Here is a 72,089-nt window from a genome sequence, read left to right on the forward strand (position 1 = left end):
TGGTTTCACCTGGGTCAAATAGGTACTTCAAGGGTTGTTTAGGTAGTGGATAGGTGTGCATGGGTGTTGGTGTTCATCAAGTTGAATTTGGGTTTGGGTAAGGTTTAGTTCATAAGTTAAATTTAGGTTTTGGTGGTCAGGATATCGGGCTTGGTATATTGAACCGCCGAACTAAGATTGATATAAGTTGGATATTGGATTGAGTTTTGAAGGTAAAAGGTTTGGCTAAGACCCAATCAATATCCAAAATTATGTTGGGTCAGGTCTTGTCCCAATTCAAATTAGAACTGGAGCTCTGTTCGGGTCTAATAAGGTCCAGTTTGGGTTTGGGTACTCATATTTGGACCAAAAAATATGGTAGGGCCCAACTTGATAGACCTAGATATTGATCATGGTCCACCAACTTGGGACTCAGTGGCTTAGGTCTTGGAACCAGTGAATTTTGAGTCGAACTCAGGCTCAGAACTCTTGGAACCGGGTTATGGGCTTGAGAACCAACCTGAAATCTGATTCTAAGGTCGAAACTGGTTCCCCCGACAATTCCAGCGGGTGAGACTCCACCCATGTTAGGAAACATCGAGAGGAGTTCCCCACACGCATGGGGAACCCACTGAACCCCCATCGTCACTTGCAGAGGGGCCTTTGTCGGTGGTGGGTGGAGACCCCACCACCCACCGACGTCCAGCGAAGGGTTGTCGGATGATAGTCAAGTGGTGGTGGAGTTTCTCCCCGCTTGGCTATTATCCCCCACTGGGATAGGGCAAGAGAGGAAACAGGGGGTGGCGATGGCACCATCTAGTGGGTTTTCCACTGGAAGCTATAACCATTGCAGGTCGACCCCTTTGTAACTCGACAGGCGGTGGCCAGTTGATCGGAGGCCTCTCCCCCCACCAGTCCTCTTGAAGGGAGAAAGAGGGATGGGTAGGGGGACATCAATCATTGAATTTTGTTTGACCTGTCCACGATAGTGTACCTCATGATGGTGGATCCTCCATTTGAAAGCATTATGATGGTGGAGGGTAATTAGCAGCCAACGATTGGGTGTTCCCAAAAGCTAACACCATTGTCTCACCCTCGTGGATGGGCATCTTTCCAAGAGACTCTCGAGTGCCTCACATCTACTCCTTTTCTTCCAATCATCACATGAACACCTCGAGCATATGTTCCATCTTGGAGAATCGTTGATCAAACATCGCAAGCCTCTGGTTCGTATCTGACATTGTTGTTCCCAGTCTTTTGCATATCAACCTTCAGATTGGTCACTTTGGATGGAAGATTATTCACAAAACCTTTAGCCTCAACCACGATTTCTTGAATATTTTCCTATTGATCGCCTTTTGGCATCGTCACAAGATCTAGATCGTGCACTGATACCAAATTGATATGAATTGAGTGGGCATGATTTACAATAAAACTACATTATAATATTTATATGCACACAAATCAAAAAATATAAAAAATACTAAAAGAAATTACATGAACTTAATGAAAACAAAAAATAACTAAAATTAACTAAAAAATAACAATTTCAATATTTGCATTCATAGCTCTCAAGTGTTCTTAATCCCTCCCATGTAACAAGTATTTATCGAAAAAAAACAAAACCCTAAATTTACGATGAATCTTAGATAAGATATGAATACGAAAACAACCCCAAAACAAAAATCCAAATCCTAAATATTAACTATGGATCCAATTGAATCCTGAATCATTTATGAACTTGGGTTGCATACAGCTCCACTCCTGCATCAGAGAACCTCTTGGTGTTCGCACAAACATGTTGTAAACCTTAAAATATGGTTAAAATCAATAATGATATTCACAAATATGTTATGAATATCTTAATATAGTTATAATTATTAAAAAAATTTGCAACATATTTGTGTGAACCTTCTTACATTTACACAAATATGTTGTGAACCTCTGAATATGGTTAAAATCTCCAAGGAGATTTGCAATATATTTGTATATATCTTCTCAAGTTTGCACAAATATGTTGTAAACTTTTAAATGTGGTTAAAATCACTAATGAAATTCACTATATATTCATGCATGCAACCTCACATTTAAACAAATGTGTTGTAAAGCTCCAAATATGGTTAAACCCACCAAAGAATTTTATAATATATTTGTGTGAACATCCTCATCTTTGCACAAATATGATGTGAACTTTTAACTATGGTTAAAATCATCGAAGAGATTCACAAGATATTTATGTGAACTTACTCTTGTTCATACAAATATGTTGTGAACTTCAAAATACTGTTAAAATCAAACTAACAAGATTCATGTGATATTTACATGTGTATGCCGACCTTCGCATAAATATCTTGCGAACCTACGAAATATTAGAATCATTAAAAGAAGTTTCACATGATATTTGGCAAGACCAGACAATATCTGCACAAATATCTCTCAAACTTTTGAATGATTACTAACTAAAGATATTCACATGATATTTATATGGATATTTCAACATTCATACAAAATATTTTGACATCTTATAGTCACATAATTTCATACTCATATAAATACTTGTGCTTTGTTTTTGCGACTATGTTGTGAATCTTCTTTGTGATTTTAATCATATTTGAAGGTTCACAACGTATTCGTGTGAACATAAGGAGGTTCACACATATATTGTGAGTCTCCTTGGTGATTTTAACTATAGTTGAAGGTTCACAACGTATTTGTTCGAATGTAAGGAGGCACACATATATATATGTTGTGAATCTCTTTAATTTGATTTTATCCATATTTGAAGGTTCACAAGATAATTATGCGAACATGATTTTAACTATATTTGTAGGTTTGCAACATATTTGTGCTAACGCGAGGAAGTTCACACACATATGCGTTAAATCTCTTTCATGATTTTAACCATAGTTGGAGGTTCACAACATAATTATGTGAACATGAGGGTAAGGTAAAATCGTCCTAAAAAATGGAAAATCAATGATTTTGGATATGTGGAGGATTTTGACATATATGTCATTTTTTTAGATAATGCATCCTATTTATAGGATAGTACAACTGTTCCGGGCCGATCTTTCAGAATGGGGCATGTGCAGTGAAGAGCTCTACTGAGTGAAAAATGCATTGAGCGTAAGAACGCATTGTAAAATCCGTAATTTTTTGATATCTTATGAGAAATAATAGTAAATTAAGGCTAAAACATTGTTGAAAATTAAGTTAGAAATTTAATTATAATTCAAGTATTAATTGGGATTCAGAATAAAATTCAAGTGAGAAATTATTCTGAATCAAGGTTTTGATTTTTATTGGATCTTAATTTGAGTTTTAACACTAGTCAGGATTCAAGCTAAGTGTATATTTTAATTTAAAGTCTTATTGAATTTTGATTTCAAATTTTAAAGTTTTATCTATCTGAATTTCGATTCGGAAATTCGAATTTGGATCAAATTTCAATTTAATTTCTGATTTAATAAATATGTTTCAAACATTATAATTAGGTTTGAATTTAATTCAAATCTAAGTTAAGAAATAATTGAGTATTAATTTTAGTTTGAAATCTAAAGTACAATACTAAAATCAAACAGTCAGTATGATAACAGGGCCTGCCGACTCGGGTAGGAATCATTTTAAAAAGGGCATTATTGAGAAAATGATAATTTCAGAAGAAAATTTTCATAATGATAATGCTATAGGGTTTGTATGGTTTATAAAAAAAAAATTAGAGGTGAAAAGAACCCCTACACAACCAGAGTCTCACTAACCCAATAGAGCTTGAATTTTTCAGAAATAAATTCTTAGAAATTCAAGAGAAATCTTGAAAGAATAATGAGGTTTAACAATTTAAATAATATGGTATATTAGAAATTTATTAAGAGAATTTATTTAGATGATAATTTAAACTAAAATTTATTTAATATCATTTCATGTGAATTTACAAGTTTATTTATGAAATATTGAATTGAATTTAAGGTAAATTTTGAATCACATTTTTAGTAAATTCAGAGTTAGCCTTGAGGGAATGAATTAAAAATAAATGATGTAATGATTAAAACTTTGAAAATTTATTAATGAAAATTTATTAGGTGTGAATTTAATTAAGTTACATACATTAGCATTTTATGTGAATTTTAAAGAAATTTATGACACATTTCAATATAATTTAAAAATGAACTTGACTTTAATTTCATGGAATGAATTTGACTTGAATTTCATTGAATGAATTTCAAAAATTAATTAGAATATATGAAATGGTAGGAGTCTATAGGTGGGCCCTCCAATCCTATGTGGCATCCTAATTTAAAGTTTAAATTGATAAAAAATAAAAATAAAGTTAAAATAAAACTTACCAAAAAACAAGACAAGCTTTGAAAAAAGTCAAAACTTGCCTTGTTATAAAACAAGGGCCCTTAAGAATGGGTCAACCCTAGAATGCTCTAAAAAAGTCCAACAAGGGCTGGACCAATGAAAGAAGAAAGAAAGGAAAAGGGAAAGAAAGAAAGGAAAGGAAGAAAAAAGAAAAAGGTATTAGCCAACTTGCTTGCCAAGCAAGCAAGTTTGACTTTTTTCAAAATTTGGAAAGGGGGTCAACCCCATGGGAGGGAGGTCGACCAGCCCATGCATATAACTCTAATTATATCATATATATGAAATCAAAATAATAGCCCTAAGCAAGCTAAAATAAAATATCCAAAAAGAGAAAAGGAAAGTAAAATGGTATTGAGATTTAGAAATTTATTTTGATATAGATCAAGGGTTAGAAATTAATTCAGCCATTGACCCAAAACCCTAGAAACAAATCCTATAAAACTAAATGATGAGCTCATAGCCTCCCTATTTTGCCCTTTTGAAATTCTTCTCTCAATCTCTCTCCTCTCTCAAAACCCACTTTTTTTTCTCCTCTCTCAACACCATTGGTGTTTCTCCCTTGTTCCAATAAGAATAAGGGCTTCACGTGTATGAAGAAGGTCTAAGGAGGTTCTACACTAGGCCGTAGTGTATTTGGAAGTGACAAATCATGCAAAACAACCCATCGGGGCATGAAAGAACAAAATTTTGATAAAAGGTAGGTGATCTATACTTTTGTTATGAAACGAAATTCATGGTAGAAATTCCATGGCTTTTTCACATCCATAGACTATAAACAAACCATCACACACGTGGGTTTGGCTTAGTGTTATCAAACTTTGAAAAAAAACATTTTTCTGAAAAAAACATTTTTCTGAAAAAAAAAAAACCTATTTGAAAACACGATTTACTCAAAAATGAGATTTTCAAAAAAGAAATCTGTAATTTTTGAAATTTCATGGAATATGCTATGATTTTTGTGAAAGTATCAATTTGGATTGATAGCATATGATGTTTTAGACATTCTGTGAAAATTTTATGAACTTCCATGGTCAAAATCTTAAGATATCTTAATTTTAGTCAAATTAGGTTTTTCAAAAAAGATTTCAGAAAATTAAAGAATATCATGAATTTCGTGTATGAACCCATGCAATTTTATTTTTGTAGTTGGTAGAATATATGCATAGGAGTATTATGTGGTTTTTGTATATATTTTTGAAATTTATTTGCACATAAATTCTATGATTTATTGATTTAATTGTGTATTTTTTCTAATTAATTTCTGAGAAAATAATGCATGTGAGCGTCCGATCGATTTTTTTGGCCAAAAGGTTGAGAAAAAATAAGATTTGTTTCAAGGATATTAGATCAGACCCATATATGTAGTTTTATTATAGTTTTTAATTAAATTTTATCAAAAAAATTAGGAGTGTACGGATTCAGGTGACCCGATTTGGGCCCACCCGAATGCATAGACCCAGAATTTTTGCTTTTCAGACTGACAACCGACCAGTAAAGCATTCATAACTCTCTCGTCGAGAAGAGTTTTAATGAGCGGTTTGTTGCGTTGGAAATCTAACAAAATTTCCTAACTTCTGTGAAATTTTTATTTGTTTTCATGGTCTGAATCCGGTTCAACAATAGTTGGAACACAATCTGATAGACATTCAGTAAAACATTCATAACCTCCTCGTATGGAATATTTTTTACAAACGGTTTGCACCTATGGAAAGTTGACAAAAGTTTCTACATTCTATGAAAATCTCAGTTTTGTTTGCTGATTGAGGAATTTTTGTAAACTCTATAACAGTCAGACAGAGTTGAACGTTTTGCAATTTAGAGTTGGTCTATGGGTCCAACCCCAATATATGTGCAATTATCTATGTTTCATGAAATTTTGTGTATAATTTGAATACATATTGTGTTTGCATATCCATGTCTGATTTATACAGTGTGTGGTATATTTCTTTTATGGCATGTATGTGAATGTTCGTAATTAATTATGTTGCTCAAAGAGAGACAAGTGTTAATTGATAGACCGAAGGGTCCAATATGCAAAATGTCATATTAAGTTTCAAGTATTTATCGTAATTGCAAGCTTGAACATGTTATGATGGTATTGATGTTTTAGTAATATGAATGCTCAAGTTATGTTAAAAGCATGATTTAATTTCAATGCTTTATTAAGAATGCATCAATCGCCCATAAAGTGACTAAGAATTTAGATGTTGCATGAAAAAGTATAAGTTAAATCAAGTAAATATGTGATATTTAAATTTCCAGATGCTTGCTAGGAGAGTAGCAAGTGATACAAAACTTTATGGGGCAAGCAAGTTTTGATCATGGAAGTTTGTACCTCCCCTCCCATGATTTTATGGGGAAACGTCTGCATTAGATTGCAGCGCAGAGGGCAAGATACTCATGAGGAAAAATTAATGTATTGTGTTGAAAGGTGTTGGAAAATTATTTCGTACTAACATCCCTCACCCCGTCTTGGTGAAAGGGCCTGACCTAGTTAAAGCCACCCATGTATATAAAACACTACTTGAGCCATGGTCCTGATCTGAGAGTCAAGCCTATGCCGTATCAGTATTGCTAAGAAGTGATAACTTAAATATGTATGTGCATTAGTTAGACATTGCATGCTTAAAGAAAACATAATTTAAGATAAGAAATTACGCATGCATTCAGTTGATTCTACATATGGTAAGTCATGCATATTAACTGCTCATGCATTCGAATTTGTCTGAAAGAATGAATAGATGCATAGTGATTTAATTTAGTAATTGAATATGCATGCAGTTGTGTAAGGAGTCTCTTTTATTTTAAATAATAAATTTTGGAAAATCTAATAAAATTCATGCTTCGTATTCTTTTTTACAAGTTTAGTATATTTCACTCTACTAGGACATGTGTGTCTGACCCTGTATGGTTTAATGTTTTTCAGGTGAGAAGTAGGTACTTATATGCGAAGGCGGAAGGGTTGCGACGGGGACCGAAGCTACCTTTTCCATGCTTTATGAATTTTGAACTCTGATTTATTTTAATTCAATTCAAGGACAAATGTAAATGTTTTTGAATATTGTGAAACCTTGCTTTCATTTTATGCATAATTAATTAGTTGTTAAGTTTGAAATTCTACAATTATATGTATGCAAGTGTTCATGTGAAATCGCAGAGCCAGACGGTGGCCGACGGGGAAGCGAAGGAAAGGGCGGTGGAGAGAGGAACGATGATGGTCGGTGGCGTGGTGGTGTTGGTGGAGTCTTAGGTGTCGTGTTGGGTCGGGGATGGTGGTGGTGGAGGTCAGGGAAGGGGCGGCGGAGAGGCAGGTGGTGAAGGTGAAAAGGGGAAAGAAGGGAAGCCAGTGGTGGGAGGAGAAAGGGAATAGAAGGGGCGGTGGGGGGGAGACGAAACCAACAAAATGTCTAGTTTCCTTATATCTTATTTTCATTTCATATGTAATTTTTCATGATGTTAATTATAATTTCATTTTATAATTTAATTTTCAAATGTTTTCTTTTATTTTTTAATAAACTTAAATGTTTTTACTTTATATTTTTTGTTTTTTAATATAAAAATATATGACTCATCCGGGTTGACTCATCGAGTGATGAGTTAGGCTCCAAACAGTTTGGCTCGAATTTAAAAAACTTAATTAGTGTGGTCCTAATGGCTGGGAAACAAGACAAACAACCCAACTCGGTTTTGCTCAGAAACTGAGCTCAGTGAGTTGGGCTACTAGTGGTTTTGCTTAGGTAAAATGAGCAGAGCATGGAAACGGCAAGCTCAAGTTAGCTTGGTTCATTTTGCATGACACACACCCCTACATATATTTGTGGTAAAAGAAATATGTTAAACAAAACATGCTGTTTTTTTTTGTTTTTGCTTTTCTGTTGTTTTTCCCCCGGTTATGACCACATAAACGTGTTGGGCATGGTAGATTTACTAGGAATTCATATATGGATGATGTGTTTTTTATGAATAAAAGATGATATTTAGAGCCTTAAAATTTTATAAAGATTTTTGCCATTGATTTTTTTTTAACCTTATAAAACCCACCTATGTATGAGAATTGAATGCTTCAAGGGCTGATTCCTATAAAATCAAGTACATATCTATATGGTTAGAATTTAAAAATAAAACAAAAAAGCCCACTTAACATATTTCATTTGGCACAAATGATTACCCTACAATAGGGTATAAGAGTTTGGTGTTCGAATGCATGCATAAAAAACAAGAGATTTAAGGGGGTTGTTACTAGGGGTGGCAATCGGGTCGGGTTGGCGGGTCGTGTCGGCAAGTTGATGGGTCAGCATACCTCAACATGAACTGACCCATTTATTAAATGGGTCGGTTGTGGCAAACACGAGCCTGACCCATTTATTAAACGGGTAACCCGACACGACACGATTAACCCATTTAATAAACGGGTCGGGTCGGGTAAACGAGTTGGTGTGTTAGCGGGCGGGTCGGGTTCGGGTAAACGGGTTGGCGGGTGGGTCGGGTAAACGAGTTGGATAGTAAGTCCTTAACAACAATCCAAGAACACCCAACTCCCCAAATCAAACAACCTCCAAAACAACAAACCACCCACAAAATTAGATTGAAAACCCCAAACACCCACATCCAAAATCACATAGAAAACCAATATAACAACGAAAAACGATGACTACAAATATCATATTTCCAAAAACCCAAAATTCCACATCCAAAATCACATAGAAAACCAATATACAACAACAACTACGCCTTCATCCCAAAACAATTGGGGTCGGCGATATGAACCAAAAAAGAAAATCATTCTGGGTCTTCCACATGAATCCTTCTCCTCCAATCATTTTTATCCAATGCCATGTCCTCGGTGAGGTTCAAAGCATTCATATCCTTTCCTATCACCTCCATCCATGTCTTCCTAGGCCTACCCCGACCTCTTTTAACTAATATATTTTCCCATTTCTCCATCCTTCTAACTGGAGCATCATTAGGCCTTCGCCGAATATGTCCAAACCACCGTAAACGATTCTCTCTCATCTTATTTTCAATGGGTGTAACGCCTACCTTCTTACGTATCTCCTCGTTCTGAATCTTATCTTTTATTGTATTTCCACACATCCATCTCAGCATACGCATCTCAGCTACACTCATTTTTTGAATATGATGTCTCTTGTCAGCCCAACATTCTGTACCATATAGTAAAGCAGGCCTAATAGTCATCCTATAAAACTTTCCCTTCAACCACAATGGCATTCTACGATCGCACAATACTCCAATTGCACTTTTCCATTTCATCCACCCAACCTTTATCCTATGATTTACATAGAAAACCAATATAACAACGAAAAACAACCGCAACCAACATCATATTTTCGAAAACCCAACAAGAACAACATAAAAGAAACGATGGAACCAACGACTTCTGTGTAGTAGCCACCTGAAGAAGACTTGATGTATAGCTCGTGTAGTTCCTGATGAGGCCTTGGGTGGAAATCCTGATCTCATTCTCGCTGATGGCAGATTCGATCCTAGGCTTCTCCACCTGTTGGTATCTTTCCATGACTCTTCAAAGATTAGGGTTCACTCTTCCAGCCCCCACACAAGCTCCACTAACCCTGCCCTCCAAAACCCTAAACCCTAAACCATCCAGAAGCAACCTAAAATTAGGGGCACATTTAATGATTTAAGCATCCTCAATAGTGGGTCTGGTTCGGGTAAACAGGTTGGCAGGCAGGTTAGCGGGTCGAGTTTAGGTAAATGGGTTGACCCACCACCTAACCCGTTTATTAAACGGGTTAGCCGGGTTGGCAGGTTAGCATACCCCTAACACGAACCCGACCCGTTTAATAAACAGGTTAGGCGGGTCGACCCGTTTATGACACGAACCCGTTTAAGCCAAACCCGAACCCGCCTAAGAAGGCGGGTTGGCGGGTCGTGTCAGATTTTGCCACCCCTAGTTGTTACCACCGATAAATCCATTTTTTTGGCACAGACATTTAACAATGTTAAAGACCACCCGCTAAATGTGTATAACACTTGGACACACCACATGCGTTCGATTTTCGTTCTTCAAGAGGGGGCATAACGCTACCCACGTGTATATATATATATATATATATATATATATATATATATATATATATATATATATATATATATATATATATATATATATATATATATATATGAAGACGCCCCAAGGCGTCAAATGCGCTCAGGTGCGTGGCATTGCACCATAACTTTTTTTGAATTTGTGACCATTTAGGGGCAGTTTTGAATTGCCATTAAAATTCATTTTTGGGCAAAACTGTCTAAAAAGAATCAAACAACTTACCTGCTTGACGATACAGACTTACATATAACATGTATTATACATATATTATGAGCTAATGTTGCAGTAATGGCGCCATTAAGTGCAAAGGCCTATGAGTCTCTGTGGCACGGGTTGTCTTGGTCTAATTTGGCCTCATGGATGAATTCAACATGTTAAAAATAGTGATAACCCTCTTTTGAATCATGTTCTTTGGACAAAAAAATGATTTTATGACCCAAAAAAGTATTGCACATTGTAGGCTATCATTTTTAAAATATCAGTCAGGTTACTTTTATGAGAAACAACAAAAAAATTGAAATAATAAGAAAAAAAAACAATTGTAAACAACGATGGTAGCATATAAAGCGAAGCAGGTTATATGTTCTCCCCCGAAGAGGGCAGTTAGATACATATTGTGTTCAGGGGTCCCAATGAGTACCACGTATTTAAGCATGTGTGTCTCGTATCCTCATGTTTGTCAGCATTAATTAGCATTGGAGTTTGATGCGATTGCAAAGACTTAAGTACCCACTCCTCCATTGGTGCAAAAAAAAATGACAATTCTAGAAAATGAGTGGTTGTAAAGACTTAAGTGCTCCGAAGATGATTATTTAAGACTCAGTCTCTACATTGCCGGATTATTCGAGAAAGAAATCTCCCCTGGAGGAGGCCATGAACATCAACCCTCTCACTCTCTCTATCCTTTCTCTTTCTGCTTCTGTGCACATCCAACAGAAGATCCTACATTGCTCCACCAAGCACCGACTGACCTGCACATTGACTGTTGTGAAGCCTGATTCAGAGTTTTTACCCTTACAGGAGGAGGGTTTGGGGGCTCCTCCCAGCGTGGGTAACATCATTCAACTAAAAGAGTTATGGATCTTGATTCAGAGTTTTTACTCTTATAGGAGAGGGGTCTGGGGGCTCCTCCCAGCGTGGGTAGCATCATTCAACTTGAAGAGTTATGAAGCCTGATTTAGAGTTTTTACCTTTACAGAAGGAGGGTCTGAGGGCTCCTCCCAATGTGGGTAGCATAATTTAACTTGATGAGTTGTGGAGCTTGATTCAGAGTTTTTGCCCTTACAGGAGAAGAGTTTGGAGGCTTCTCCCAGCGTGGATAGCATCATTCAACTTGATGAGTTGTGGAGCCTAATTTAGAGTTTTTGCCCTTACAGGAGGGGGGGTTTGGAAGCTTCTCTCAGCGTGGGTAGCATCGTTCAACTTGATGAGTTGTGGAGCCTGATTCATAGTTTTTGCCCTTACAGGAGGGGGTTTGGAGGCTCCTCCCAGCGTGGGTAGCATCATTCAACTTGATGAGTTGTGGAGTCTGATTTATAGTTTTTGCCCTTACAGAAGGGGGTTTGGGGGCTCCTTCCAGCGTGGGTAGCATCATTCAACTTGATGAGTTGTGAAGCCTGATTTAGAGTTTTTGCCCTTACAGGAGGGGGGTTCGGGGGCTCTCCTCCGACGCGGGTCCCGCTGTGGGGCTCGTTGGAGACCCTAAAACACTGCAAATCGCTATAGTGATTTACGAAAGACACTACAAATCACTGTTGAAAGGCCGGACAACACTATAAATCGCTGTAGAGCTCGTTGGAGACCCGAAAATACTACACATCGCTATAGGAAAGCCCAACAATACTATAAATCGTTGTTGGAAGGTCGAATAACAATATAAATCGTTGTGGGGCTCGTTGAAGAATCGAAAACACTACAAATCACTGTAGGAAGGCTCGACAATACTACAAATCACTGTTGGAAGACCGAACAATACTATAAATCGCTGTGGGGCTCGTTGGAGACCCAACAACACTAGAAATCGTTGTAGAGGAGTCGTTGAAAAAATCGTGGGAAAGAAACAGAAAAAGAAAAATAGAAAAATTGGGGGAAGGGGTGTTACGAAAACCTTGAGCAAGAAACGACCGAAGAAAACATGAGCCCCACGATTAAACAAAACGCTTTATTGCTCTTTTTCGATAGTTAAAAGATGAAAATAAAATAAAAAATTTATACAAGGCCCAAAAAAAAATTGGTCCGGGGGGCACTGCCCCCCCGAGCCCCTCGCCTGCGGTTAGCGCAGCAGGACCTGCGCCAGGGGAGAGCCCCCAGACCCCCATCCTGTAAGGGCAAAAACTCTAAAACAGACTCCACAACTAATCAAGTTGAATGATGCTACCCACGCTGGAAGGAGCCCCAAACCCCCTCCTGTAAGGGCAAAAACTATGAATCAGGCTCCACAACTCATCAAGTTGAACGATGCTACAATCAGTGTGTAGGTCAGTCTGTGTTTGATGAAGCAATGTGGGATCGTCTGCTGGATCTGCACAGAAGTAGAAAGAGAAGGGAGAGAGAGTGAGAGGGTTGATGTTCATGGCCTTCTTGAGGGGGAACTCTTTGCCTCCCTTGATTTCTTCTTTAGAGAGAGAGAAAGAGAGAGAGAGAGAGAGAGAGAGAGAGAGAGGGTTTTACAATGTTTTACGGAGAAGGAAGAAGAAGAAAATGACGATGAAAAGTTCAAACAAACAATTTTGATGGCCCAAGTTCGTTTCGCCGGATGACCATCGGATCGCCGACTCACTATCGGATCGTCGACTCACCATCGTTTTGCCGGATCACCATCAGATCGTCGGCTAAGGTTCATTTCGCTGTGTAGACTTTGAAGAGTCAACATCATCCTCGACTTTTTGGATAAAAGACATGTTTGTCCTTTTTTTGAACCGTTTTTTTTTTTTTTGAATGAAAGATATTTTTGTCATTTTCTCAAACCGTAGTTTTATGGCAAGAATAGCAAGAAAGAGTACTTAAGTCTTTGCAACCACACCAGACTCCAATGCTGAGTGATGTCAACATACACGGGAATACGAGCCCCATGTGCTTATATACGTGGTGCTTTTTGGGACCCCCGGACATAGACGTGGGATTCAGTGAATCATCGGGGGCGAACATACAACACCCTCCCCATATAAAGCCCTATATATATTATATTATCGGGCTCGTGATCAGCTGATGAGATTACGAACCGAGCCCGAGCGGGAGTGTACTCTAACTAGCCGAGCCCCAACAGCCCAGGCTTGGCTCATTTGCGAGCCGTAGGTCCAGCGGCCGAGGATGGTTGAACCTGACTAAACAGTTGGTCTCGCACAGCCGCAAAGCCCAGCTCAGTGGGGTTCACACCCGCTCATGAGTGTGAATCGAGTTTTCACACGTGCAAATCAGCCCGGCAAATCTCTGCTTTAATCGGCTGTTGAGTTCACGAACCGAGCCCGAGTGGGGTTGTACTCTTAACGAGCCGAGCCCCAACAGCCCAGGCTTGGCTCGTTTGCGAGCCCTAGGTCCAGCGGCCGAGGAAGATTGAATCCGGTAAAACAGTTGGTTTCGCACAGCCGCACAGGCACTCAGTCACGGTCCGGACCAAGCTCAGCTCAGTGGGGTTCGCACCCGCTCATACGTGTGAATCGAGTTGTCACACGTGCAAATCGGCCCGGCAAACCCCAACGAGGGGTTTTTCCTCTCCCCATTCCTCTTCTGCAAGCGTCGTTCGTGTCCTTAGGGTTAGGGTCTCTGCTTATCTATTCGTTCACCCGAGTCGACTCCTCAACCGTGGAGGTGATTCTCTAGGCCCATTTCCCGAAGATCTAGGGTTAGGGCACAGTTAGGGTTTTGCGGAAGCGCGGAGACAAAGATGATGTATGGCGATCAGCAGCAACAGCAACAGCAACATATGCATCCCCAGCATCAGCCCGGCGGCGATTTCCACCGAGGTATGCCGATGCGCCCTCCGCCGCCGATGATTCCGCCCATGGGCCATGGACCGATCCATGCTGATTACATGCACGGCAATGCTCCGCCTTCTTATGATGGTCGGTGTTCTTGGCTGATTCTTTCGGTTTTACGTTTGTTTCTCTGAATCACTTGGCATACGAGGGTTTAGGTTTTAAGTTCTCGGTTGCTGATTTCTTGGTGATGTTGAGGGGTGTTTTGGTTACTGTTTGAAATTGGATTTTTATTACGTGAATTGGTTCGATCACAGTTTTTTTTAGGGTTTCTTTTGTGCTGCGTTTTCGAATCTTAGGCGCTAAAATTGATTGCTTCATGAAAAATTAGACTGGTTTCTGGATTAAGCATCTACGTTCTCCGCAATTTGATGTAATTTTCTTTCCCTGTGAACCAAATAAGCATGATGTGCGCGCATGTGCTTATACACACACACACACAATCTTCTTTCTTCCTGAACAAAAAAAATTCCAGTGAAATTGGAAAAGGGTTCCGTCCTGTTACCTTTTTTTTACTTCAAATCTCCAATTGCCCTTCCCACTCTGGTTTGGTACGTGAGTTGCCTTGTGGTTAATGGCATTGAGTTCTTCTACACGATTTCATAAAAATCAAGAAGAAGGGAGAAATTAGCTTTCTTTTCTGTAGTTAGCTTTCTTTTAGTATATATGATAAGAATTCTCATAACTTAGCAAAAAGTGTGTGTGTGTTGGGTTAGTTGCTGAAAAAATTGGTTGTTTCGAAGAGGGGATGAGAGGAAATGATATATAACCTAGAACAAGAGATAAATATTTGCTACTATTGAAGGTACAATATTATTAAGTTGAAAAACATACGTGCCAGCTGTATCAACTGAATTTGACAACATAGATGTGTTCAACATGTTTTTTTTTTGAAAGGGATCACACCTTGGATCATGTTTTTTTCTAGTGTAAAAACTTGATTTTTGGACATAAATATTCATACACTGTGGGCTGTAGATTTTTGAAGCCCTTGAAAAAATACGAAAAAATAGGTGATTTCTACTCAATAGTAAGGTGCATTCAATAGTAGCCAATATTGTGACCAGACTCATGTCTCGTATGCATACTAGTGGATCAGTTCATGGAGATTTATATTTTGGGTTTGGGTCTACTTTATAACAAAGAAGGATATATGACCATGGAGGTATTTTGGAGATTGAGTTATATAATAGGGGTATATAAGCCTTTGTCTTGAAAATTTTCATAAATACATGAGCTTGTATTTAAATTCCATCTTTTCCCTCTCATAATTGAATTTGAGATCTTGTTTTGAGCCTCTTGGCCTCTGTAGTTTCCTATAATGCATGATTGGCTTTATAGTTAGTTTTATATTTAGAGGTTTGACTTTTAAACTAATTTTAGTTTGAGAGATTCTCCTTGTTCTTTCTATTTTAACCATAGTCACTTGTATTGTTAAAGGTAATTTCTCGGGGAGGGTATTTCTCAGAGTGATTTTCAAAAGTTGATAAATCTCGAGAATATCTCGAAAGTTTAAAAAATTGGAAAAAAATATAAATAACAACAAAAAAACTAAAAAAAAAGTTTTGCATTATTTTTCTTCAAAAAATATAAAGAAACATGTTTAAAAGGTTCTAAAATCTAAAAGAAACTAAAAAATAGAAAATGCAAACTTAAAATTAAAAAGAGTTTTTCCCCAAAATATCGCTGTATTATTGTGATAATATCATGATAGTTTGAAAATATCATGAGATATTACCTTTAATATCAACTACCTTAAAATATTAGTATTTTTGACGATATTTTCAAAATATTGCTGATATCGGTGACAGTGATTTTAACCATCTTCCTAGCCTACCCATCAACCCTAGCCATCTTTTTTCCCAATTCTCTGTCTTTCTTGCGTTAAACCTTGATACCTAGCATTTGGTATGGTAGTATGATACTTTTCCTATTCGAATTTCACCGAAGAATCAACTTTTCACCATCCAAAAAAGTACCAAATCCTCAAGAATTACTCTAGCTATTTCACCTACCTTAATATGCACAAGAATCATGGTGAAATAAGTGTGGGTCGTTCCAGATATATATCCAAATCTGAATTGGAGATCTAAGATAAAAATGTAGCTGTTTAGGTTCAATTTTTGTTGTGCATCTAGCCTAATCTCACCATAAAGTCATGAAAATGAAGAAAATTGTAGTCGGGGGGCTAGAAGAATGAGAAAATTCTCAAGAAGAAGGTAATTCTTTCTTCTCCCAGCCAATCGTGAAAAACGACAGTGGATCAATTTTGAGTTGAATATTGAAGAAGGCTAGTAGCAGAATTAAGCCAAAAATTGCAAGAGAAATTTTAGATCTAGCATATAGGTAGATTTACCTTAACAACCCTATGTCCTTTCATTGGATTAGATATTCTTTTATTGGATGGTGCGTGCTGGCTCGCTAGTTTCGGTTTGGCTTGTTAGACTAAGCAATGAAATGCGAAAACGTTATACAAGCTCGATTTGGTCTTCTTTCAGGACCCGATGCTTCGTCTGCTTTTGTTGTTTCCGCCTATGGAAAGGAGCACACTTCAAGCTCTAAGCGTGTAGCCTTTGAGTCAGGGAATGAATCTGCTTTATCTGCTTATACGGCTTTTGACTTGGTGTAACGACCCCAAACTGACCCTCGAAAAATGTGATTTTTTTTTAAAAAAATTGCGGAAAATAACCTAGGGATCTAGGGCATACAGATTTAATTAATATAACCCAACAATAATTCTAGCCATAATATAAATCAAATTATGAATAGAAATTGAATTTATTTGAATTAAATAGTTCCCATTGAGGGTTCACATAGTTTCCTAAAATAAAAATAGACTATCCCATGTACGTCAGAACCCTGGCTACCGGATCATAACCCTCGTGCTCTCCGACCAGCTAGTCTCTCCATCACGGTGCCTTAGTATATGAAAGAAAGTCTTAAATACCGGGTAAGAACCGAAGTTCTTGTACGAGACCCTTTCGAAACCCAACAATAAGGAATTTAACATAGATTAAATCAAACACAAGTTTAAGAGGTATCTACAACCAACACACATTCAGAACAAACTTACAGTTTAAGCAGTTCAAACAAGCAATCCACAATTTCATGATGAATTAAACATGTAGGGATGTATGAAATCAATGCTAAACACTAAGGGATGCATGAATCAATGCAACATGCATGAATAATTTTTTAAGTTAAATTATCATAATTGCTTTTGCATGCATGCCCATATTTAATGCACACAAATTTAATTTATATTTTCTTACAAACTTGCGGATACTAAAAAATGGGCAAAGTTCTTGAAGTTCAAGGTAGTTTCAACTTTCAAGTCGTAGCTTAACACACAATTTGTATTTTAATTACTGGGTTCTGCACTTGTACCTCGACTGATATCAGAAATTTACATCATCAATTGGAACATTAGGAATCCTCAATGACACAACATGAAGGAAATCAACATTCATTGACGTCACTTTCTTGGTATACAAATAACTACAACTGAGTCAACAACACCACTCTTAGGCAAAGTAGCTGAAGTTCCCTACTACCGTAGCTGGGAACATGAACCACACATCGGGTTCTTCAGGACAACAAATGTACACAATGTTTAGTATCTTCACGGTCCCACATAACCACAATCCAAGGTTCCTACCTTTTCGGAGGGACACCAAGGAAGAAAATTATTACACTTTTTGGTCTATTTTACCATCTTAATCAATTAAGGGTTCTTGAACAATTATGCAAATCATCATTCAATAAGGCCTTTGCCCTCTCACATCAACAATATAATTATTTCAAAAACCAAATTTTCAACAAATCTTTGCAATGCTAATTACAATTTAATATTTCTTAAACAACACATGCTCATTGTTTCAAAAGGCCCATCTGTGGTTCCTACATTACTACAATAAGATACATTGCAAAAATCCCAATCAACATGAAACACATATATATTCAAATTTTCATGTTCACAATACAACTCATAGTACAATCACATAAATTTGCTGTATGCATATTGAACCATGTATAACAGTTATGAATATCAACCCACACACAAGAAAAATATATGCTTATTTTAAACCCAATCAGAAAATTCAAATTTTCAAAACTGGTTCTACAAAATATACATAAATTTTTATCTTAAATCCAAACACAGATTTAAAAGTTTATAAATCTACTGTATTCTCGGTTCAAGAATGCAGACACACACACACACACACACACACACACACACATATATATATATATGTTACGAACACCGTTATATATATTTGTTACGAACACCGTTCAAGAACGCAGACATATATATATTTCTGTTGTGAACCTGTTCAAGAACGCAGAAAAATACAGGCATGTGTACATGTTCAATAATGCAGAAAAACACAGGCATGTATACATGTTCAAGAATGCAAAAAAATCTCAGGCTTATGCAAGTTCAAGAACGAAGAAAATATCCGACATATGCATGCTGAAAATCGCAGTCTTATGCATGTTGACATATGCATGCAGAAAATTTTAGACATAGGAATGTTCAAAATTAAAGAAATTCGAAGACTTTCATTTCTATTCAAGAATACAAAAATCAAGACTTATGCATGCAGAAAATCATAGACAGGCATGTTCAAGAATACAAAAAATCGCAGACTTGTATTTCTATTCAAGAACCCAAAAATCACAGACTTATACATGCAGAAAATTGCAGACATGTATATATGTTAAAAAGCAAGAAAAACAAACATATGTATATATATATATATATATATATATATATATATATATATATATATATACATTCAAGGCTGCAGAAAATCACAGACATGTATATATGTTCAGAAACGCAGGAAAAACAAACATATATCAAGGCTGCAGAAAATCGTAGACATGTATATATGTTAAAAGAACACAGAAACACACACACACACACACACACACACACACACACACATATATATATATATATATATATATATATATATATATAGAGAGAGAGAGAGAGAGAGAGAGAGAGAGAGAGAGAGAGAGAGAGAGAGAGAGAGAGAGATTCTAGGCTGCAGAAAATCGCAGACATGTATATATGTTCAGAAACACAGGAAAAAAAGCATATATATACATTCAAGGCTGCAGAAAATCACAGACATGTATATATGTTCAGAAATGCAGGAAACACAAACATATATATATATATATATATATATACACACACACACACACACACACATACATTCAAGGCTGCAAAAAATCGCAGACATGTATATATGTTCAGAAATTCAGGAAAGACAAACATATATATACATTCAAGGCTACAGAAATTCGCAGACCTGTATATATGTTAAAAAACACAGGAAAATCACAGACATATGCATGTATATATATACTTGCTGTGTATCTTGTTAAAGAAAAGAAAAACGCAGGCATATATATCTGCATATATAACGCAGATTTAAGTTCTCTTAACCCCATGCGATTCAACCCATGCAAAACTCCTCGTTTTATCGTAAAAAGATAAAGACCCGTACCTTCGCTTGTGGATTCACAAAAGAAGAAGGCGACGTTTCTCTCTCTCTTTTTCAGCTCAACCCTCTCTCTCTCTTTTCTCTCCTAGACGTTTTTGAGAGAGAGAGAGGCTCAACCTTTCTTTTATAAAACATGAGAGGCTCCTCTAGAAGGTGACACCCCTCTTGGGATAGAGTTCTATAAAGAATAGAACTCTTCCCTAGCTTATCTCTTTTTTTTAAATATATACGTACTTATATATATATACTTTCTTTATTTAAAGTTTTAAATTGTTATTGATTTTAAAGACTACTTATCCTATTATGGATGGACTATGGATCTTGACTGGTGGACCCATGACCCATGTCTGGATCCATATAGATATCAACCCCTATATATATATATATATATATATATATATATATATATATATATATATAGGTCTCTCAATGGATCCTGGAACATGTCCATATCCATATTGATGTCAGCCCATATATATTAATATATATAATATTATATATATATTATTTTTAATTTTAGTCATCAGAAACATAATTATTTAATTAAAATTTATATTTATAAAATTAAAAATAGAGGAAAAATTGCGAGATATTACACTTGGGAGCAAGAATGGATGCCTCTGTGAAGGCTATCCAAGGGAATTTTTTTGGCAAGATAGACAGATTTTTCAGTAGACTTTCTTGATTGATTTCAAGACCTTTTGAATGTCCAAAAATTCTCAAAATTCATTTGGAGTTTCCTTAGAGCATCTAGATATTGATAGAATGGCAAATTGGGCGAATTGGGTCAGAATTAGGTGAGAAATTGCTGATTTGGTGGACTGTCACGACTGTGTCATTTTTTGGTGTGATACAAACCTGAAAATTCTTGCAGAAAATTACATTGTGTTCTTTTCAGGATTTCTCAAGGAAAGAAAACTCCAAAGATTTTGAAAATTTTCTGTGAGTACTTTGAAGTATGTATTTACTCCAGAAAATTTGAATTGTGTAAATTGGAGTCGTGTAGCTTGAGAAAAGTACGATTTCTTGACTGTTCAAAAGATTATAGACAGAAAACTGTATCTCAGATTTGAGGCATTTTCACCAAGCCGATTACTAGAAATTGGTCCGGTAACAAATTTCATAGCAATTGGAATTCAAAATTTGGGAGATGTCATTTCCCCCAAATCTGCTATGTGGCTGACAGAAACTGCATTCTGTATGGATTGGACATTTTGCAAGTTCAAGTCTTGAAACACCCATTTTTCGGCTTCATATCAATTTCACATTTGTACTGTAGTTTGTAGACATAAAAAATTGGAGTTTAGTTGATAGATTAAGTGGTATGTGGGAAATTTTTGTGGAATTACTTAAGAAAGAGCAACATTGAGTAGAATGTAACTGCAATTTGGAAAAGTCTTAGTCCAATTTGATTGAACTTCCTGAATCAAATGCAGCAAAAGCATTCAGTAGAAAAATCTGAAAATGTGTGTGTATTTTACAGAGTTTGTGTAAATAAGAATTGCCTGAAGAATCTTGAATTGGATTCCAGAAGTTGGAGAAAATTAAGGTTTTTTCAGATCCTGTTTTTAAGGACAGTTTATTCTTCATTTTTTTAGCCACAGAAGCTTTTGATGTATATCTAATTCCGGCCATTTATCGGTGATCGGATTGGCATGAAAATTGAACTGAGAGAACTCAACATCCCATAGAAGAAGTTTTGGGTGGTAAACTACATCGCTCTTCGAAGATTTGTTTGCAGAGGTGGTGTTATCAGACTGCAGATTTTGCATTCTGTTCTGAATTACAGGTTACAATTCTGACAACATGACAGAGGTCCAAAGCTTTTATGGTGATTTATATAGAATGATAGAAGAATTAAGGAAGGAGCTTGTTGGATTGAATGCAGGTTTGAAGAAATTGGCTGGGCTAGCAATATATTAGAAGGCAAGCATGAAAAAAGAAATTAAACTTATCGGCCTACTTGCTTAAGAAGATGAGGAAATTGAAAGATTGGATCAAATTTATGAGGATGTCGATTTAACCACCTTTTTCGTGGGTCCATGTGTGGTATGCGTAGCCTTGGATAATGAGTGTGAACCTTGTTGAGTTATTTGCTGAGATGGATGCTAAAGGTTCGTCACTAGTGATGGGCGCCATCATGTATGAAGAAGAGCTTTATCCTCCTTCGTCAGATCTTGCAGGTAGTCGTGCACCAGCCAATAAGGGTTGAACACGATCTTAACATGAATTTGCTTTCGGTGTGACTGGATTACAAAATCAGAAAGTCTTGCACTCATGATCTCACCTATCAGAAGAAAAAAAATGATCAAATCATAGTGTGTCGAAAGCATCATATGAATACAATGAGATGGATATAAATAAAGTTTAAGGTAACACAAAGGTGAAATTGGATGTATTCTCTTATGCTTTTTGAGGTTTGACACCTTGAAGTGTAGTTTTTTCTAATAGAGTATAGTAGCATATTAGTGGGAATGTGCATTTGTTTATATGTAATTTGGTGTTTGTGTTCTTGTATGAGGGTGAAAGTTTGTTGTTTGGATATAATTGTGAATTGGTACTAATTAAGATTCATATTATGAGTCTCTTATATTACTTAGACTAGAACACTTCATTGATTCTAGATTTAGTATTCCATTAACAAGTTGAATGACCATATCATATTCTTCAAATAAAATTGGTGAAAACAAGCTTTTAACAGCTTGGCCATACTTCATTTGATATATGCACATAGTTGCATAGACCACTATTCTGCTTACGTGTTACCTGTATGTTACTAAAAACACCATTTCCTGTTTGGCTTGCACATGTTAAGCATGTCACCAACATTCATCCTGAGCCAAGATCAAACTCTTCATGAGATTCATAGTTATATTGCTTATACCCTCCTTCGTGGACGAAGCTAATTCAGATTTGTCTTTGATTCCAAGGTATAACTTGTATCCATGTGCTTTATATTAGCATGAAGTTCACTCCCAGCAATATAGCCAGCCTTAACCTAATCCCACAAGCCTCTTATCTCTTTTGATTGGCAGGAGAGCAATTCAAAATAAAAGCTCACATTGGGTTTAGGGATAGTGACACTTGAACTGATAGCTTCCATCACATCAATGTGACACTCTGCCAGTGAGTTATATCCTGTCCTTACCCCCATCAAGAAATATAATTGACTAATACTAAGTCAAAGGGTCTAGAAACTCAATGCCATTATTCCATTATTCATGAACAACTGGGAGCTGTTCTTCTTTTTGCATTATTATGGATATGGAAATAATGGAAACAAGTGAATTCTATTGTGAACTGTTCCTATTGAAAGACTGCAGATTTGAGCCATAGCACATGGTTTCATAAACTTCGTATGATTTTCATGATCTAAATCGAGCATGTTTTACATAAAGAAAATCTTGTTCAACATGTTCTATAGACTATTTGATATTGGTAAGGGAAGAACTTGACTTGGTATTGTTAAAATAAAAAATAAAATACAAAACAAAGATGAAGCATAATCAAGTCAAGATGATACAAATCAACCCATTCTTTTTGCGCTAAAAATGGTTCCTAAGGAACTGAAGTTGCATCTCTTTTCAATTTCCATTCTCGTTTTTATGTGTTTCCAAGCCTTTTTCATTTTGAGACTTTAAAAAATGGACAAATTCCTTTTGTTAGGAACAATAACCTCACCTAACATATAGTAATAGAAATACATGTCCTACCTTGACAAAATTTGTAACTTGCTATCCTTTTGACTAGTATGGTATGGACTTTGGCTCACCCTTTGTGAAAGACTGATTCATTTGGATCTATGTCACATGGGTGCGGGTGCGGGGGTGCGGCAGGGGCAAAAATGTAATAAGTAATATATATATATATATATATATATATATATATATATATATATATATATATATATATATATATATATATATATATAAAGGGGGTTGGGGAATAGGCGGGTTTTTTTTTTTAAACTTTGCAGCTGTCAGGCAGCTGCTGTCAGCAGCTGACAGGCAGCTGCTGCAGCTGTGCTGACAGCTGCTGTGCTGACAGCACAGCTGACAGCTGCTGTCAGCAGCTGTGCGTGAAAACTGAAAAACTTACTTTATGCTAGGCAGCTGACAGACTAGCATAAAGTTTTTTAAAAAAAAATTCGAAGCCCATTTGGGCAATTTTTTTTTTTTAAAATGGACATTAATGATCCTGGGTGCGGTCAACGCACCCAGGATCGAGTTGACCGCACCCGGTGCGGCACCCGCACCCGCACCCGCGTCGAGTCGCGTCGACGCGGGTGCGGCACCCTCCTAGCCGAATCCCTGTGACATAGATTTGGATCAATGTGACAGTCTAACTACATTGCGTTGCCAAAATCCATGTTGTATATTTGAAACAGGTTGACCTTTTTTGTTACAATCCTCTTCTCGCTAAGCCCCCTTTCTCCTCGATTCACAGAGACAAGAATGTAGGGATGGTGCCAATAGTTCATCTTGGAAGAAATGACTCACTGAGCCGAGATCACTAACTAATACCAAGGTAATAGAAAAGCACAATCTTTTCTATATACTTTTCTCGGTTTTGTTGTTACTATGGAACTTGTGCAATCGATTGAATCATATAGATATCTCTTCATCATAGATCATCGAAAGGATCTCGGATGGCCACCAAAGTACAAAGGCTAGGATTTTTTAGAAAATTGATTCTTATTAGAAGAGCGGATAACCACATGGATAAGCTCACACCAACTCGTCAATTTGAGATCCAACTCGGGATTGTCCTTAGGAAGTGTCAAGGAAAGAAGTGGAATGTAATAATATCAATTCATTCAAAAGAAAATTGATTCAAATGCTGTACCTATGTATGTGTGTGTGTGTGTGTGTGTGTGAGAGAGAGAGAGAGAGAGAGAGAGAGAGAGAGAGAGAGAGAGAGAGAGAGAGAGAGAGAGAGAGAGAGAATTTTACATGGTACTTTTGATCGAAAAATCAATATAATTTATTTTATACACTTTGTTAGGTGGGAAAATGAATTAGGTTCTACAAGTTCAAACCCATGGGTCTTAAGGAATTATGAAAATTAATAAAAGAAAAAGTGAAAGAAAGAAAAGAAACCAGATTCCAAATGGACGATTCAAACTCGAAAAGGTCCTTTTTGATTCACAAAGAATGATGGACAAGGAGATTGACAGAGAAAAATCTCTTTGGTTTGCATATGTTTGGTAAAAAGAGTAGTCTTTTCCTTTGATCATAATAAAAATGGAAAGTGTTCAATTAGAACACATAAACATGATTGAATTGGTCCTAGTTACTCTTTGCAATGGAGTGGAAGATGGGTAGCGATTCTTGAACGACGAAAATCCATTCCCTTTGAAATAATTAAATGAGGAGACATATGAGGTGAAAATCTCATGTACGGTTCTGTAGAGTGTTAGTAAGGATGATTTATCTATCAACTTTTCCACTATCACCCCCCAAAAACTAAAATCTACCTTCTGTAAAGTCACTATAGTACGATTAAACTCTGGATTTGAAATCATTGCTTATATACCTAATATTGGCCATAATTTGCTTGAACATTCTATAGTATTAGTAAGAGGAGGAAGGGCTAAGGATTTACATGGTGTGAGATATCACATTGTTCAAAGAACCCTTGATGATGTCGGAGTAAAGGGTCGTCAACAAGGGCATTCTAGTGCATTGTATCGTTTAATAATACCATGTGAATCACTAGAAACGTGTGAAGTATATAACTAACCTAATAGTGAAAGTTTCATAAGGGGATTGGAGCAGGCTACCCTAAGACAAAAGATCTTTTCTCTAATGAGATTCAGAACTATTATGTTAATATGTTTAAATGGATGAGACGACAGACTTTCTAATTGACGAAGTTATGTGAAACTTGATTGTAGCTGCTAATTGCCCCCTCTTAAGGATTTGTCTTGCTGAATATTGACAACAATAATAGTCTTGGAGTGTTTAGATGTTGGGTTCCTTTTCCCTTTTGGGTGGGTGCTAGTCTCATATTGATGGGAGAAGGGAAGCTGCAGACTTCTTCATTTATGGTTTCTGGGTCGATTCTCAGCAGGTTTGACTAGACAAATACACATGACATCAAGTAGTATTTACCTTATGAATGTGTAAGAAATGTATTCCTTTCTTGGTTAGTTAATAAAATAAGTTAGGAAGTTGCTTGGTTAAATATCCTAGCAAACCCACACACATGCACACAAAAGCAAATGCACGCACATGTAGGCCATATGCACACATACATGTATATGTAGATAGATATACAGATGCTTATGCATATATGTGTGTGTAGTTAGATAGGTGCCTAGATGTGGTATGCATGTACATATCTAGCGTATCTTTTTGCACTAAGAACTGAAATTAATTCAGCGTTGCATTAAAGTGATATTGATATGTATATGTTACTAATTCATGTACTTTTGTGCTGTTGATATAGCAGTGGTAATGTAAGCTTACAACATGCTTATACTATGCCTAACTCATTTGGATTATTTATATTTCTTTTGCATTTTATATAGTTTTTATCATTATCAGACCTGATGTTTGTTCCTTTTTTAATTGTATGCACTTCAGGACATGGGGATGGGTTTGCTGCAAAAAGGATTAGGAAGCTTGTGCATCGGCGATCTGTTGACTATACAAGCACTGTTGTGCGGTACATGCAGGTAACTACGGTCTATCCTTTTGCTTCTTTTTTTTGTATTTTTTTTTGAAACACAAAACAGGGAGTAGGATGCCTTTTTTGGCATCTATAGGCTGCTGAACATGTGTCAGGGTCATATAGAGGCCGGTGTGCATGTTCTTTAGCAGATTTTAAGGTTGGGTCTACTTATAAAGGGGTGTAGGATATGAGAGAGTGAGAGTTGCGTACATCACCCATATATCATCCCATGGATGGTCAGATGAAGTTCGTCATGTTGTTTAGCAGATTTTAGAGTTGGGTCTACTTATAAGATGTAGCATATGGGGCGTAGGATATGAGAGAGAGAGAGAGAGAGAGAGAGAGAGAGAGAGAGAGAGAGAGAGAGAGAGAGAGAGAGAGATTGCACATGGCCATAGGATGGTGTGCTTCACATGCACCATACACATCCATGCGATGCACCATACACATCGATGTGGAAGATGTTGGGTATGATGGTCATGTGCTGATCTGTATCACATGCACTATAGTGATGAATGTCCATTTCGGAAAGGTGTGCTACATGGCGAAACACATGCACCATACACATCCAATGGATGGTGACAAGGGTCATGTGATTCACATGGAGAGAGAGAGATTTCACATGCCCATAGGATGGTGTGCTTTACATGCACCACACACGTCCATGCGATGCACTATACACATCGATGTGGAAGATGTTGGGTATGATGGTCATATGCTGATGTGTATCACATGCACTATAGTGATGAATGTCCATTTCGGAAAGGTGTGCTATATGCACATGTCGAAACACATGCACCGTACACATCCAATGGATGGTGACATGAGGGTCATGTGATTCACATGGAGAGAGAGAGAGAGAGTACGCACATGTCAAACACATCCACCATACACGTTGCTTCACGTCCATGTGATGCACCATACACATCGATGTGCGACATTGTTGGGTATGGTGGTCATGTGTATCATATGGACTGTAGTCATGGGTGAGAAAGAGAGAAAAAGAGAAAAGTGTGTAGCGGTGGGTTTTTGTCGGGTTGTGGAGAGAGAGAGAGGAGTGTAGCGGTGGGTTTTGTTGGGTTGTGTAGAGAGGGGGGAGGAAGATAGAGTTGTCATACGCGGAATGCATGAAAGAGGGGAGAAGCTTATGTTGTCAACTTGTCATGCTAAGATGAAGCGGTGCATCTGAGTGTGTGCTATGTGTCTAAGACAAAAGCTATGGCTGGGTGTATGCAAGTTGGGCATGTGCTTTGAAATCGGTTGGCATGTGCGTACCTTGAGCCCTTCACATTCTTCTTGTCGGTTGAGGATGAAAAATGAGTTGAGAGAAAGAGAGAGTTAGTGACGTGATTGCAATTATTGAGTAGTGGGACATGCAAACTGCATGCAAGAGGTGGAAGTTTGATTCACCAAGCCTATTCTTGAGTATTTTGGAGATATGACTTATGGTTTAAAGTTGGTCAAATGTGAGGGTGAGTCTGTAGTGGCATTTTTTGTGCATGAGACAAGTATGGTGCAATGATGAGGTCTCTTCTAGCATTCTTTTTGTTGACCGTGTTATGCATGATTAACCATCAGTAAGGAGGGTTGGGATTGACCATAGGAGGTGAGACTTGTATTACCTACATTAACTAGATGAATTTACAAAGGAGATCTAGAGTTAGTTTAGGAGCTGCAGTTATGGATGAGTCGATATTATGGCATCAGAGAATATGTCATATTTCTCTCTCTAGGATGCTAGGAGAGACCACATCATTGCACCGTGCTTGTCTCATGCACAAGAATTGCCACTACAGACATAGATGAGTCATACTGATCCTCACTTTCCACCAAATTTAAACCGAAGGCTGAAACTTCAATTACTCAAGAGTAGGCTTGGTAAATCAAACTCCCACCTCTTGCATGCAGTTCACATGTCTCACCACTTACCAATTGCAGCCACATCACCAACTATCTCTCCATCTCATTTTTCATCCTTAATATATTAGAAGAATATGAAGGACCCAAAGTATGCACATGCCATCGGATTTCAAAGCACATGCTCTACCTGCATACACCCAACCATAGCTTTTGTCTCAGACACAACACAAATGACTTAGATCCACCACGTCATCTTTGCATGCCAATACAAACTTCTCCCCTTTCATGCATTCTACTTATGGCAACTCTCTATATCTCTTTCTCTTCCCCTCTCTGCACAACCCAAGAAAACCCACTGTTACACTCTCCCCCGTCTCTCTATATATGTATATATATACAACCTGACAAAAACCCACCACCTATCTCTCTCTCTCTCTCCCCCCATGACTATGGTCTATATGATACACACCAGCACATGATCACTGTACCCAACATGTTGCACATCAATGTGTATGGTTCATCACATGGATGTATGGTGCAAGTGAATGAAACCATCCTCATGTGACCATCCATAAGATTTGTATGGTGGATCTCTCTCTCTCTGTATGTGAATCACACGACCCTCATGTAACCATCCATGGGATGTGTATGGTGCATGTGTTTCGACATGTGTATGTATCACACCTTTCCAAAATGGACATCCATCACTACAATGCGTGTGATGCATATCAGCACATGACCATTGTACCCAACATCTAGCACATCGATGTGTTTGGGAATCACATGAACGTGTATGGTGCATTTGAAGCACACCAGCCTATGTTGGATGTGTTTCGACATGTGCATCCACACACACACACACTCTCTCTCTCTCTCATCCCATGAACACTGTACCCAACGTCTTTCACGTCGATGTGTATGGTGCATCACATGGACGTGTATGGTGCATGTGAAGCACACTAGCCTATGGTGGACATGTTTTGATATGTGCATTCTCTCTCTCTCTCTCTCTGCACGACCCTCATGTGATCATCCATGCTATGTGTATTGTGTATGCGTTTCGACATGTGGATGTAGCATGTAACAGTCATGTATGCAACAGTCTCCCTCTCTCTCTCATATCCTACACCCCACATGCCACATCTTATAAGTAGGCAGTTATATATATATATATATATATATATATATATATATATATATATATATATATATATATATATATATATATATATATATACACCCTGCACCCAAGTTTTTTTAAAGTACCGTATCTGCATCCGCATCCGCATCCGCACCTGTGTGACATAGCACACCAGTCTCTATATGGCCCTGACACATGTCCAGCAGCCTATAGATGTCAAAAAAGGCGTCCCCTTCCCCCTCCACATTCAACTGTTGGTATATTTAGAGATATTCTTCCTTTCTTTCTGGCAATTCTTTGAATGCGAGAATTCACCAACTGTTCTGTTTGGAGTTCAAATTGGCTTGCTTTGATTTTTTATTGTGTTAAAAGCTTGTGATACTTTATCAGTACTTGTTCTATGAAGCTCATGGAGCTTGCTTTTTTACTACCCAAAGTTTTGTTCCTTTTCAAGTAAGCGTTTTAGTTAAAAGTCTTGGGCCCTCCTGGATAGACATTCTAAGTTATAAGGCTTCTAGCTATTCCTTTTTCAGTACAAGATGCGAATGATATAGTCTCTCTCCATCTGTAAAATTAATTTCCTTTTTATTGAAACATCATATTAGCCTTCAATAAAATTGTCCACGAATCATGTCCCATTAAATAGCTATAAGCACCACCACAATATAAAGTCAGAAACCCAAATGAAAGCTAAATACTCCAGGACTAACCAGGGAAAACCGCCTAGCTCATTCTTGACATGATTGGTGTAAAAACCCTAGGTCCCCTTTCCACACTAGGGAGTATACCCAGCTTCATCCTCTCAGCAAGGGACATGCACCCGTGGGTTTCAAACTCTTGATGCTCATTCAGCTTGGTGAAGTTCATGAGTCATCCCTACCAGATGAGCAGAGCCCTCATGGGAAAACCACTCTAGGACTTGAAAATTTATGTCAAAAGAAATAAGAATGAATGTTATAAATTTTGTTCGATAGAAATATCTAAATCTAATATAACCAGTTCATATAGTGTGTAGAAAAGCCTATGGGTTACTTTCATTAGACATAGTAAACAACCAAGTGAGGAGGAAACTTCTTATAATCCGTAACTTTGTTAGAATGGATATTCACTTCATGTCCCAAGGTTGTTATAGTCTCATGTTCTAAGTATGGCAAGGTTTTCAAATATCTGAATGTATTTGGCCTATTAAAATCAGGGAAAACGATAATGATTCCAATATGTTAGTTTTTGTGAACTTATTTCTCTAACATCCCCATCACTGATTACTCACAGAATAACAAAACAATTTTGCAACCAATTTTAAAAGGATTGTGCCAAGAACAAGAACACATAACCAATTAGAATTATTTATCAACTTGAATAAAGTAGTTATTATTATATCCCACAATGATCTCAACATCAGGGGAAACAAAAAAAATATTGGAGAACAAATGAGAAAAGAAAAGACTTTATTGACTTTCTATTACTCATTATATTTCTAATATTGATTGTCTTTGAGAGCAGTGTTGTGAAAGTCACAATGTATCATATAATATGTTATGGAACACAATTTTTTCAAGGCAAAGCCAACATGAGACACACCTGAAACTAGTTTTGAGGTGTATCTTATGTGTCTCATATATATCACATGATATTGATGCTGCTGGACTTTTCTAGTAGCAGTTCTTATTTTTAAGAAATCCGGCCAATTTTGACAGGACCTTGTTCACTTATAGGGGAGTTTTTACCCCTAAACACACTGTAGGTCATTCTTTTTTTTTTGGTGTGAGAACTAGGATTTCCAAGGAATATGATGGGTTCTTGGGGGGTAGTCTGATTTTGGCGCATTCAATAATTGAGATGAATAAATGTGATTTATACATTCTCATCTACTCTTCTAACCTTTGATGTAACAAATCCTATTCTTTTGCTTAGATCTACAGGATTTTGGAAATTTAGGGTAGCTATGAACTCGAATGATCCAACATGGCAATGGGGACTCAAATCAAGGAGACCTATTGAAAATCCAAAATACAATTGTTATAGATGACCCACAGTTACTAGAAGCTTTTAAAAAAATCAGAAGCTCGATTCCTAAGTGCAAAACCATGCTCTTCTTTTATGCTTAGGAAGTACACTTCCTCCAATATAACATCATAACTTTTATTGATGTTGAGAAATACATTTTTCATGGACAAATTTCTTTTAATGATATTTTTATTGCAAAAACTTCACATGATGAGTATTTTTGGGAAAAGTGCCTAAAAATATGTTTAAGACAACTTTTCTTTTTTGTCACTTCATACTCACTTCAATTATCATCCTGTACTTGCTTCCTCTTATGCTTCTTAAATACTTGACACTTTACACATGTAGCACTTTTAAAATATTCGCTTCTTGCTTCACACTTCATGCATTGCCATGAGTGTCTCGACTAAAACATCATTTAGTCAGGAAAGGCAACATTGCTTCCTTGTGCATGCTGAGAGACATAGAAGATACTGTTATATGACATGCTTACACAAATGACTCGTTGTTTTACATGCTTATGTAAATTATTCATTCTTGGGGCATTTAAATTAGATATATCGATGGAAGAAGAGACCAAGGACACAAAAATGACTTGTCACGACGATATTGCCAACCAGTTGAGAATCAACTTGAAATAGGAAAGAGATTATTGAACTGTTTTTTTTGTGTGCTTGTAATCGTTGTGGGCTTTATAGATTCAAATATCATATTATAGGCCAAGGCAATTACATATGATGATGTAGCACTTTTCAGATTTCAGCGATTCAGCCAATATTCGAGCTGAAAATACTGCCAGTTTAGAACGAATTGAAAGGAGAAGAGCACAAGAGCTGCTAGAAGTCATTTTGAATTCAGAAAATGGAAAATGTTGATGAAGATGACCCATCATCACAGCTGCCAACTTCAGAAATTGCAGAAGTTTCCAAGCTTATGAATAATCAATAAGCAGAACTCAAATGAAATGTTAAAGACTTGCATTGCAGAAATTTGGAAGTAGTTTAACCTTAGGGTGCTTAGAGTTAAATATTTTAAAATTAGAATACTAGGAAATTAGATGAAACCTTTTGTACTTTGTGTATCATGAACTTTGAGCTTTCAGATTTGTTTCAGAACAACTTAATTGTTAATACTGTGTTTTTGTTATTTATAATTGCATTTGTTGACTTTGCACTTTTGTAAATTTACTGCATTATTTAGCTTTATTCATAATCACCGTTATGATGTTTTTTTTCTTTTTTATGAAGTTTTATAATTTTTTGATCTTTATGACATGTTATCGTATAGTACTATTTTGCTGCAATTATGGTAGAGTTACAGATATGCATTTTACAATATTGCTTGAAAGTGTGTTTGTAGTTTGTACATCAGTCCAAAGGATAAATATCTGAAAGAATGGGATCCCACAACTCCATCTGATTCTTCTCTGCAGTTTCCATATCCATTGAAAAGTATTTCTTGGACAACATTCATGAGCTATGTCAACTCTTTTTTTTTTGAAGATAGTTATGTCGATTCTTTCATGGAAATGTAGGCAAAATATCCTGATCACAACAATGATATTGCTGCAAGTCTCCAAGTAGACAAGAATCCACAACATTGCTCCAGATTTTCAATTTTATTGCATCCATTTTTAACGGTTTGGACTTGGACTAGCGACATAATGAAACTTTTCATGTTTTGGTATTCTTTTCAACATCCATCTACTTTTTGGAATGAATCAATTCAGAGATATATTGTTTTGTGCTTAGCGTATAAAAGGAAAGAAAAAGAGGATAGTTCATACAGTAAAACATATTAAGGGAAGCATAGCGTCCAGAGTGGAATGCAAATCCAAAAGTCATGTCAAAAGCTATTGTACAACTGGTTTTTTAAGGTTATTGTAGCTTTGGTGTTTGCAAATTTCAAAATACACCTCATTTCTGCTTAGCCTATGCAACAATCAGTTTAGCATTTCAAAATTATAAATGTCTAACAAAATGCTTTCTTCTTCTTGCAGATTCGAATGTGGCAGCGGGATGTAAGGGATCAAACTGCATTGCAGCCAACCCCAGCTGCAGCAATAGATGTTAGTATTACTGAACTATGGTGGATCTTTACATATAGTAATATAGGCAACAAACTATCTTCAATTCAGACTTTTAATAGTTTTGTGCAACATTCAGATTCAACCTTGATTTTGTATGGTGGCCTTTCGTGTAGTTGTTGCCACCAATTGCATACCCTGACAATCCAGCCGCAAGTTTTGCAACTAAATTCGTCCATGCATCAACAAACAAAAATCGGTGCTCAATCAACTGTGTCTTGGTAAGTTCATGAGAGAAAGAGCATAAATCCTTTTTGTGATTGTGATGTACAAGTGTTCTTTATGTACAATATTTAGAGAACAGAATCCTTGTGTGTTTACAGCTCTCTCTCTCTGGCTTTTTTATGTCTTCGTTGAAGTGATTGATATAAAAAGAACTTTTTTTCTTTTCAAAAAATGAGAAGATTAAATGCATGTGCTGTGTATTTTCGTGGCTGAACCCAGCACTTTGGGTGCTGATACATGACATTTGTGGGAGATTGCTCCTTTTATGTTATCAAAAAGGACTTATGAGCTTAAAAATACATTCTCATGTAATCTGCGATTAAATTGCTGCCAAATGGAAAGCCATGAGGAATACTTTGTATATGAAGAAAAACCTTTTCTTAATAAACTATCTTGGAATGAGTTGTTTATTGCATTCCTTATTCCCAAAGATATTCCCTATGAATTCTTCTTAGATACCCTTTTTAAATAACTCTTTGTGGCAATTTTTGTAATTCTACTTCAAACATTTTCCTAGATAGCTGTCTTTTCCCAGGAAATATAAAATTTTCTCCCATGTTGTGAGATCAGCATTAGTGTTTGCCTCCCATTGCATTTGCCTCTTAAAGAGGGCTATGGGTGGGGCAAGAAGGAAAGTGCTACAATGGGGGGAGACATTGGCGTGAAGATTGCACATCCTTTGAACTTGTAGTCTTCACATGTTTAGGCTGACTAAACTGGATCAATATGATAGTATGAACAACAAATTCCAACATTTCTATTACTTGTCTCCTTTTCCTAGTCCTTTATTAAAAAAAAGATAAAGAAATAAAAAAATAAGTGATAGATTTACTTTTGACACAGAAAATTGAAATCAACGTGTGACACTTCATAATCTTAAAAACATTTCTGACTTATCTTGATCGACCCTGATGGTTGAATCTATTAGGGTCTCTTAATTTTCCTCTATACTTGCTTTTGTCTATAGGTTCTGTTCCTGATTTTTCTTTTGATTCTTCTCTCTCTCTCTCTCTCTCTCCCTACTTGTGAAGTGGACACCCACAGGAAGGCGCCTCATCACAGGCTCTCAAAGTGGGGAATTTACTCTATGGAATGGCCAGTCTTTTAATTTTGAGATGATTTTACAGGTACACTTATTTTCTTTCCATTTCTGGGCTTGCATGCCTCTTCATCACTGATACATTCTCTGTTTATATTCCAATAGGCTCATGATCAGGCAATCAGATCCATGGTATGGAGTCACAATGAGAACTGGATGGTCACTGGTGATGATGGTGGCTCAATCAAGTAATTTCTGTTTCAGAATCTGAAGTTTTTTATTTTGTCTTGGCAATATTTCCAGATCTGGTATTGCACTTTTTCTGCCTTAACTGGATTTTGTTTAGGTATTGGCAGACAAACATGAACAATGTGAAGGCAAATAAAAATGCTCACAGGGAATCTGTTCGTGATTTGAGGTTTGCATTTATGTCCAATTCCTTTTCCCGTATGTGTATATAATATTAAATAATACTTTGGCACATGTGTCAATTAGTTTCTCAAGGACAGATCTGAAGTTCTGCTCCTGTTCTGATGACACCACTGTTAAAGTATGGGATTTTGCTCGTTGTCAAGAGGAACGTTCACTTGCAGGTAATGTGCCTTCGATAGTTAGTTGGTATTTTAAGCAGCCCAGTTTATTTTTTTTCATTTGTTTTTGGAATATTCAGCAATGTTCCTTTTATGATTATCTGGTTCTGTGCCCTGCAGCATAATATTGTGCTCCTGCAAAGTAATCTGATTGTATTGTTAATTAATCGAAAAATCTTTTAGTTTTTGCAACTTTCTTTTTCCCCCCCTTTTTATGAATATTTTGTATTATGAAATGCTTTTTGACAGATGCATCACCTGCATCTGAACAAGAAACCCTTAGGATACCCAGTTAATGCCTATCTATGTGTCCTTTTTTTTCTAATATTCATAGGTGAAAAAACATGGATAGCCTGAAATCAGGTCTGATTTTATAACATAGCTCAAAATCTTAAAAGTGAATTCTTTAGGAAATACCTAATAAATCTGTGTTCTTGCATCATGCACATATCTCTATAGGCAAGTATACAATGGTTGAGACCTTTATAACAGGTATAATTTTCTACATTTTTTCTGAAATGGGAAAATTATATGATATAAGATGTGACAAGGGGTCACTATAATTCCATTCAAAAAAAAGAAGAAAAGGGGGTCACCATAGTGCACATATTCACTATCGGTACGATTTTTTTAAACTAACTTGAATTTTATTTTTGAAAAAAGTGCAATTGCTAATATCTAAATGTGCAGGCATTTTATTTCGTTTCTACTACACTGCAGGTTTTATATCCTAAGATCGTAAACAACTTATTCATTTTCTCTTCACTTTGCAATATGTAAATCTGTTTACGATTGTCTACTTGTCTTTCTTTTGCTATCAGTGTGTTCCATTCCATCAAATGCTTTCTTCGTGTTCTGTTTCTCTATGATTTGCATGCCTGGTACTTTGCTTTCTTTAACTTTTATATGGTATCATCTATGTAGTCAAAAGTGCTTGGCAGTGCCTAACTGTTGGTCTCTTCTTCTTGGGCAGCTAGTCCTGCCTAGGCAGCTATTAGGCAATGCCTAGCAAGTAGAAACCCATATAAAGATAGTAATCTTAAGATAAGAATCTACAGATTCTGTAAATAATTAACAAAGTTTATGAAAATATTAAATCATAATTATACATTCTCAAACATTATAAGTAAAATTTGATGGGTAGTTATTAAGTGCCCCTTGGTATTTGCCTACATATGGATGTAAACGGGTTGGATTCAGTTTGAATGTAGCCTTTACTGAATCTGACCTAATTGAATGCTGGCTAATTGGAATCAGAGTCGGATTCAGATGGAAAAGGGTAGTACCATATATGGATCCAACTAGCTTAAAATAGCTAATCAGATATATTTTTATGTATATTTGGAATTCAGATTCGGATTATTAATTGGATTCCACTAGCTTTACTGAATCCAACTAATAGGAGCCAGTTGGATATCACTTCCAAATCCGACCTGATGGCATCCCTATAGCACCTAGGAGCTGCTTGGCATGTTTTTTTTTGAAAGGCAAGCTGGGGTTAGGCAGACCCCCATCAGTTATTATTCAACGTACCACTGGGGTTTGAACCTGCAACGTCCCACCACAAGGAGACATGCACTGACTGCTCCTACCAACCATGCGGAGCCCCTGTTGGTTGCTTGGCATGATTTTCAGTCATTGACTACTAAGGTATCATTATGTTAAAAGTAGCTGAATGAAACTTTTCATCATGTGGTTAGGTGTGGTTTTTGCTCTCCCATTTAGCCTACTTATCCTGACAACGTCTTGATAATTCCTAGATTACCTTTTTTACTGCATGATTAAAGTTTGGTGTGTCTCTTAATGGTTTACTTTGGAGGGTTCCAGCTTTTGTAAATAGAGGTGCACCTTTTTCATCAGTCCATTATGTCCGCTTAATGTTTCAATACAAGAAAAAGATGTAACCAAAGAGTCTTGCTTGTTTGACTTTAACTCAGGCAGGCCATGGGTGGGATGTGAAGAGTGTTGATTGGCATCCAACAAAGTCCTTGCTCGTTTCGGGTATGCATTATGTACTGGTGTTTTACTTATCAATTGTATGTGATTGGTACTAATCATTACTGTTATCATTGCTTCCTTCTACATCATTTTAGGTGGCAAAGACAATCTTGTGAAACTTTGGGATGCAAAAACAGGAAGAGAGCTATCCTCATTGTGAGTAGCATCAACCCTTTAGTCTCATAGATGCAAAATTTAGACTATGCAAGTACATTGATAGTTTTCTTGAACGTGCTGCCAGTCATGGACACAAGAACACTGTGCTTTGTGTCAAATGGAATCAAAATGGGAATTGGGTGCTTACAGCTGGAAAAGACCAGATCATTAAGGTAGATAAGAAGTCTCCCTCCATAAGTTTCTATTATGTCTATGATAGGCTAAAATTTGTGTTTACATCAAGATCATACTTTTCCAGCTGATTGCATATAGAAGCTCATTATATCGTGCAGCACTGGTATCATATGACCTGAATATTTGTTCTCGTAATCTAGCAATTTGCTATTTAAAATGAACATATGAGCTATTACTCTAGCTGGCAGCCATATTAATGATAACTGCATGAGCTCTTGGACTGCCAATTTGGAAGATTTCTTTGTTGACACAGGCTAGTGGACTGATGTTTAACTGTTTAAGATATTCTTTTGCTGCCACTAGTACTAGAAGTGCTCTCTGAAAAAGTTTACAGTTTGAAGTGGTTGACTCAGTAATGGTTAAATAAGGAAATTAGTGCTCCATAACAAAGTCTTTCTGCCATTCATCCAGTTTGTTGCCGTACACGTCCTGGTTTCAAGGACCATTAATGGTAATGACATCTATGTGATCTTTACAGAATACCTAAAATCATTGTTAAAACTTATAAAAATTATTTTATTTGTCAATAAGATGTAATTATTTGCATGTCTCCAAAGAGTAAAGATCCTAAATGCGTGTTCATCTAAAAAAAGTTTAGATAGAAAGCAAGAATGCAAGTGCAATCCTTGATGTCCAAGGACAACTAAAACAAAAGCAACATACATCCCTTCACAATGATGCCATTAACTTTGCAATGACATGTTTCTGGTGTCAGGTGTGCAAGCCCGCTCGAGGCCCTTGCTTTTGTCCCTAGGAATGCAGAAGCAAGGAGCTGCTCCATGATCTCCAGAAACACCAGCATTGTCTACTGGAGTGCTATTTCTTTATAATTTATGTCCTTTTGTTTCTTCCTTACACTTTCTTACTAGTCATGACAATCATCTATAATGTGCATCTATGCTTATCATACTGGGTTCTATGATGAATTTATTTTAAATTCAGCTACTTTTGTCTGATTTTCCCCACCATATTTCTCATTGTTTATTGTTTTTTATAAGCTAAATAGATGGAACATGAAAATGTTTCAATAAAAAATTGGTGTTCCTTATATGTGCAAAGCAATGTTTCTTCATCCCATATCAATTATAAAGTTTCTTTTTTTTCTCCTTAATTACTGTTATTTTGTAGGTGTTAGCTTCTAACCTGCTGTTTATGATATTCCAGCTTTATGATATAAGGGCCATGAAGGAGCTTGAATCTTTCCGTGGACATCGCAAGGATGTGACAGGTGAATATTCTATCGTGTTCATATCCCAATAATCTTATATTTTACTTGTCAAAGTTCTTGTATACTTGGCCATGATGGGTAAAATGCCTTTTTGAAGGAAACCTTGTGTTCATTTACTAGTTTTAACGTATTTTACATGGTAGATAGATGCTATCGTTCTCTTAGAATAGACTGAATTGATTCTCATGGTTCTTTTATGGTTTGCCAAATCTCGCTTTTGAAGGAAATCTTTTGTTCATTTACGAGTTTTAACATATATATTCCAAGTTTGATTATTTTCATTTTTCTCTTGAAACAAACTACAATTACCATTTTCCTCCTCTGACACTCTTATTGTTATAAATTTTCATCTGATTTTATCTGTCTGCATTTAGTTTGGACTGAATACTGCTTTTTTCATTTATCCTGCTTGTGTTTTTGTTGTGTGTTTCATCAAGTGTTGTCTTTACCAGCGAAAATTATGCTAATTAATACTTTCGTTTGACTGTACTTATATGCAACTAGCACATCAAGCAAGGGTAATTCACATCGGATGTAAAGTTTTGGTCATCAAATTCTCGTGTCCTCTCTGAATGGCAGGGTTGTTCTGTTTAAATAATATTATAAATAGCTCCTTTTGTTTCAGGGACGGCTCCATGTTGTATAAGTGAGAATTTTTTCATGCAATAGGAAAATGGTTCTTATGAACATCTTACCTAAGAAGAATGTTTCTAGGAAAAACTTTGCCATGTTGGATATGGGAAAACTATTGGATGGGAAAAATTATTAGGAGACATGAAGGACAAGTATCGGGCTTAGATATTCCTTTCTGGTTTGAAATTTACCTAGGAAGTGCTTTTCAGAGATGGAGAAATTTTCTCAGTATGACTGGGAAAACTCTATCAAATGGGCAAAACGTTCTTAAGAAAGATTTTGGCACTGGCATGTTTGGGAGCCTCTAAAGTGTGTGGCTTATATGCTAAAGTGGATTTCAATGAGCTATTTTCCTACATCCAGATGTGGGCAATGAAGTCTGACATTGCTAGTGTATATCTGCAGTTAAGTGTTTTTCCAATATGGTGTTCATTTGAGTTTCCCCTAAGTTGTAATGGAACTGTATCTGATGGCATGCATGTGCATTTGTTAGTCTTCTTCTTCCTCCTCCTCTCCTTCTTCTTATAGGGCTCGTATTTAGACCTTGGTTTCAAAATTTTGATTGTGCAACCTTACAATGATATTTTCCCTCTTTTCTCCAGCTTTGGCATGGCATCCATTCCATGAGGAGTATTTTGTGAGTGGAAGTTTTGATGGCTCCATCTTGCATTGGCTTGTAGGGTAATCTCTCTCTCTTGATAGAACATTTTGGTATAGAAAGTGCAGATAGTTATTTTTTTCTAGTTATATGGATATGTTTAATTTTCCTATATGTTTATAGCAATAACAAGTACGGGTGCATAATTTGTGATTTAGTGAGTTTTTCTTTTTACCTTATGATTTTGCTATCATATTCTCAGTAAAATAGTTTTTTCTTTAAAGCTTTTGCTGTAGGCGATGTAACCGTGACACACCATTTGGGCGGCCGTACCCGTGTCAGTACGTGTATGGGTACAGGACGCATTGTGGGTACGCCACGGGTCGGATCCCTCACTGCTCCGGATCGGGTTGGGTCAGGTCTAATTCAGACCCAAAACTCAAAAAAAAATGCCCCACTGAAACCCTCGACTCTCTCTCCTTGGTATCGCTCCCCAAACCCTTGTCTTCCCCCTTCTCGATTTCCCTCTCTCTCGGTTCCCCTCTTCTCCGTTTCTCTGGTTTGGAAAATGAGAGAGAGAGAGAGAGAGAGAGAGAGAGAGAGAGAGAGAGAGAGAGAGAGAGAGAGAGAGAGAGAGATGCGTACCTTGCTTCCTCTCTTCCTCTTCTTTTTCTTCTTCTGTCGGTGCTGGAGGGCTCCTCCTCCTTCACCTGAGCGGGGTACTTGGCGGGTCAGGACAACTCTTGCTCTCTCTCTCTCTCCATCTAATGTCTTTCATTACACCTGGCACAAACCAGGTGTTATGATAAGGTCTGAATGGACCCAATTCTTATTTGTGTCTGAATTCGGATCCGGATATGTTTCTTTCTCTCATGTTTTTTCTTTTTTCTAATGTCTTTCATGACTTGGGTAAAGAGACCTGGGCCAGACCAGATTCGGATCAGTTTCAACCTAGGTCTGAATCAGACCTGTGTCAAAGTTGACCCAGATCATAACTAAACCTGTGTCAAAGTCCAAACCCAAGTCTTATTCCGACCATATCCGGATCTGTTTCAACCTAGGTCTGAATCAAACCTCTGTCAAAGTCCAAACCCAAGTCTTATTCAGACCATATCCGGATCTGTTTCAACCTAGGTCTGAATCAAACCTGTATCAAAGCTGACCCAGATTGGAACTAGACCTGTGTCAGTCCAAACAATATATATATATATATATATATATATATATATATATATATATATATATATATATATATATATATATATATATATATAGCCATGTCCCCGTATCCACATTTTTTGGAATTGCCGTGTCGTACCCTCCATACCCGTACCCAGGTGACATAGACTGTAGGTTATCTGCTTTCTTGTTACTTGAACACCTAAAATCCTTATGAAATATGGCTTTTGCGTTTTACTAATTGTTGCTCCATCCTGTGACTTGTTTTATATGCAGGCATGAAACACCTCAAGTTGAATTACATAACGCACATGAAAATAGTGTTTGGGACCTTGCTTGGCACCCTGTTGGCTATCTCCTCTGCAGGTATACATTTTCTCTGTTGTTGATGACATCATTTGAATTTCTTGTTTAATTCTCTTCTGTTGTTTTTGTTATCACTGTCCATTTTCAATCAAAGGAAACACTTCTGTATAACTTCTGATAGGCACATTATCGTATATATTTCCAGTGATTGTTGTGACTTGGTAAATAATTTATATTTTTGAATCTTTTTAGTTATTAATGGTATAGTTACCTCTATGAAGGACGTAGTTACCTGGTATTTACTAAGCATGCATTTTCTCTTATTTTAAGATAAAATCTCACTGAAAATAAAAGATAGAAAAGGGAGATAAGGACATAAAATATGTGGTGCGAAACATCTAACAAGATGCTTGGCACAGCTTGGATCAGAACCAAAGCTGATCTTCACGCAGCTGCATGATTCGTGGACCAATGGGATGGCTGCATGACATAATCTCGTCCAAATATTTTTCTTCTTGGGAACAGGCTATGGGTGCATTTCATAACTATACAGGAGAGCTATGGATTGATTGGGGAAACATTTGTTATGTTTGATAGTTCAGTTATGCCTCCTATAGGATCACCTTCTCACCAAGTCTTATTTCAAATGAGGTGCACTTTCCAAATAAATGTGGTACCACTTTGGTGGCATATAACTAATGAAAATCAAGTAGTCATGTAATATTGTAGCTCCAGTACTCGTGCTCTTAATGGCAGCGCCTTTGGAAGATAAATTCCACCAAGGTTCAAGGAGAGCATGATATCATGATATAGTGGAGAATGTACCTTTCAATCATTCCCAAATTATATGATTGAATCTTGAGAAAGGGAAATGGTGTTTAATATGTGTTTATTATTACTTGATAGATTTTCTTCCACAGTTATCCATCTCTCAAATTTCATTATTCAATTCGAAAGTTTGAAAAATAGTCTAGAGAAAACTAGAAAGATGAGCAATATATTTGGAGAAATCTAGAAAATCTAAGGGTCAGGCTATCGCCTCCCATGGATCAAACCAGAACATAACATGGGTCCTGCTTAACATAGGTTAGAGATAGAGTTCCACCAGAGCTACCAGCCAGTACGACAAATGGAACAGCATGACTTCGACCTGCAACTGCTAGCACATTCAACCCAACAGGGCCAATAACTCCTCCATTAGCCACAGATCTCGTCTTTCCTTTTACCATGCATTTTTTTCTTGACTTGTCATTTCTAAGTCAACCTTTATGGCAACTCAGAATAGAAACTGAACGTGACTTATAAAAGAAAAATTCCCTGGCTATTTGTTTGTTCCAGTTCCATAAAACAAATTATTTTTTACTTATCGAGATTTGGTCTATCTCTCAAGGCTCATCATTCTTCACAAGCTGCTACTTTCATCCATACATGAGGATTTATTAAAGAGAGCAATTCTATTAATGCTCAATCTACCTGTTTCTTGAAGGATATTGAAGGCATTATATTTAACTAGTGGAGGATGAAGTTCTTTCTGTAGGAGGTTAAATCTTTTGCTGTTACATGCCTTTGCCGTCTTGCAAACATGAAGGATTGGAATGTAATGCATGCAAAGATTGTCCAATCAAGTTAAAGGTCAATCTGATAATCTTGGTTACTAAAGGTGTTAAGCAGCATTTATTGAAAGACTAATGACTGACGAGGATTGACAAGACTGCAAAATGAACCAAAATTTGCTAATTTTGCTATGGGGACATGCCGAGAAACAAGAATTTTGTCAACTTAGGTGGTGTATCTTGGAATATGTGGAAGTTCGACATAATTGCAGAATTTGATTCTTGTGCAAGTTTGAGGTAAGTGTTTCCAAACAATATGAGAGAGTAATACGAAAGTCTCTGTCTGCTTACTGAAGACTGTTTCGGGAAAAAACATGACTAATGAGTGTCATGTCTATCGAAGAGGATGAGATATTTTTGCTGAACTGGTGGTCTAACTCACCTTCTCTGTTGTAGAAATCCCAAGTTGTCTTTGATGGAGTGAACCTGTGAAAGTTGAAATTCTTCTGAAACCGACTGTAAGGTTCGTTTTGCTTGCAGATGAAATGGATTTTCTTGTTCACCATTATCATACTCTCCATGATGTGCCATTGCTCTTTGTTAAAGTCATTCCCATAAGTATCCGTGAAGAGTTGAAGGCCATGAAAAAGCTATTGGAATCATGTTGGACTTAGAGCTTTAACAATGGCTAGGAAAATAGAATCTATTAGGTCTACAAGTGTTTCTCCTTGAAATAATATAATTTACTCCACTTGTGATAATATTCAATAGTGCGCCACTCACTAAAGGAAATTAAAGGTCTCCTTTCATCTTCCTTTGTCCTTATTGTAGCATATATTACTTAGTGATCGAAGATTTCACAATATCAATAAGTATTGCATTTTATTATTTTGTTTGGCTTAGGCTCCTTATTTATGTTCATTTTCATTGTGATGGTGAAGCGGATAGGAAGCATTTTAAGCTGCAATGGTTTATTCTTTCTATCTTGATCTATAGGCTGTCCCCTGTACGAGGCAGAAAGCATGGAACATATGTATACCGTGAGGTTTAAGGTTTCATGTTGGTCTTTCGTATCTGATGTCCTTTTACATTTTCATTATCTTATGTTATATGGCAAAGCATCAAACTCCATGATGACTATTCCTTTTCTTATATGTGCTGGCTGGACTCTGTTAAATCTCTTTGTTTTGAAGTTGCTTCCCAGATTGTTCCCCCTTCTACCCCTCCCCTTTTTCTTGACAATTCAGATCATGCTTTGAGGTTGTCATTAACCACTATTGTTACACTAAATGGCATATTGGTGATGCATGTGGGTGAAGAGTTTGTGACATAGTTATTGAAGAATTATCACATGTTTTTTTAACAATATACATATGTATGATGCACGTGACTCCATTTAATTGATGTTGACATGCACCATAACATATATTTCCTAGATATACAAATATTGGCAGGAAGTTAATCATGCTTCCACATGTCAAATATTCTTTGTTTACATCATAGACTTCCAGGTCAATTAGAACTTATAGAGTTCACTCATTATGTTGATTTTTTGCTTTATTTTTATCATCAAGAACATATGCTTGGAAATGCCATCAGTAAATCTGCATACAATAATTTGATAGATCTCATCAAATAGTTGTCTTTTTTTTCTAACTCTGTTGCACTTCAGGTAAATATTGTGAAGCTTGCTTTTGAGAAAGTTTAATGCTTTGTCAAAGTTCTGGGTTGCCCAGAAATCATTTATCCTTTTATGTTTTTTCTTTTGCAGTGGTAGCAACGACCATACGACCAAATTTTGGTGCAGGAACAAGCCAGGAGATCTTTCTCGTGATAAACATAATGTTGGCTATGGTTAGAGAGATACCACTGTAAACCTCTCTTTTAATTGGTTTTTAATTAATGATTATGATCTGTTTGTTGCTTGATCACAAATAAACAATCTTTGAGCTGGATTGAGATTGTATGTTCCTCCTAGATTTGGCTTCATTGACAGTATTTGCTATTGTTCAGGTTCTGGTGAGCTGGGTGCAGCAGTACCTGGTCGTTTGGCTAGTAATTTCCCGGTTCCTGATGCCCCACCTACACCGGGGCCGTTTGCTGCTGGTCTAACTCGAAGTGATGGAACTATTCCTGGTGTTGGGGTTGCAATGCCTTTCTCAGTCCTGCCACTTGATGCATCAGACAAAGGAGAACAAAGGCAGCCTATTCCGGTATCAGCACCCATGTTAACGCCACATCCACCATCTGTACCTCACCCATCTCTTTTACCACCTGCCCAACAAACATATCTACAAATTCCTCAGCAAGTACCAGCACCACACCAGCATCAACCACTTCAGCCACCGATGATGCCCTTACCACCTCCGTCAACATTGCCACAGTTGCAATCCCCTTCACATTTGCCATTGCTCGCACATCCTCCTCATTTCCCACGTCCTTCACCATTCCAATATCCTTTCCTTGCATTACCTGCAAGCGCCCCTTCATCTAATGCAGTATCTATGCCCATGCCATCAATGACAGTGTCACTTCCGCTTCCAATGGCTGGATCGGTAGTACCTTCTGATTCTATATTTTCCCGGCCAACCTCTTTGCAATCTGGTAATTACCAGTCTGTTCTTGCTATGCCTGGCCAGGGCCTGCAAGGTTCAGCAACTCAGATTCCTCAGCTGTCACAACTACCTGTCGTTGGCATGAATCCAATGATTGCAGGCCCCATGCCTGGTACTAGTGTTCCTCCTGCAATTGGGAATTTTTCGAATGAAATCACAAACACACAGGTTCCATCAAGCACAGCTTTAGGACAGACTTTTTCTGTCAGTGGTGTCTTCAACCGACCACAATCTGGGCTACTGGCACCTGTTCCAGGGGTTAACACATACCAGGTATGTTGAAATTTGCATCTCATATTAATATCTAATCCTCTTCTACTCTGCATAAAATGGTTGGCTGCGCCCAATCTTAGGAACGTGGTTGCTTTCATTTTTTTATTCTGTACCTAGACTTTTGTGTTCTCTTAGAGTTGATTTCTTGTCAATTCTTAAACTTATTTAATGGAAGTTTTTCTTTCTCCAACACACACACACACAGACACACACACAAAGAAAACACAGAGTTTTGCATTGCATCTGTAAATTTGCATTATCTTGTGTTGCATTCACTTTAAAATGCTTGGTTGATGGGGTATTCCAAGGAGAATTGGGAGGAAAGATGGTAGGGGAAAGAGGAAAGAAGCTAGGAAAATAGGTAGATTGGCTAGGGGGATTTGGCTTGGTTAGGGAGTTGGGTTGGTTTTAGGTTGATGGTTATGGTAGTTCATGTGGTTTGAGAGTGGTTAGGGACGTTAGGAAGAGAACCTCCAGAAATTAGAAGACTAACTAAGAGCCAACCCTTTTAGAGTAAGAGAAACTTTCACTAAAGAATTCACAAGGAACTTCTCTCCAATTTTCATTAAGCAAAACTAATTATAAGCATAGAAGGAGCCACGTGGCTTGTGTTAATATATATATATATATATATATATATATATATATATATATATATATATATGTATATATATTGTAATAGTTTGCCCGACAGGGGCATTTTAGTTTTTTCACATGTAATTATAGTTGTTTATTAGAAACAATTATATCTTTTTTTCTTATTTTTTCCTTTTCTTTTTTGTTTTTCCCATGTCATTGGGGGCTCTACTCCATAGAGTTGTTGGGAACTCCTCAATGTCTCTATGAAGGGAACTCCTCATGTCTTGTTGTATATAAATAGGGGAGGTGTTCCCCTTATATTTTTCAATGCTTTTCAAGCATATTATTAATAGCATCCTATTCTTTTACTTGGTGGTGTTGCCCTTTGTTGGCTTTTTGTATTGTCCCGTAGTGGACTTTTGCTTATGCACTTTTGTGCTTGTACAATGCTTTTGTAATTGTCCACTCTTGAACTTGTACGTACTTTTGCACTTTGTTCTTGTAATTCCATATACTTTATTACATGGTATCAGAGCCATAGTGCTCTTGGTCTCTTGAAAAGTGATTATTGAAAGATCGTGACTCGAGGATCATGGTGCTTGTGGTAACTCAAGTGGAGGGGCTCTTTCGTTTTTTTCCATAATCATTTTTCCCTCTTTACTAAGCCAAAATGGAGAATGAGCAAAAGATTAATCTCTCTTTCAAATTGAATGGTACCAACTACATGATGTGGACATCCTCTGTGAAAAATAACTTCAAAGGCAAAAAACTTTGGGGATATATGATGGGCTCTATTCCAGAACCTGAACTCACTCACTAAGTTGGAAGGAGGTCAAGAAAAAGCTTTAGAAGAAATTGCTTGCATAAAAGCTATTGAAGAACATCAATTTAAGATAGAAGATTGGGAAAGTAATCATGCAAAAATTCTTGGATGGTTTATGAACAATATTAAGCTCAGAATATGTGCCAACATTGTTAAGTTTCGCAAGGCTAATGAGGCATGATTTGTTATAAAAGGGGCTATGTAGTAAATTTAATGTGTTGGTTAGATTCATGTACATGATCAGAATTGTGTACATATATTAAATTATCTTGCTAACAAACATAACACATATTTTTTATATTAGTGTGATCACAAATATTACATCTCTATATTTATTTTATTTTGATTATTTTAACATAGTAATTTTTCATTATACCCTAGACAAAATAAAATAAATATAGAGATTAATATTTACATTTCCAAAACATCAAAAGTGAGCCTCAATATTTAGAGGATATACAATTTTATATGCCCATAATATTATACTATAGATTAAATTATTTGCCCAAAAATATTATACTATATATTAAATTATCTTGCCAACAAACATAACACATATTTTTTATATTAGTGTGATCACAAATAGTGTATGTGCATTTTTTGACACCAGTCATAAAGTAAGTAATTGCTGGTCGGATTCATGTACATGTATCCACCATGCAGAAAATATACAAGTATGGGTCAGATTCATGTACATGATCAGATTCATGTACATGGATCGACCAAGCATGAATATCATAAGCTGGTCTGATTCATGTACATGGATCGGCCAAGCATATATTATTTCAGGTGGTCTGATTCATGTACATGAACATAGTCATGGACATGGATCGGTCAGTTATGAATCAGTTGGTCTGATTCATGTACATGGACAGATTCATAGACATGAATTGGCCAGCCATAACATAATATCAATTGAACATAAAATATAACTGTTGGCCAGATTCATGTATATGACATTGATCGGCCAAGCAAGAAAATAAGCAGCTGATCGGCCAATTCAAGATATTCAAGCGACTAGCCAAATTCATGTACATGGATCAGCCAACACAAGATATTCAAGATGTTGACCAGATTCATGTACATGGATTGACTGTTGGCCAGATTCATGTACTTGATCAGATTCATGTACATGGATCGGCCAACCATAAAATAAGCAGCTGTTAAAATTTTTTTCCTTTTTTTATCTTTGAAATTAGATTTTCCTTTTTTTTCTCTAAACTCATGCCCGAATCAATTTATATGAAGTACTTTCCCGTGCGAATTAAGAGAGAAACCTGTACTTTGATTCAAAGTATGAAAAACTTAGAGAAAAATCGTTGGATGGCTTGTATTTTTTTCTTCTTCTCTTCTCTCTCCCTTCCTAAACCTCACGATTTTTCCCTCTTTTTTTTTTTTTTTTTCAACTCTCTCTCTCTCTCTTTCTCTCTCTAGAACACGCATTCTAGAGGGATAGAGGTCTCTAGCTTCTTTTATATTTTATGAGATATTCTAGAGAGGGGGTGACGTCCCCTTCTAGATGCCCCAAGTGGAGAACTCTACTCCCTTATCCCTTCCTTATTCATTTAGATTTTTATTTGGTATTTTATTTTTAATATTCTATGGGGAAACGCCCCCCCCCCCTTCTGGAAGTCCTTTAGAGCTCTACCTCATCCTTATTCTAAATTAAAAGTTAGTTGATTTTAAAACTTTAAATGTACCTTAGTTTTAAAATTGCCATGGATTGATTATGGATCCAAATTGGATTTACGATCCAAATCCATATTCAATCCAATTGAGTCTCAACTTGGACCGGATTCTAGTCAATATGGATCCTGGATTGAGTCTTGATCCATATTAACATGGATCAAATGGAACAGGTCTAATCCCATCCAAACAAGAAAAAACTCAAAAATAGAGGTCGATCATTTTTTGAAAAATGCATTTTTCGGGCAACCATAATCCAATTTTGAGAAAACAGATCTCCTACGAGATCTATATCCGAGGCGGATCTAAAGGTGGTCTAAATTCAATTTCTCTTTCGAATTTCGCTTGAATTTAACCTGAATTTTGCTCAAATTTAAATGTTGAAAGCAATAAATTTGTCAAATTTTAATTAACTCAATTAGCTCTTGTCAGTGGGCTCTAGGTCACGCCCAGACCCAGCTGACGTCACCCCTTTTAATGGTTTTCTCATGATTTTTATCAATTAAATATAAATAAAAATTCAAAAATTATGTTTTTGACTTTAAAAATCATGAATTTTTTTGAGATATTACAATGAATGCATTCATGGTTTTCAACAAAGGACTGACAGTGTTCATACTTTTTTTTTCCTAAATTTTTGTTTAAGGATGCTTAGATAATTTCGGAAGTCTTTTTGGAAGTCTTTCATGAGTTAAACATGATGTGCTGTCCTAGAATAAAAAAATAGATTGGTGCGCATGCATCATAATGAATAACATCAAATAATGAAGAAGCTCTCTTGATAAAATTGAAAGCTAAATAATGTATGTACCTGACTAACAATCACGACCATTGAAGTTGCTGGCATTATTTAAATCCAAAGAAGCTAAGCCTCTTTCATGCAAACTACTAATGGTTCAAGACCGTAATAACCTAATTTGTGATGCCAAATATTTACATCCTTATTGTCTTTACTCGAGACTAACCAAGTTTGAAGTTTTTTTGACCCACTAACTAAGTCGTCAAAGGCGGTGCCTTGGCGGGTTAGGTGTTGCCCCACTTCCTGGGCTTATGGGTCTGGGCGATGCTGCCCTTTTTGCCTACCTAGGCCTTGCCTAGCTGTGCCCCCTAGGCGCCATGGACATTTGCATCTGTTTTTTAATTCTTTGACTTTATTGATCAGGTTAGGACTTGTCCAAATGTGTTGATAAAGTTGTTACCCTTTAGGGCAAATATAAAGGGGGAAGGTTACATGCCCTCTCTCTCTCTCTCTCTCTCTGTGTGTGTGTGTGTGTGTGTGTGTTCGCAGGCAAAGAGGAGAAAAAGAGAAAGAGGCAGGGTTCTCTCTCTCTCTCTTGTTAAAATGTACATGTATAATGTATATATATTATATATATTTATATGTATCTATATATATATACATATATCAATGTGTATATATGTTATATATTTTAATCTCTTCTATATTCTTTTTTTTTCTTTTTCTTTCTTTATTTTTCCCTTTTTTGGACTTGATCAACCAAGGTTGACTAGCCGTTGGAGCTAGTCCAATGGCTAGAAATCTAGCAGTTGGACTAGCTCCAAAGACTACAATGGGCTCTCATTTGAGGCCATTCCCTCCTCTTTCTTGTGTATATATAAAGGGGATGAATTCCCTCATTCTTGTAATGCTTTTCAAGCATATTTGAACATTCAATAAAATATTATTTATTATTTTGAGTCTTCTTTGTGAGTGCTCATTGTGAGTGTGCCCTTTGTGGCCCACTTTTGTGCATGTCCATTGGGAGTTTGTATTGGTGGACATTCATGTTTTGAAGACTCTCTCTCTCTCTTTCTGTTCGCTGCCAGCGTGAAGGAACCTGTTAGCCCGAGGCATGCAGTTTTTTTCTTTTTTTTCTTTATTTTTATCTCATTCTCTTCATTTTCTCCACGGTCTCCGTTTATATGCTCTTAGCTTAGACTTGGCTTCCATAGGAGTATCTACATTTTTCTTGTCATAAGTCAACTAAGCTTTACTTAGATGGATGTGTGGAAATACAATAAAAGATAAGATTCGGAACGAGGAGATACGTAAGAAGGTAGGCGTTGCACCGATTGAAAATAAGATGAGAGAGAATCGTTTACGGTGGTTTGAACATATTCGGCGAAGGCCTAATGATGCTCCAATTAGAAGGATGGAGAAATGGGAAAATATATTAGTTAAAAGAGGTCAGGGTAGGCCTAGGAAGACTTGGATGAAGATGATAGGAAAGGATATGAATGCTTTGGACCTCACCAGGACATGGCATTGGATAGAAATGATTGGAGGAGAAGGATTCATGTGGAAGACCCAGAATGATTTTCTTTTTTGGTTCATATCGCCGACCCCAATTGTTTTGGAATGAAGGCGTAGTTGTTGTTGTAAGTCAACTAAGCTTTACTGATCAATTCTGCTGCATACTTATGTGGAGTCAGAGATATCCTTTTTTTGTGTATGCCACTTCAAGTCCCAAAAAGTACTTTTTCTTTTTTTCTTATTTTCCCATCCCCTGCCCCTTTTTTCCTGTTATTTTTTCTCCTCTTCTGAGCTCTCGCCCTCCACTCTCTTCGTTTTTTTCTTCTTTTTCTTTTTTTCCATTTTCAGTTTCTATTTCCCGTTATATATATATTCTGTATTTGGATAGGTGTATATATTATATATATAATAATTCTATAATATATAACCACTGTTTTCACAGATATATATTATATAATTCATATATAATCTACTTGTGAGTTATATAATTAATTTCTTAGTTATATCAGTTTCAAAGTTATATAATCTATCTCTCACTTATATATATATTATATATTTAATTAAGTATAAAAATCTTTTGTGTATTTGTGTGGAAAACAGATATACATACACTCTAGGACATTATATTTTGCTGTCAAGCCTGTCATGCTGTGTATTTTTTTTTACAGCTATATATATATATATATCTTTTCTTATCTTTTTTAACATATATATATATATATATATATATATCTGTTCTTTGTATCTTTTGTCATACACACACATACACACACTAGTTTATACTCACTTGTATATACAGATTAGTTACATAAATCTGTAATGGATGAGTAAGTTTTTTTACACACACACTGCAGTAGTATCTTTGCTTCATTTCTAATTGTTTGTTTTTATGTTATAGTTGCTTCATTCATGATTGTCTGTTTTTTTATATTATATTTGCTTGATTCTTTATTGATTGTTTTTATGTTATATTTGCTTCATTATAATTGTCTGGTTTTATGGTATATTTGTGTTTTATTTAATTTGTTCATAATTGTTTGTTTTTATGTTATATTTGCTTCGTTCATAATTGTCTGGTTTTATGTTATATTTGCTTCAGTCCTAGTTTGTTTTTATATTATATTTGCTTCATTCATAATTGTTTTTTTGTGTTATATTTGCTTCATAACATTTGCTTTATTCATAATTGTTTCTGTTTATGTTCAATGTTATGCAATTGTTGGAAGTTTGTGATATGTTTCACTGAAGTTCACACTTATACTTCATTGTCATATGTTTCTCTAACGTAAATTTAACAATTTATTATGATATTTCTACTTTTTTTATGTTTTGTTCTTTTGGTCCTGCCTAGGCCTTTTGCGGGTCTTTCACCTAGGATCCGCCTAGCGCTTTTGACAACTAAGCCCACTAATTACAAAATAACACAGTCCATGAAACTATTCCTAGCACATGTATTTCGTAATACTCATATCCTCCATGAAAACAAAGTTGGTTAAAAAACAAATGAAATAGGATTTTCCTTTGAAACTGGAAACACAAAAATATGATTACACTTAGGATTTTGAGTTAAGAAGGCATCTTAAGACATAAATTGATTTTAATACAGAGAGCAATGAAACCATTGTAGAAATTGGACATGAAGCCCGGTCACCTTTTATCATCTCGCCATTTTCATGATATGAGACAAGCATATCAGAATTTCATGTAATGTGATTGTTTACCACACTTTCTGAACACCATTAACTTTCTGATGGTGAAGTTATTAGGAAGACTTTCAACACTTGTGTTGAGGTGGGGCAATACTTTCATTCTATCCAGTGTATCAACCATTTCCTTCTTATGCACTCCTCCAACTTGATAACTTGTGGCAGTATGGTGTGGTATCATAAAACCTTTCCTTTGATATATCTATCTCTAGATCATAGTTTTTTTTGTGAGATCTCTAGATCGTAGTTACCAGGAAGCAAAATGGATAATGGGAAGCGATGTGTGAAGCGGAAGCAGGGAAGCGAGTGTTAAAAAGTAATATGAAGCGTGTCACAAAATTCATTTTGGAAGTGATTGTGGAAGCGTGTGAGAAGTGAAAAAGGAAACATGAAGGAAATGAGGGACAAACAAGTGGGAAGCGAGGGGGAGCAAGGGGGAAGTGAGTGGGAGCGAGGGGGAAATGAGTGCAAGAGGGAAGCAATTTGAGAAGCGAGTGTGAAGTGCACTTCCCACAAACGGGAAGCGAGTTTCCCCCATTCTTCCCCCTTTTGGTGGAAGCGTGGCTTTTCCCACTTCGGAAGCATGGTGCTTCCCCTTTCAGAAGCGTGCTTCCTCCCCTTAGGGAGGCGTTTCTGGTAACTATGCTCAAGATTTTCTAGCTACATGATTGCAAAACTATATCTATGACATGGTTCAAAAAAATTATTTCCATAATTTCGACTGATTTATTCTACATTACTTTCTTTGTCGGGGAATTCTAGGACGCTCCAAATATGATTAGGTATAACCACTGTTTATTTCTCTGCTATATCCTCTGCTATTTTGTCTTCTTCTATGACATCCTGTAAATTGAGTCATGGCTAACTGTTGCCAATAAATAAGTTATCATGATTATTGCTGCTATGAGAAGCAGATGTTCATTCTTTATAAAGTTTTATGATGCCATTATGGGCTATGTTATAGTGAAGGTTGGGCAGGAAGACATAGTAACACTGGTAACAAAAATCTGATATTGTAGTTAGCCCTCTTTTGAAATGTACAAGAATTTTGTTTGAATCACTTACTGCCCATTATACAATTGTAAGCTGATAAAAAATTGATTTTCACCAAATATTTAGATATTTTGTTATTCTTCATTTGATGATGTAATTTTTTTTTGTTGATGATGTAATTTTTTTTGTTGATGATGCATTATGATGCTAGCGTGGGACTCTTAGGCGTAAGTTAAGAACATCAGCCACTTGTGATATGATATTTTAGAAGTTCATAATTATCCACCCAATCAAACTCCTGATTACATTCTTAGTTTTCACGAAGTATTCCACATGCTGCTCAAGTAAGAAGATTTTCGTGAATCATTTGCTTTTTTGTTGCATTTGTTGTTTGAGCAACTGTTTGCTACTAAAATTTAACTTCTACTACATAAGAAGTCATTTGGAGATTATACTTTTATCATGTTGCCGTTGGTCGAAACCTTTGGAAGCTCACCATCATAAAAAATATGTTGATTGTTGGGATCTAGTGTCTTGGCAAGTATATTTCCTTCATCTTTAGGTGTAAAGAGTTAGATTGGATTCAAGAAATTTGGATTTGCACCCATTAGCATACGTTCAATCATCCTCCCATTGCTGTAAAAAGATTCTTTAATAATGCACAATAGCCTTCTAATCACTTAACAAAACCATGCTTTTGCATCTTACGAACACAACCCAATAGAAAATTTTAAGGAATACCTTGTTTTTCCTCAAAAAACCTCTAAAATATTTTTTCCCATTAAAAAACTCCCTTAAATAAAAAAAGAAAGAATAAACTAAAAAATTATTATGAAATACTGAAGGAACTAAATATTTTGCTTATATATATTATTTTATTATTTATTTTTATCATTTATTTTTTAATAAATTAAATAAACTCACCTGAGTCACATGTGGTCAATCCGATACCAAGTTTCGAGAATGCCACCCATGATGTACAAAATCTCCAATATTAATCCAAAAAATCTTAAGAAATTCCTACATTTCTTTGATATGTAGTTCCAAGTCCAACTCTTCAATACATGAACTGGTAACGCCAAATCAACTTGCCATGGCTCAATTCTGAAGTCAGTGTGAAATCTGAGATGCCCCCTTAAAATGAGGGGGTCATCTGTTGAGTTTTGTTATGAAAATTGAATTAAAAATGCGATGAAGGGAACTGGTTATTGTTGTGTTTCCAATGGTGTGAAGATAATGAAAGACGAATTGTACAAAACATGGTGCATCATGTCTGACTTGGTTTTAAATCTTCGACATTTTTTTTACTAATATTATTATTTTTCATATTTGTGGTTTCCTTTTATAGATTCCTACTCTCTCATCTGGTAACACTGCTAAAGTATTTTCTTCGCCCTTATCTCATCCAGCCTGGTAACTATAGTTAAATCAATGGGCACTTCCATGCTCTCTTGCCGTATCTCTGTATTTGACAAGTACAAGTTACTAGAGCCTGTGTGGCTGCTCAAAGTTTCTAACTAAAGAATAGAACTGAAAAAACATGGCCTACATGGAACCTAAATGTTGGAAATAGGGGTTGGGCATCAGCTGAAACTTCCAACGGAGTTCAGGAGCTTTGCATATGGACAAAGTGGCATGGGATGCCAACGCGGGGTTGGGGGGGTGGGGTGGGGTGGGGGAGCAGCTAGTGCATGTTACCTTGTGTTGGGACGTTGCAGGTTCAAAACCCAATGGTATAGTTGTGTAACTGGTAGGGGTCTGCCTAACCCCAGCTTGCCTTTCAAAAAAACAAAACAAAGGGACATGGGATATTTTCCCATGGTATTTTGTCTTTTTATCTGGTTTCACTACACCTGAAAAGATGTAAATGTGCATCTCTAAACTGGTTGTGGCGAGAGATAGCAGTAGAATACCATGGAACATGCAGCTGACTTGTATGTTGTAGTTGTCTGACGGCAAACTTTAATGTCACATGATTTGTTAATTTATATATCCATACATATGGATGTATTTTTTGAACTAACACGTAGCATAGGCCCCAGGTGCAGGGGTCCTAGCCTCGGAGTTTTATGCTATCGTCATGCCGACAGTAGGTATGACAGGCTGAGCCAGCGCGACCAGGTTTTCGTGCCTGGTGCAGTTTCTTTGGGTTATAAATCCAAAAAATGCATATGAATGACTTTAGATTAATTTTTAAGATAACCATGCTGAGTATCTCTGTTTGTATAGCTTCTTTGAACTAACGCGTTATTGCATAGCTCATGCCACGAGGTTGGTGCTTTTGTGCAGGCAGGAAATTCCAACCATGATGGACATCCGTCCGGGTGGCATGGCCTTCCCTCCAAACATTAGCCTTCCACCTCTTTCACGTGGATCAACACCTTAAATAGTCGACATGCAGATGCGGCCCAAGTTTTGTTAAATTTTAGATAGCCAAGGACAGAAACAAGAGCTGATCTTAGCTATGGGGAGGGCTTTTGTGTTTTGATCTTTTTATCATTTATGTATTGTACTTTGGCTTTCTTTTGTTCTTTTGTTTTCATTTGTAACATAAGGGCTTTTTTGATGGCTCGTCTAAGATTGGACAGAATGAACGAACATTACAGACAGAACTCATGTTCTGTAACAACTGCACTAAGGCCCACGTTTGTTTTACTTTGTGCGCAGACAGAACACACGAATAATGTGTCGGGTAACTTCATTTTGGATTGTACGACTCGTTATGCTCAACCATATGAGTGTTTTAACAAGGATTTTAGCCCCGGATATGGATCTTTTTAAAAACTAAAAACTGTTTAACTTTTGAGTAATGAGTAAAATAAGGATTGAGCTTTTTTATATATATAAATGATTTAATCAATGTCATTACAATTATTTATGTTCATAAAAATATCAGACCCTAAAATTTAATTAAGTATAAAAATCAAATTATCAAACCCTATTAGATCATAAAACCTTAAAATGCAAGAAAATATATCATAAATAAACCAAAAAGCCTTAAACTATAAGAAAATAAGCCATAAAATTAAATAAAAATGCCTTGATTCAAACCCTAATCAAATACAATATAACCCTAATCAAATTAATTATAAAAGTCTTTAATTAAAATTTTTGATTTAAAGCCCTAATCATAAAAGAAAAAACTAATCAAATTAACTGTAAAAAGTCCTAACTTAAAATTTTTGATTCAAAGCCTTAATCAAATCAAATATAAAAGCCCTAATAGAATTAACTAGAAAAATCATAATTTAAGAAATTTGTTTTGAATTCATAATCAATAAAAATCAAAATAAAAAATCCTAATCAATGAAAATCAAAGAAAAAACCTCTAATCAATGAAAATAAAAAATTCTAGTTAATGAAAAATACACTTAAAAATGCCCTAAGAAGAACAACGGAGAATGATAAAGAAGTACAATGAAAGAAGTGAGACAGAGGAGGAACCAAGAAGTGGGAGAGAGAGAGGAACAAAGAACGAAGAAGAAGAGACCCTTGCCACTGGCCTCCCGACGCCTGGCTGAGAGAGAGAGAGAGAGAGAGAGAGAGAGAGACCCCTCTCCCCCATGTTTTTAAAGGGTCCTCTGCATCCCTGTTCTCACCATGACGGGGTTCGAACAAAAATTACAGTGAAAAATGGACACCGTCCCTCGTGTCCGCTGCATCCTTTGTTTGTTGACAGCGAACAAGCCCTAGCTGGTACGATAGAGCTGGTCAATTTTAACAAACGGATGTCCAGTTCGAATATCATCGGGGCTTATTCCCCAGCTTGTCTGTGCAACGCGAAAAAGGTTTTTGGTTTTCGAGTAGTTTGTGGATATCCAGTATAATTTTATTGCATCGTTTGGGCTGCTGAACTGGCGTATTATTGCCGATCGAATAACTGGAATTCGTATGAAAAAATTATAGGCTTCCTTCCACTGTGGGATAAGTTCAAGACTTTGAAATGCTGGGCCTGATCCTGGTTTTTGGATGGTCGGTTCAAGCACATTTTGTGCTTCAGTAAGTTGAGTTAAATATATGTGACAGGTTGGATTATGGACACTGGGCATGAGAACATAGTCCACTTTCATCATCCTCGTGACTAGTATAAATGGACTTTGGCTCATGCCTTTGGTTGCCTTTTGATTGGTTTTTTTGCAGACAAATGGATCATCTCTGACATCAAATATGTTAGTGTTTGCTTGTTTATACGTGAGATCTTGCAGAGTTTTGTTGGCTTTAATCATGACCTCATGTTTTTCTTTTTGAAAGGCAAGCTGGGGTTAGGCCTACCACTGGGGCTTGAACATGCAACGTCCCACTACAAGGAGACTTGCACTGACAGATCCTACCAACCAAGCGGAGCCCCCGTTGGTATGACTTCATGTTATTCACTAGACAAAAAGGCATAACCTTTGATCGGATCATAGAACGGAAAGCGCCTTTTGAGCAACTCTGCTGAAAAAAGAGGCCCCATGTATTTGCATGTGCCCTACAGATTTAACTATAAATCTGGGGAAACATCTCTAGCATTGTTTTTTGAAAGGACATTTCATGACCATGTTTTCAAAAACATTGCAAATAGGGTCCCACGTGTGATTAAATCAGGTTAACCATTGAGAATTGCATACTAACAAAAGCTAAACAGCCTTTTCCAAAAGCAAAGTTTAAAAAGATACTTTCATATGCATAACCATGGAATTGACTTCGGCTCAAAATTGGATAAAAAGCGTTTTTTCAGAAAGAAAGGCTTTCTTTTTTAATTTCAAGCATAAGCGAGGCCTGCCTATATATGAGAATTTTCCTATCCATGTCTGAGTATTGAAATATCAATTTAATGCCTTATTGGGCTATACAAGTGGTTACAACTTTAACTCCTTCATGTCTTGAGTGATTTGAGCTTAATCTGTTTCTAACAGCATCAACCACTTATCTGGCAGTCTATAGGCATCAACTAATGGACCAATTCTACCTGAAAGTTAAAGGGGAACTAGAAGAGAATTAAATCATAGTCATCCATCTATAAAATGGTGATCAACCCCAATTCCTCATGCAGGATGCTACTTTACAGAAACGTGCCTTTCTGAATGTACTTTGATCCCCATTACCAAGCACGTGTTTTGCACGCATATGTGCATGCATGTGTGTGTGTGTGTGTGTGTGTGTGTGTGTGTGTGTGTGTGTGTGTCCCACTCTTAAGTGTCATGCACAAATGTATCATGTTTGCAATCCTTAGATTGAAGCAACCACGAAGAGTGCAAAATACAGGGATGGATGCATTATACTTTGCTACTTTTATACAGTTACAGAGTAGAGTGGTGTTATACTCTATATGTGGCTTTGTCACATGTAAAGTTACCAGGTGATGAACAAGCTGTTGCAATCAGGAAAGTTTGCAGCATCTTTCAGGCCTTCACTAGATAACGTTTTGGGATGGCCATGCAGGATGATGAAGATTTTCCTCCATGCTTCAGAAGAGAGCCTAGAACTGTACAACAAAGCATATTATTTTCTTGGCACTGCAAAAGAATAAAAAGTTGCATCTTTAACTAGAATAATGATTGATCATCAATATTGCATATTTTTCCATACTGGAAGATTCAGCAAAATATAAAAGCAGGTTTTAAGATTGATAAGAGAGATGAGGTGCAAACCAATGCCTATATGATGTTACCAAAAACATAAATACAGCATCAAATAAACAGTTCTACGAAAGTCTGAAAGTGATGAATGAGATCAACCTGCTTGCATGCTCCTATGGTGATTGCGGTAATGTAAGGAAAAGAACATGACAAAAAATTTCTCATGCTAATATGATCAAATTCTTTGTTCATTGTAGATACATTTGTATTCAAATTACATCTATTCCACATCAACAAGCTTCCTCTCCAATCTCCAGTTCAAATTTAAATGTGAGATTGATACTGACAGCAATATTGCAACAAGCAAACAATTTGTACAAACTTGAAAACACAGACATTGGGTTATTTAGGTCATGATCTATCAGGGATTTTACTAAATTAGCTGTGACATATACTTGTGTGCCAGGCACTTCATTCAGGCATTTATCCCTTGATTTTTAGAAAATGATAACTCTGTAACATGTAAGCGTTGCTTTTAGGCTTAGCAGAAATTCCATTATGAATCCTATCCAGGCTAGAAAATTCAGGGTTATTGGATCAGGCGCCTTGATCTTATTCAGCCCATAATTTCATTTGGCTGAGGGCACAATATGCACTGGAAGCATGTGTAGGTAAAGGAAATGGGGATTAAACGTACTTGAAGAGACTTGGTGTTGTTCTTAGGTTTGTTGCATGTCCGTGGCAGGTTTTAGATGCATTATAAGCTAGATTTCCAAGTCGATGCACTGAGCTTGCTATCAAAACATACTTCATTTCACCTGGAATTTGTTGATTTGATGCTGACAGTCCAATAACCATTTGACCATTGCATGGGCACTTGGTAGACATTTCATTTATGATGTTTGTACATTACAAATCTTTAGCAGATATTTGTTAACATCAGGTGCCATGTTCTTAGCCACCCAGTAGTCTTCCATTTATCCAAAATTCCAAAGAATTAATTCAATATGCAATTCCAAGATTGGATATAGAATTAGCTTAGCACAACAATTTCCATTTGTAGCTCCTACAGGGAAGGACAATGAAGAATGGATTCACAACATACTTGGGAATGCGATGCTCCTTGATTATATATTTGCGAATGAGAAACTCTGTAGAAAAAAAAATCATTGATTCCCTTGTTATGCTCTTTAGGAACATCTATCCTGATTCTTGACACTGATAAACACTTTTCCATAACACAACTATTACCCAGGAAGCTAAGCTATTCTACTACTTGTTTGAAAACCAAAATTTATTATTTCCGAGTTGTAAGACCAAAAGTATCCTAGTTATAACTGGTTATTGACATAATGGTGGCATATTTAGAAAGATATGCATGGTAGAATCTTCAAGGAGTCCAACTCAATGTCCAGGTGTACTATCATCCATCTGTACTCAGATAGCTGGTGTTGTTAGAAGGAATGGTTTGGATTGGTAACTGCAAAGTAGGGAGCAATTTGAAAATGTAATATTAAAACATCTCACTTTGAGAGACTTTCCCTTCGCATGCTATTTCTCAATTGTACTGAATTTCCTATTTTTTCCATATTCCCGTTTCATCAAATTATAATGTTAGTTTCTATACCTTATATCCACTTAATTTCCATTTACTGTAAATGTTAAAAAAGAACAAATCCCCAAGCAATCCAATTTCCAAGTAGATATATCTATTATGAAAAACACAAGCACTAACAATGTTTTTCCTCTCTCCTCTGGCAAAGAAAATGTAAAGCAAAGCAAAAATACAAGTGGGCTACCAGTCATCATGTCATTACCCAGTCAAGAAAAAAGTAGAAGACAAAAAACTAAAAAGAAATGAATCCAGAAAAAGAGTTTCAAAAAAGGTGTCACAATAAATATAAAACCCTAATTGATGATGGACTAAACTCCACTTTACAAGAAATCAATGCCGCACGCCTACTATCGTGGTGGTGGCAAACATGCACCCCTTAGAGAGTTTTTGAACTTTGGATGCACCCATTTATAGAGAAGAGTGGTATAAACTGGGATATCATATTCAGAACACAACGCGGAGTCCCAGATTATCTTATCCCGTTGTATGGTTTGCAAATACACCATTTGAAAAGATACTAATCTTTCGACTAACAAAGCAATGAAAATCGACAACAATTATATGTTTATTTAACTAAAACAGTACCAAATTCTCCAATCAACAAGCACCTCAAATCTCCTAAACTACAAGGATCTTCTTTAAGCCACTAATTACTGAAACAAACGTGCACCCAAATGCAAAAAATTGTCCAAGCTTGTAATGAAAAAAAAAACAATATCAGAAAACAAATTAGCAAACCAAGCTGCAGATCAAATTCCCTAATTTGCAAAGTTCATTTTTGCACAGAATTAACGGAAACAGTAAAAAACCCGAAATGGGTATCACGCAGATAACCACAAAATCATCACAAGGAGCATCATAAAGCATCTCGATTAACATGGATGCAGTGCTCAAAGATCATTTTGCAAACAATTAACGGAAACAATCAAAAACCCGAAATGTGTATCGAGAAGATAACTACAAAATCATCAAAATGAGCAACATAAAGCATCTCAATCAACATGGTGCAGTGCTTAAATCGCCCAATTAACCAAACCCACAAATAAAAAATTAGAGAAACGAGCCTAACCTTACTCATCCAACATGAAAGGGGCCGATATCTCCTACTCTGAGAGCACGAGCAATCTCTGAAGCAATAGTGATGCAAGCCGACACCCATCCTCTCAAAATAGTCCATACCATCTTGGCGATGGACAATGACAAGGCAGAAACAATCACCATGTTCGCCCAGAAACGTATATCGTGAGATCAGAAAACGAAATCGTGGGGCAAGAGGTAGAAGGAAGTATATGGAGGGGGGATTCTAACTCGTTCTGATTTCCTTTGAACAGGACGGATTCGAAAAAAGAACAAGCTCCCACAAAAGAAAAAAAAACAGAAAAGAGGAAGGAAGCTGGCGAACGGAGGCTTCTCGATCTTGATGTATACACGTCGGCCAATGGGAATAAGAAAACAAAAAGGGAAGGTGGTCGCCTTCGGATGAGTTATACAGGTGTTGGTTTTTCTTGTTTGTTCTGTTTCCACGGGAGCAACTACAGATCTCTCTCTCTCTCTAAATGGGTTTATATAAGTTTGGTTGCTTGGTAAGAGGGTCGGTTTTTCTTAACGAAGAGTGCACACCTTGATTGACTTGTGCTTGAAAGCAGGGAAATATTTGATAGTAAGGAATTCTCTCTCTCTCCACACTTGCACAGTTGTGACTTCAAAACCAGGGAAAATTACTCTTTTGCCGAGAGAGTGAAAGCTGAGAAAGTAGATTTTGGAAGGTCAACATACTTTTGCAAGTTTCAAGACAAAAAGAGGAAAACACGATCACTGCAATCACAATCACAACTACGTTTTCATGTTTCAGGGAGACCTTTGAGAAAGCATGATGAATGTGATTTACAATACAAAAACAAAAAATCACAAGGCATTCACACGTGATTCAAAATGGCTATTGATTCAAAATCACAAGGTGGGCAATGTAAGTTCCAATCATGTGAGTAAAACAATCCCTACCCGTATACCCTTTAGCCAAGGGTGAAATTGAGAATCAAAATCACTTTAATACTTTATCATGGCCGTAGATTTCGGACCTTTCTTTGGTTAGAATATGAGAAATACAATATATATATATATATATATATATAATCACTAGAACATAAGAACTAAAGAACTAATGTGTGAACCACAATTTTCATAGTTTTTTCTTCTTCTCTTGAATCTAACCATACGGATGTCATCTACGTGCTTGGTTGTATAAAAACCTGCTTCTGAATCATAAGATTTTGGTGCATAAACAAGATTTTTTTAGGCTTTAAAATTAATGGCTCATAATCTTCATAAATATTAAGCATTCAAAAATTGCATTTTTCATAAAAAATACAGGATCCAAATAGTTGATTCCTAGCAAAATCACCATGCCAAGCACATCCACATTGTTGGATTTGCAGAAAAACTGTTGAAAATGCCCATATTTCTATTTCTCATATTTCAGATCTCTCTCTCTCTCTCTCTCTCTCTCTCTATATATATATATATATATATATAGATTTCCTCTTCGACAGTCTTTTCCTTTTTGTTCATTGTGTTGGACCAAGTTGTCTCTTAATTAAGAATATTACAGGGTGCTTCCATGGTGATGCTAATTTAACGAGACTACATCACAATTGTTTCAACCATATAACTTCACCTTATAAATAGTCAACATTAAAAGACTAGAGAAATTAATTGAACATGTCAAACAGTAGTATACAAAGTTCTCACTAGGTGGGCCTTTGATAAGTCAACACAAGATCATGCTATCTGTTAGGCTTGAAATGGTTAATATGCTCTCACATGCCACTGGCAAAATTATAAACGGGATGGATTTGGATTGGACCCAGGTAAAATCAAATCCAAACCTGATTTGAGATGATGGTACCGAGTAGGGACCGCTTATACAACCATACCATTGGGATTGGAACTTGCAATGTGCCAACACAAGGTGATATAGGCTGTTGTTTGGATATTATAGATGAAAATTCTCATGGGGCCGTTGTTTCACTTGTTAAGGTGAAACATGGAAAAAATGCAAGCTACGTCACAAGGACATGCCATTTTGGCTGCTGCGTGTCTGTGGTGACACGACCAGACACTGCATGACACATTAATACAGACATTGACATTCATGAATTATATTTGAATATCTTTTATTGGTTTTCATTGTTTTAATATTTTAATAAAAATAATTTGTATATATTAAATATAAAAAATTAATACTTTTATTAAAAATTGAAAAATCAGTGTCTTTGTGTCCTATTTTTTTTTTTTTTAAAAAATCAAATGCACATGTATCTTTGTGACACAAAGTATAAGATGGGGATAGATATCTTTGTGACATAAAGTATAAGATGGGGATAGATTTAGGCTTTTTGCTAACTATAGAGTTGCTAAATTGATTTCAAGAAAATTGCATAGCCTACTGTTCAAAATTCCAATGCCCATAGTTTAGTAACCATAGTTAATAAAAAGGGACTCGTCCTTACTACCAATTTCCCTCTTTCCCAAACCCGCCCTAAGATCTCCAAACGGCCATTGTGGTCCCCTTTGGAAAGGGAATTCCAAATCTCATTTTCATACAAATATGAAATGCAACTGGCAGGCCCTCTATTATTGATCTTACGGCCTTTTATTATTGATCTTATATTATGGGCGTTAAGCAAGGGGTACCAACTGCACAAAAAATTGCATACAATATAATAATAGAGGTTCCGTGGGAGGACATCATTAAGTAGTGTGGCTATATCCAAAGACCAAAATCATGAACCTACAGCTTTTGTAATGTCAGGTAGGGCCTTCTTTGTGGTTTAAAAGCAGAAAAGGTTGGCTTGGTAGCACACCTGTCATCATCATTACTCTGGTTTTAGTTTTTTAATGGATAACCTCATCATGACAGGGATTTAAACTGGTATGATTTAGTTGGTCTTATGTATAATAAAATCCCACCAAATTGGATCAAGTGATAATGGATCTGGACTTGGTCCTTGACTCAGTTTGGGTTCTACCTTATCAGACATTAATCTAATGATTTTAATTCCCTTGTGGGATGTAATTATTGTTTTCCTAATTCATCAGGTATGGATCTTTATCAGAGGTGGACATTTTCTGTATTCCATCAGATTTGCATCATAAGTGCCTGTTTGGTATGTCGGAAATTGGTGGTGAAAAGAAATTCTCATTGACTATGGATTCAATAAACCTGAGTCAGATAAGTACGGTACATTACGCCTCCTACTAATTTCCAAGGAATCAAATTATGGTAACTCTATGTAGCATTGAAAAGCTTAATTGGAAGAAAATTAGATTCAGTTTTGGGATTTAAGCATTTCCATGATCACATGTATTTGTTTGGGAAAGAGGATTTGGAGGAACCATACAAATAAAAAATTATCGTATTGTCCTTGCAAAATGTTGCGCTTCTCAAAATGCCTACCAATTTGATAAAATCCCCCATATATCTAAAATTTTTTATTTTCAACTTTTTAAGGATATTTTACCCTTCACACATGTGAACCTTTTGAGACTCATGCAATATATAAATACATTGTAGAAAGTTCACAACCTTTCAATAAAAAAAAATGTACAAACATTCGTAAAAATAGTACAACCTTCACAAATATTGTACAACCTTAGTGAAGATATCTTGCGAACCTCACTTAAGTAAATTGTCCTCAAGGAGCTCTGCAAATGTGTGCTGATATTCACAATTACTTGTTGTGAATGTTCCTGATGTTCGCACTTTGATTCAACATGCACAAATACAACCTTCACAAAGAAAACCTATGAACCTCCTTTAACTAAAAACTCATCAAGAAGGTTAGCAAATGTGTGCTGACATTCGCAACCATCTATTGCGAATGTCTTCGACGTTCACACTTTGATTCGACCTCTGCAAATACAATATGATCTTCATATAGAAAACTTGTGAACCTCCTTTAACTAAATATTCCTTACATACGTCCGTAAATATTTGCTGACATTTGCAAATATTTGTTCCAAATGTTAGTAGCTTCACATGCTTGTTCATTCATATATAAAGTCATTTCTATCATTTTTTTTTATTTTTGTTTTTTTTATTATAACCCTAACTCTTTTTCATCTAAAACCATAACATTTTTCTCTATCTCCTTTGCAGAGATTTCTGTAAAATAATTTTGCAGTATTCCAATGAGGTCGCAACATCCTTTTGATCAACTTTCTTGTCTTTCGGTTAGGTCAAAAAGTGAGTTATAAATATAATATGACCTTATAGTATTTTTGTTTGGTTGTTTTCGTGAAAGATTTATGCGTGTTTGATTGTATTATATTTAATATTCACTACCAAATTTTTTGTTTAGGGTTTACTATTTAAGAGTTTTTTCATAGATATACATATTTTTTAGTGTTGTAGTTGATTTATGTTTTTTTCTTGTCTTTTATTTAATATTTGATGATTTTGCCTTGAGGTAATGGGGTTAGAGTTGATTGTGCATAAGCATTCAATTAGTGTGATGGGGTTGGGGTTGACTATGCACAAGCATTCAATGAGGGTTATGGTTTTTTTAGGTAATTGGTTTTGTTGTTATAGGTAGTTTTGTTAATTGAATATATGAAGGATATATAAATGACCTTTTTATTACATATTTTTTTATTAGATGAATGATATGTTGTATGGTTGGTGTAGACAGTTAACAATGGCATCTAAAAGTATTAAAATGTGTTACTGTATATCTAATTACCTTAACTAGAGATCTATAATGGTCTCTAAAAATAGTAACTTTAAAGAATTTATGACTTTGATATCGTAAAACCGGATATGCAAAAAAGTTATTGACCCTCTAGTATAGTTATTCTTCAAACGTAAGTAACAAAAAAATATGGATGGATATTTTGGATGATGGTCATGACATAAAATTGATGTTATTTAGTAGTAATGTTTACTTGCATGCTCTGAAAGTTAAACAAGTAGTTAAAAGTGATGTACAATAAGCTATTGACGATAAAAATGATGACAATCCTATGTGGAATATGCATTTATCTCATGCACCATCCATTGAGGTTAATCATTTGATGAACATCCAACTATCCTAAACAGTGGCATATTGATATTCTTAACATGCACATAGAGGGCATACAAATGCATGAACCAATTAAGGGTATAGATGTTTGATGTGACGATAATGAAGAACTTTTATGAAGAATTAATGTTGTACATAATCATAGGATCACTACAAAGGATTGAAACTATGTCAACAAATTAGTGCTATTGATCGTCAAATGACATAAATAGGTACAAGTTATTGGACTTTGTAATATATGCGTGATGATAAAGATGTTATTTTTATGGTTAATCATAAAATTTGGAATGCAAGAATGTTGCATGCATCCAATTTAATAAAGTGATAAATATGATGATTTTTTATTTAGTTTATGCATTTGAATAGTCAAATAATCATAACAGTGATTGCATTGACAATGAAGAATCGAATGATATTAATGACTATACCATGTTGGATGATGATGACTCAGAAATGATGGGAGATGACCAAGACACTGATGACATATGATAATTAATGGCGAATGCAAATGATTTACAAATAACAATTCAAAAGTTGAACCCTTGATATGTTATACAAGTTATATGAATATTTATAGGATAGCAAAATTGTTTTATGTTTTATATTTATGAAACATGGTTGAATAAGTTATCATTTAATAGATTCTCATACAATAAAAAATAATTAAAAATTATTAAAGTGGGGGCATCTCAGTTGATTGACGAGTTGTATAACGAAAGGCTTAATGATAAAAAATCTTTTCATTAGCTAATAACAAGCTCAAATGAGGGAGACATTGCTGTCGGCTAAAGGTTTAATGATCTAAAGTACTATCATTAGTTTTTTTAAAATCATGTGATAAAAAATAACTATAAAACCAAAATAATGAAGAGTTGCAGTTATAGAGTGATTGTTGTATGCATTAGAAAGAACCCGTAGGTTATGAGTGATTGTCCTTGGAAGATTCATTGCATAATGGTGGAGGGAGTAACGTTCTTTCAAGAAGTATGAAAGAGAGAATATATATGGTGGATCTTTGGGCAACCTTCGAATGAAAAAAATGTCTATCACATGGATTGTAGGCGTTATCAATAAATGCCTACATGATAATCCAAAGATAACTCCAAAAGAAATCATTAATGACATTAGTCGCAAGGAAGATGTAGAGATTAGTTACAAACATGCATGGCGTGGACGACATGAATGCACAAATGAAGAGCTATATGATTCTCATGAAGACTCCTTAGAGATGCTTCATGCCTATCTTTATTATTTGATTATGGTAAACTCAAGAATGTTAAGAATAAATAAGACTGATAAGAAAGATCGATTTAAATATATGTTCTTATCCTTCTGCCCATGTATTGATTGATTTTTAAAAGTGTGTCCTACAGTTCTTATGGTAGATGGCACATTCTTAAAAAAAAATACATAAGTATTGTTGTCGGCTAATGGTATTGATCCTTGTGGTAGCATTTGCAATTATAGATAAAGAGTCCAATGACTCATCGACATAGTTTTTTGAGCGTTTGAAGCATAAATTCATATACTTTGACGAGTTTAGAGAGATAACATAATTGATTGTTATCTTAGATATGCACCAAGGGTTATTGCATGTCATCCCCCTACACCTTTCCTATATGTCATGCTGGATGTTGCATGAAACATTTGATAAATTTTTTTTTAAAGAAATTTGGTTAACCACTTAATGCACTTTGGTGGAGTACAACTCGCATATATTTTCTTGATAAAGTTTAGAAAAAAAATACAGTTGCATATGATTATATTGTCACTGATATGAAATTATAGTTTTTGGCTACATTTCACTTTCTAGAAAAATAAATGGGTGTTTGACATCTACTATAAAAGAGTCTTCAATTCTTAGATTCTTCTCGTACATGACAAGCTCCTAGTGCCTTTTTTAAAGAGGCTTTGTCTCATGCTTATGAGATTATTTGAGAAAAGAAAGAATATCAAGCATTGTGTCTGAGTTAAAAGAAAAGGTAGAGGCAGAACAACTACTCGCAGTTGTCGTACATTGCAAACGACGTCTGTACGAGGCTCACGACCGATCTCACGATTATAATGTTAATCTTAAGAAGATGAGATGTACTTGTGAAGAGTGACAAGTGAATGAGATTTCATGCAAACATGTGATTGCAAGCATTTTGTATGAGGGCAAGCTAGTGAATGATAACTATGACAAATACTTCAAAGTTGAATCATATCTAGTTGCATATCATACATTTTCATTCCTTCCGATGATGGATATTATCTCACACAATACTCTATTAACTTTTATTTCAGTCTATCCACCAAAGGTAGCATGTTCAATAGGGTGACCTAATGTGAAGAGACAAAAAATAACACCAAATAATGTTGTGACATACAAGTGCAGTGTATGTTGTAAGATTGATCACAACAGACATAAGCATGCATAATAATATGTTTGAGTACCTCTTGCTGTCAAATGAGTGTGTGTTTGTATATGATTTTCTATATGTATGTGTGTTTGTTAAGAATTGTTGAATCATACTGTTTCTATATATTTGTCAAGAGTTTTTTAATGAACTGCTCAAATGTCTTATGTCTTCTATATATATTAGGTCTTTTGTGATATGCTATTTAGAGAAAAATATGACAACAAAAAGAGAATCAAAGTCCCAACCCAAAGCACAGAGCCAGTTATGGTAAGATATATAATTAAACAAGTTCGGTGTGTATACAATTAGTGATACTACATATATGTGTTTATATTCAATTGTAATTGGCCATGAAAATAAATTGATGACAACCAACCATATGGTTGTGAAGAAGAAGAACTGTTCGCACATGATTTTTTTATGGACACTATGTTGAATAGTGATATAAGTGTTAGGTTTGCATGTTTGTTTGTTTTTTACGTTTGCATGTAGATTTATTTAAACATAACATGAATGTATCACATATACTGATTATATAACATCTAGAAAAAATCACAAATGAGATATGACAACAAGAATGCAACTTCTAAAAGCCATTTACCTTACCTCATACTTCTTCATGACTCTCGAAAGTGAGTCTTTCTGTTTTTTTACCGACTAAGAAATTATCTGGTTAACATTGTTTACAATAAATGGTGGAATGTCTTGTTATAAAAGAAAAGATTCATACTTTCTTGGAGAACTAAATCTTGTTGTATTCTTATGAGGAATGTAACAAGGTATTCATTGAATAACATTGCATACTTACATTTATGTTTACACCATATACGATGTGTATTGATGTCTTCAACTCAATTTATATTGCAAATCTTAATTCATCTCAATTGGGGCAATCACTGCTAGGTTATTTGAGAGATGAATATGAAAGCAAATAAGTTCAAACTGTACGATTCTATGGGATCACAACTCATGCATATGAAAATATCAAATCTCTAGAACGAAAGAAATTACTTATTCAATATCTTTATTTTCTCTTATATTAGGTAGGATTAATATTGGGTTCTAGGCTTATTTTTTTGCAGGGTGCTTTGGCTACGATGCTTACTCCTATTGGATGACTTACATGTGCATGTTATTTTTGTATATGATTGTTACAGAGTTGATTATGATATATTTGTGTTATTGTACATGGAGTTCTTAGGCAAAAATATTAAACTCAATTTCATGCAAGTATGTATTTATATATTATATTTTATTATATTTTTGGGATGTAAGTTAATTAATTATTTACTATTTTTTTTTCAAGCTGATGCAACATTTTGCAAGGTGTGTAAGGTCAATTACTATAAAAAATTAAAGAAGAAGATGCAAGAAAATGAAGCATAAAATAAGGCGGAGAAGAAAACAAATAAGCAAAAAGGACCACAATACAAAACAAAGATAAGTAAAGTAAAAGCAACTACCACAAAAAGTCCAGAGGCCAAACAAAAGGTTGAGGATGACAAACAAATAAAAGCAGATGAGGTGTTGGATGACTTTGATGAAGAAGATGAGATGAAAGAATTGTGAAATTTAACAAGTCATTGTTGATATATAATCAAATATTTTATAAATTTGACATTGGCATTAGCCTATGATTGGTAATGAATTTTTACTGTATATTACCTTCTTTACGTAAAATTTATTATATAATTAACTTGTGGATGAAAGTAACAAAGTTATGCAAAATATATAAATAATGTATAGTTACTGTAAAATTTACAATAACTAGCATATGGATGACAGCTTGTGAACAAATTTATTATAAAATTTACTGTATGGTTAGCAAGTTATGACAATCGAGATAATGTTTGCATATAACATAATGTGAAACAAAGGACATTCACAAACATAGGTCATAGTTTGCAATTGAAAAATGACATCCACAATACATGTTTGAGTAGGGGGAGAGACAAGCAGGACATGCTAGTGGATTAGGTCTCTACTTATGGGATCTTTGATATGGAGAGAGACATGAGGGACATGCGAGGGATCTTTGTTAAGGGCACACACACACACACACACACACAGAGAGAGAGAGAGAGAGAGAGAGAGAGAGAGAGAGAGAGAGA

At 36.0% G+C, this 72,089-nt stretch overlaps 1 protein-coding gene across 1 annotated transcript; it reads left to right on the forward strand.

Annotated features, from left to right (window-relative positions):
* Positions 1–14,166: 14,166 nt before the first annotated feature.
* FY (Transducin/WD40 repeat-like superfamily protein) lies at positions 14,167–57,083 on the forward strand. The gene is made up of 17 exons (XM_089982410.1): positions 14,167–14,490; positions 26,510–26,601; positions 33,605–33,673; positions 33,808–33,912; positions 34,948–35,043; positions 35,121–35,203; positions 35,302–35,373; positions 35,451–35,548; positions 37,487–37,546; positions 37,639–37,699; positions 37,785–37,872; positions 39,059–39,122; positions 40,358–40,436; positions 41,809–41,898; positions 45,163–45,245; positions 45,405–46,279; positions 56,610–57,083. Exons 1-17 carry the CDS (start codon positions 14,313–14,315, stop codon positions 56,670–56,672), a joined length of 2,256 nt encoding a protein of 751 aa, XP_089838536.1. The 5' UTR covers positions 14,167–14,312; the 3' UTR covers positions 56,673–57,083.
* Positions 57,084–72,089: the final 15,006 nt, after the last annotated feature.

Source organism: Nuphar pumila, chromosome 12 (assembly GCF_984573655.1).
Source record: "Nuphar pumila chromosome 12, dmNupPumi1.hap1.1, whole genome shotgun sequence".
Classification (NCBI taxonomy): Eukaryota; Viridiplantae; Streptophyta; class Magnoliopsida; order Nymphaeales; family Nymphaeaceae; genus Nuphar; species Nuphar pumila.

Bases quoted from the DNA above. Each gene is read 5' to 3' on its own strand.
- FY (XM_089982410.1), top strand. From the start codon at position 14,313: ATGATGTATGGCGATCAGCAGCAACAGCAACAGCAACATATGCATCCC. The intron at 35,549-37,486 runs GTAATGTGCCTT...TAACTCAGGCAG, and splicing joins AGAGGAACGTTCACTTGCAG to GCCATGGGTGGGATGTGAAG. The intron at 46,280-56,609 runs GTATGTTGAAAT...GCTTTTGTGCAG, and splicing joins CAGGGGTTAACACATACCAG to GCAGGAAATTCCAACCATGA.